Source organism: Oreochromis niloticus, linkage group LG7 (genome assembly GCF_001858045.2).
Source record: "Oreochromis niloticus isolate F11D_XX linkage group LG7, O_niloticus_UMD_NMBU, whole genome shotgun sequence".
Classification (NCBI taxonomy): Eukaryota; Metazoa; Chordata; class Actinopteri; order Cichliformes; family Cichlidae; genus Oreochromis; species Oreochromis niloticus.
The window spans coordinates 14862655-14913908 of NC_031972.2; the positions used below are offsets into that span (position 1 = coordinate 14862655).

The 51254-nt window shown below is 39.7% G+C and overlaps 3 protein-coding genes and 1 long non-coding RNA gene across 8 annotated transcripts; 3 read left to right on the forward strand and 1 right to left on the reverse strand.

The window, feature by feature from the left end:
* Positions 1-6355: 6355 nt before the first annotated feature.
* Positions 6356-26202, reverse strand: LOC102076586 (uncharacterized). 4 transcript variants are annotated; one of them, XR_003220831.1, is made up of 6 exons: positions 26084-26202; positions 21918-22010; positions 19176-19271; positions 18852-19036; positions 17703-17776; positions 13071-13874 (listed from the first exon to the last, which is right to left on the reverse strand). It is a non-coding gene; the product is annotated as an uncharacterized LOC102076586 (long non-coding RNA). The 4 variants fall into 4 exon arrangements; XR_003220829.1 differs by having other exon boundaries at positions 21918-24933; positions 26084-26169; XR_003220828.1 differs by lacking the exons at positions 13071-13874; positions 21918-22010 and adding an exon at positions 6356-6412 and having other exon boundaries at positions 26084-26179.
* On the forward strand, positions 25446-36542 carry ppp1r26 (protein phosphatase 1, regulatory subunit 26). 2 transcript variants are annotated; one of them, XM_005454524.4, is made up of 6 exons: positions 25446-25819; positions 29580-32917; positions 35034-35148; positions 35268-35353; positions 35446-36153; positions 36426-36542. In XM_005454524.4, exons 2-5 carry the CDS (start codon positions 29649-29651, stop codon positions 35501-35503), a joined length of 3528 nt encoding a protein of 1175 aa, XP_005454581.1. In that variant the 5' UTR covers positions 25446-25819; positions 29580-29648; the 3' UTR covers positions 35504-36153; positions 36426-36542. The 2 variants fall into 2 exon arrangements, with proteins under 2 accessions (XP_005454581.1, XP_019216192.1); XM_019360647.1 differs by lacking the exon at positions 25446-25819 and adding an exon at positions 26238-26326.
* Positions 36129-37819, forward strand: mrps2 (mitochondrial ribosomal protein S2). Its single transcript, XM_025909295.1, has 4 exons — positions 36129-36153; positions 36435-36542; positions 36644-36764; positions 37258-37819. The coding sequence occupies exons 1-4, from the start codon at positions 36129-36131 to the stop codon at positions 37817-37819; spliced, it is 816 nt and encodes a 271-aa protein (XP_025765080.1).
* Positions 37820-42934: 5115 nt separating this feature from the next.
* Positions 42935-50979, forward strand: dipk1b (divergent protein kinase domain 1B). The gene is made up of 5 exons (XM_003449667.5): positions 42935-43613; positions 45675-45809; positions 47512-47619; positions 49420-49596; positions 49845-50979. Exons 1-5 carry the CDS (start codon positions 43545-43547, stop codon positions 50655-50657), a joined length of 1302 nt encoding a protein of 433 aa, XP_003449715.1. The 5' UTR covers positions 42935-43544; the 3' UTR covers positions 50658-50979.
* The last annotated feature ends 275 nt before the right edge of the window (positions 50980-51254 follow it).

The following is a 51254-nucleotide window of genomic DNA, read 5'->3' on the forward strand; positions in this document are numbered from 1 at the left end:
AGTGACAGTGTCAGAGAGGTAAGGTGGACTTGTGTAGAGTAGTGATAATATGATGTATTGGACAAAGGATGTTGAATATGAAGAAAAAGAGGAAGACCACAGATTAATCACAAGGTTTATCTGAAGAAACAGAATGCGAGGGATAGGCTGAGATGGCCTGTTGTGGCTACCCCTGAAGGGAGAAGCCAAAAGAAGGAGACCAATTAGATATGACAAATTTTAAAAAGCACCAGTAAAACCTAAAATAATGGGTAAAGTAATGGAAAACATGATCAAAATAATTGCTTGTGTTTAAGGTACAGTAAATCATTTATTTAACCGAAAAAATTAACTTATAATTGCACACTAAAAAAATGTATATTAAGCCATATAACAAATTGAGGCATTCTTTTAAATTTAGAATTAATCCATTAAAAATACATAGGAGCAGGCGTCATTTTTTGGAAACCACCATGTTGCCCTGCCACCTTTAAGACAGTTCTGCCTTATCACGTCTTACATATGTGGCTAGAGATCGGCCAAATACGTAATATGCCAAAGGTGGAGGAGAAAAGAGAACTCGTAAGCATTTGTATGCATGGATTGGAGGCAATTTTTAATTCGTGCCTGCACCTTCAGACTCAAGATATGAAGGTTCATAGCAATGAAAACATGAAGGCAAGCAACAACTTGTTGTAAGCCAATTAGACATGCGACCCTGTTGACTCCAGAGAGCTGACAATAAGCCAGCTAAACAACAGCTGGTTATAAGCTAACATTATGCCAGCTAACACTACACAAAATCAATCCTCAAAATCAAGCTTTTCCTCTTATAAATGGTTTGATTACAGTCTCACATCATATGAGAGTTGATTCCCAAAGTATCCGAGTTCAACAACTTAGATCCATTTCAAAGAAAGTTTCATAATGCCGGCTAACAGCAGTTCGCATCCTCAGCAACGCACCTCAGTATCGCTGTCAGCGAACAGAAGTGAGCTTCACTGACTCATTGACTCATCACAGCCTCCTCAAGAGTATATAGACGCGGATGTTTCCTGTCCGCTGAGGTAAACAGCAGACTGACAGTCTATAAGGACAGCTAAATAACTCCAGCCAATGTAGAGTTACTTTGCTGTCTGGGTACACTCACCACTGATGAACAGTGGCCAGAGTTTTTGAGGTGACTTAGGGTTAAAAACAAAGAATACCATAAAATATTTACACACAAATGTCAATTTTTTATTTCCCAATTTACTGATTTATTTAAGTACTGATATTGCTTACGTCCAGATGAACAGAATCAACTTTTTGGGATTTACTTACCTGGATTATTGAGCATGCATCAATATTTTTTTTGCAAGAATTATGCACTTGAATTGGAAGGGGTAGGAAAACAGAAATTGGCTGACGGCAATCTGCATTCTACTGAGATCCAGCGGTGAAAATTGTACACTCTGTAACTTTAATATATAGAGTAAGGAACAACACCTGATTAAGTTGCATACTCCAGATGGAGTCAGTCATTTTTACTGCTATACCAACTTCATTATTATTCAAGTATTAAACCCCTTTGCAAAGTTCAGTGTTTTCTTTTTTATTATTTCAAGTTTTTCTAACTTGAAAACTGAGAAGCAGCAAGGTGACAGTCCAAGGTGAATTAAGGAGCATTAGTTTTATTACCAGCTCGCCCACAGGTGTGATATATCCACATGCCAAATGTCCACTTATTCTATCCATCCATCTACAATGAATATTTTCCATTCCCACAGGATATGTATGGGTTTTTTCTTTTAGACCTTTTCTTTTCTTCAAGATGACTGTTTTTACGAGACTGTTTCTTTTATTTATTTATATTTCCTTTTTGAATCCTGGTGCCTTGTATTGTATCTGACAGATAATTTTCCAATTTTATTCAGAGTGCAGACTTCCACCTCGTATTTTTTCAATTGTTGAGCTTTCTCGAGAGACTGAGCGGACTGCTAAACAAATTGCTCTTCTTCAACAAATCAGTTTGATCCACTGAGGATTAAACTACCCTTGCTAAGAGCGTGGCTGCAAAAGACCACACAAAACCCAAGCATATGGCCTAAGTCCAGATTCACCAGCATCCTGTCAACAGAAATGAATGGGTCATTAGCTCGGTGCAGCTTCTTCACCTCCCATATGCTGCCACGACAGGAAAAAGTCTCTTGCAACAAATCCCAAATCACCAAAGGTACTTGGGCCTCCAGGCATGCCAAGAAACCCGAAGCCTTTCTCGGCTGAAGGTAGTGCTCTACACGGAGTCCCTAAAGACGGGGATCACATCAGAAGGAGCACTGTGTGTCGCACAGCTGAGAGAAAAACACACCGTACACGTAGAACACAGAGGAAATGCCAGTGAGGAAAAACATGTTTTCTTTTTTCTGATTGTTGATTTGCCCTCGAATATCACGCAGGAAATTATTATGTTTAATCTCGAAATTTGCTGACAGGATTCTCATTTCAGTTACATGATGCCAGCTCAAAAGAATTGGAAATGTTTTTTAAAAATTGACATTTATATTCAGTATCTGTAAACTCCTCTAATAAAAAAAAATCACGGCAGATGTCGAGACACAAATCAAATACCAACAAACAAGGCCATAATTTTGCACCAAGCAGGGGAATGGGTTATGCAATTGTTTGATTTATTCATAAGTCCTATTAAGAATTTGTTTTGTTTGTGGGAGCTGGTACTTTGTCATTTACTGCGTGGTTTATGAAACCAAGCTTGGGCAGAAAAGAAGTGAAATCCTCCCTTTTTGTCCGTTAGTAACTTTGTCCAGAACAATATGCCAAGCACCAAATATTCATGGCTGCCACATAAACTAACACAATCCTAATGTCCTGCAAGCCTCGTGGAACACCTTTCTAATTGAAATCCCTTTTTTGATATCCTTGCTTACTTTGTAATTATAGCTCAACTGTGTGCACTACTTCTCCTCACTTGCTCTAGGCAGGCAGTGTACTGTCAGATTGTGTGGGCTTGTTAGCTGGTATGGGCTACGTGTGGGATCTGTGAAAACTGAACAATACCATCCAAAACAATGAAGTGAACATTGCTGATGGTTGCATGGAGATACGCACAAATGTTTTCCTTCTTAGCAGCGTCTGCTGTATAAGCAATCATGTTCTACCGAGGTTTTCCACGGGTTTTGCAGGGCTCTGTGTTGTCTCCAATCCTGTTCACCTTGTACACCTCAAACTTTCACTGCAAGGTCTTGCCACTTACTGAAATACTCTGAACATTCTGCAGCAGTTGGAGGTGTGGAAGTGAGGTAAGGAGGACCAGTGGATGATTTGTGGGGAGACATGGAAGAATGATCTGCTTTTTAGGTCCAGATTTAGTAAACAGGGCAAAATAGTGTGTGGGCACAATCCCCAGATAGCGCAGAACTTTTTTTTAAGTTGTGCTGTTTTCTAAATGTGTGCAAAAGAATGAGAAGTGCTTATTTTCTGCATTAAATATTCTCACAGTTAGCAGCAAACTGCATGTTGCTAATGTTAATAAAACAGTTTGTACTCTTGATTTAAATATTCTTCCCTATATTTTGTGTCTTAAGAAAGGAACTGAGAAATACATAAGCAACAGGTTCAGACACAAAAATCTATTTCCCACCTCTTACATCATGTCACTGCGCTCTTTGTAAATATCGACAGTAGTTTTTTTAACGCCAAAACCCAGTTTGTGCTGATGCGTAATGTGAGTAAGGCCAAAGAGATGCCAATTGGCCTCAGAAAGAAGAGGATGGCTACATAACCTGTATCTATCCTGAGACATTATCTTAATGTGAAGTTTAAGTATTTGGGGCAACCACATCAACAACATTCCCTGCTTGGAAGACCAAGAACACCCAACACTGCGAACCATCAAACATTTACATTGGTGTCTAGGGGTCCGTAAATTGATGATCCAAGCATCAGGAGCAGCATCAGACCTGGTGACTGGTCGCTGAGCAAACTGTTATCCATCATGGAAAATCCCTGACCACCTTCTGCAGCATTTAATCGGCAGGCAGCCGAACACCTTCTCTAAAAAACTGATTCAGTACTGCTGCCACTAGCACAGATTCATCACTTCATCTGTTGTCACAAAATAATTTGACAAACATGGGATAAATAAAGTGCAGATGGTCACAGTCCACTCGATAAAGCTTGTAGTTAGGGTTGGATTATGTGACACTGAACCCTCTCTTATATTAGGCCTAGGCCGCTGGGGACTTCCCATGATGTAGTGATGCCCAAGTGTTTCTTCTTCACTCACCTTTTTTCACCTCCTGTGTGTTTTTACACCACTTTGCATTTATTCGTTTATTATTAATCTCTTCCACAGAGATGTCCTGTGTTTCTCCCCTCACCTCCACCCGGGTGTAGCAGAAGGCTGCCTCTCCCTCGGCCTGGTTTGGCCAGAGGTTTCTTCCTGTTAAAAGTTTCTCTTCCCAGTGTCGCCAAGTGAGTGATCATAGGGGTCATCTGATTGTTGGGGGTTCCTCTTTATTATTGTAAGGTCTTTACAAAATAAAGCACCTTGAGGCAGGGGCAGATCTACAGGGTGGCAAGGGGGCCAGCTGCCCGCCCTACTATACAGCTTAGCCTCGCCAACTTTCATGTTCTTAAAATACTTGCAAAAATTAATTGCTTGTTTGTCCAAAAGCCTGTTATAGTCTTTGTTTTCTTAGAAAAGATACTGATATGATAAATAATAGTAAAGTGTTTTTGTGGATAGTTTTTTTGATCTCATTTACATACAGGGCATTTTCACATATGTGCCACCCTGCCTAGACCTCTTACACCCCACCCCACCCCCCCCACCCCCATATAACATTTTCTAAATCCATCACTGCCTCGAGGTGACTGTTGTTGTGATTTGGCGCTTTTTAAATAAAAATGAATTGAATGGAAGTGTTAGCATGCTAACATGCTAAATCAGGATGATGACGATGGCACTATCCTTTAAACCTTTTACCTATTGTATTGTGAATTACGTTTTGAAGCCTCAAGTGTGACAATCAATCGATCATCATCTTTTTTTTTTCAGTTTTTTTTTTTAGAAGTGACCATATATAGACACAAATAATAAGGAAACATCTTCATATCTGTAATTCTTATATCAAGTGTGAGAATATATCCAGATTCTGGATTTTTTTTTGGATCATGTAAAGTTTGTATGCACACTCTGTTCCTTTTAGTCTGGCTTGTCAGACAGGCTCAGAAGCAGATATGCGACCGTATGGTAACTGCTTACAGTGCTGGTTCATGCTGTGTACTCCTTCCAGGCAGGTTTGTCAGTTTACAAAGCTGATATTAAATTGTACTTCTGGTGGTTCACACTGCATCGCTCGCTCTCTCTCCCAGGCTTTAAATTCTGAGCCAGTACATACCCTGGAAAGAAAAAAAAGAACGGATACAATGAGCGAGAGCAGCATGGGAATATCTGTGTTGTGGGAGAAAACATATGCATATGTATTTTCCTGCACAAGGTAAATAATTCTCATTACTATGCAACCACGAGTGCTGGCATAGTCTGACTTCAAAGAATATTTCATAGCAGAAGCAAAGCATCTGTATGCCAAGCTTAAAGAAACAACAGTGGTGGGCAACATTGTGAATCACACTGAGATTTCTTTGTAGCCTACACACAAAAGTGTTGCATGTGAATATGATTTCAGTCATTTAAATCCCAAATTACTGAAGTTGCAGCTTGCAATTTCCATTTTATTGTTGGTTAAATTTTTTTATTTTATTTAACACAAGAGAAGCTTAAAAGGACAAAAACATTTCACAAGTGCAATTTATGGAGGATCTCAAAAGTGGATTGAAATTTCTTCTGACTGGCTGCCCCTCACAGAGCCTGAGATGGGCCTGTTAAGGATATTCCCTCCCTGTGCCTAAAACTGAACACTTAGAGCAGTACGAATGTTGACCTTTTTTGCTTATAGGGATTGCTTTCATGTATACTGACCTCATTATTTAAAACCCTGGCCATGTTTAATATGAGAATACAAAAACACTCATACTCTTGGCCAAAACTCCTGTCAGTTTGTCAAAAAAGCACCTTTTTCTTACTTACAATTGAATTATCATTGATCACATGCTTAGAGAACTAATATCCTCTGTAGTCTAGCTCCCAAAAAGGCTTTAAATGCCTTTTTCTCAGATTAGTTTGCTATTTTCTTTGAAAAACGAGAAAATGAAACCTGCATTGCAGAGAGATTTTCCCTGTGGACAAACAATCCTAATATATGAGCTGATTGAATCGACAGTTTATTATGCACATATGATCTTTAGGAGGTGAATGGAAGTGGTCGGGGATTTCATGAAGCCCAAAAGGCCTCCTGGGAAATACCTTTTACTCCAAATTGGCGTTCTTCAAGAGACTGGTTAGTCCGCTTCCATGTTACTGCTGTGGGAACTCAGTTTGAGTGGACAGACAGAAAATTGAAACATAATGAGGAGAAAAGCAAGATACAAAAAAAAAGAGAGAGAACAAGCTGCCAGTGAATATCAGCCTGATAAAGACCTTTACTGCCCCCCATTGGTGGACATCTCCTAATCTTTTACAATGAAATACTGCCAGGAAGACAGAGGAACATGCACACCTCTTTTTTTATATAGTTTATATAATCATTATTTTCTAATCTTTTGACGGTGCAATATCCACTGAAAACTGCTGTTTTCACTGCTGTTGAATCTTTTAGCTGAACACTATTTGTGCCATGTTGACTGAATGGTTCCTGCTAACAACATTTTCATTTGTTGCCAAGCCAACTTTGGCTGATAAATCCAACGGTCCTCCATCTTTGCTAGCACGCTGCTCACACTTTTAGCTGAAAAAGTGGGGCTCTCGTACATTACACTGTGTCTGAAACCTTCAGGCACTACAGTGTTGTCTCCTAGCAACCAACAAAAAGGGTTGGCAGTGCAGAGTGAGGTGACATTATCCCAAACCACCATCCAGCGATTCCATCTGTATAGTGAAGTATTTGCATGTCTCTTTACTGCAAGGAATATGTGGCTGAAGACCACAGAGGAGCTGTTAAATTTGCTTAGACCTGCCACATAAGTGGTCCTTAAATGACACAAAATGGTTGAGAGATGGACTATTTTACCAAGCTGGGCAAGGAGATCATAAAAAGTTGCCAAATAACAAGATTAAGAAAATGCAATGAAACAAAAACTTTATCCTGGTGTCCTCCGACGCTGATGACTGTATTTTTTTTCCCTTCAGTATCTACAGAAGCAGATGAACCTTTAGCAGCTTACCTTGGAGTCCACATGGATGTATTATACTCTCACCTAGAAGAGGGATGGGATACAAGGAATAAGCATTTTGAACCAGTAAAGCAGCTTAAGTTGTATTTTATGCCTGCTGCATTCCTGGAGAGATGCACTGAATCTTAGTCGTGTCAGATTTGCACTGCTCTGCCACTGTACTATCCTTACATTTCTTTTGTGCCTTGAAGAAAGGATGAGTTGGCTTGGTGTTGTAACGCAGTGGGATAAATGTGGAAACAGTGCAGAGCAGTTCAGCTCAGCGGGGGGGTGAGAGTTCAGCTTTATCTGGGAGTTTGGTTCCAGTAGGCAAGCTTAATAGGTTCCCAGAGCATCTACCTATCAGTCAGTTTCTAATCCAGGGATCAATCCACTAAAGCCCCCTCATTCCCCTGTGGTCCAGTTGACTAGAGGGAATTCTTGGAGGTCAAATAGCCACATGCTATTTTTACCGGCAGTCTCTGGGGCTGAAAAATGAAGCCGATGCAGAGGAGCCAAAAAACTGCAGTTCCTTGAATAGCCACTTGAGGCTTGCTACAACAGTGAGTGAAAACCCACATAAAAAATATTTTGATTTAACTTTTGGCTAATTTGGCCCTTCACGTCAAGCCTTCATTCTATCACAGGCCACACGTATGTGCCGTTAGCATGGCTGCTTCAAGTAAGAGGTAAGCTGTAAACCGCCTGAAAGGCATCACCTCAGTTAGTTTGAGTGTTTGAGCTGGACCTCCCAGTCATGTTTACAACTGTCTGCTCAGTTTTTGCAGTAATCGCTCCTTTTTCTCATTTCCACAATTGCACTCTCCTTGACTTTTCTCCTTGTGTCTTTGCCCCTCCTACCAACAATAAAAGGCAAAGAGGCAAGGAAGAAACAAGGATAGAGGAGCTGAGGTAGGAAACATTCTCACCTTGGCAACCCCTTTTAAAATGATGTCAGTTAAATATGAGATTTGACACAACTGTAATATTTCACAGTTCACTACAGGCTATATTTTATGGTCTTATGGTCTAAAACCTGCAAATATAAAAGACTAGCTCCTTGAAGAGTCATTCTTCAGCCATGGTTCCTATAAAACAGTTGCGTGTCAAGCTTCTTTTATATGCTGGAGGTAAAAAAAAACCCAAAAAAACACCTTAGCAAAGATTATGCCAGTCCATCCTCCATTATAGGTCCCCTGGTAATTCCCTCGCTCCTCTGTCCTCCAAATACATTTTAATAATTGAGACATCTTTCAGTAAAGCGTACTGAGATTGATTTCAGGGTCACAGGCAGGAGGACATATGAGACGAGGAGGCACAAATTAGTGAATTGAGAAAAGCCCTCTGTCTATGCGCACCCGGTCAGAATATGGGTACACATTAATAACTGTTCTTGCTAGAGTTAGCATCATAGGAGCTGCTGTAATGGTAAACTTAAAGGTTTCCAAAGGAGATTCAACAAACTGTTATGTGACATCACAGTGACGACACCCATGTTTAATAAATGGTTTGTGAGCCTTAATTGGCCCCATGAACTATATTATAATTATAGGGGTCGTAGTAACTCAGTTAGCTTTTGGACAAACCCTCCCAAGAGACTGTGATATCTAACAATTCTCAGGGTCACTGGGGCAAATAAAATTCTAGTCCAAGTGACAACCTTACAGCAAGCTGACATTCAACTCTCCAAAGTGATTATGATATGATGTGATGTATGAAATTGCTGATGGATCTGCTGTGTGGCAAACAGAGGCTGACTTCATGCACACTGCACCAGAAATCCTGAAAAAATAAGTTCAACTCCTAGACAATTTCATTTTATACACACACTGCTAACTATGGAAATGTTTAAATTAGGTTTAATGACTACAGTCATGGTAAAAAGAAAGTACATGCTCTGTGATTTCTAAGGTTTTTACATTTCAGGACAACATAAAAAAAAATGAATCTTTACCAGGTCTTAAAACTATGCAAATACAACCTTGGATGTTCAACAACACATCACATATTACCCCAGGCTTTATTTGTTATACAAAAGCTAAGCCAAAATGCAGAAGCAGTGTGTGAAAAGTAAGTACATGCCATGACTGAATAGCTTGTAGAATCACTTTTAGCAGCAAAAACCTGATGTAATAATTTTCGGTATGCCTTCATCAGTCTCTCACAGAGGGGGATTTTTGTCTCCCCCTTTGTGAGAGATTTTGCAGTGTTGCAATGTTGTCTCAGTTCATCGAAGTTTGAGTTTATGCACGTCTCCCACCACAGCATTTCAATCAGCTTGAGATGTGGATTTCTTAATACTTTTGTTTTTCAGCCACTCTGTTGTAGATTTGTTGCTCTGTTTGAGAACATCTTCCTGTTTTATGACATTTTGGCTGAACTTTAGCTGTTGCACAGATGGCCTCCTATCTGACTCTAAAATACTTGGTATACAAAGAAGTTCATGGTCAACTCAATGACTGCAAGGAGTCAACCTGCTGTGTCTACAAAGCAAGCCCAAATCATCCCTTCCACCACCATGCTGGACAGTTGGTGTCAGTTGGTATAAAATGTTGGTGCTAATGTGCTGTGTTGAGTTGTCACCAAATGTGGAACTGTGCATTATAGCCAAACATCTCTTCTGCTTGGTCTTAGCTGTTCAAAGGACATTGTTTCAGATGTCTTGTGGGTTTTTTAGATGAAACAAGTTGCAACATTATTTGAGGGAGAAGAGGCTTTATCCTGGAAACCCTTCCAAACAAGCCGTACGTTTGTGTTCCATCATGAACTTTAACATTTAACATGCCAATTGACTTCCTTCAGTTTTATTTATATAGTGCCAAATCACAATGATATTCCCTCAAGGCACTTTTAATTGTGAGGTAAAGATCCTACAATAATACAGAGAAAACAGTGAAAACCCCAACCATTATGTGAGCCCCTATGAGCAAGCGCTTTGGCGACAGTGGGAAGGAAAAACTCCCTTTCAACAGGAAGAAACCTCCAGCAGAACCAGGCTCAGGGAGAGGCGGCCGTCTGCGGTGACCAGTTGGGGGTTAGGGGAGGAAGACAGGACAAAGACCCACTGTGGAAGAGAGACAGAGATTAATAATAACTAACTAATGATTCAGTGTAGAGTGGTGTTGAGTCAGAGATGGAGCTGTTGAGTTTTTTTTCTGCATGTTCTCTGAGAACTGCATCATCTGATCTTGAGGTGAATATGCTGGGTTGTCTACTCCTGGGACAACCCCATAAAACTGTTAAAACTCCAGCTTCTATAGAGGTGCTCACACTTGCTGATGATCAGTTATTCAAGTGGGAGTTATTCCTATTGAAGCAGTGAGGGTGTACTTAGTCTTTCACCCACAGCTTCTGCGGTTTGGCTCATTTTTTGTAAGAGAAATCACGACACGGTGCAATGTGTCATGATTTGTAGGAGGTTTTATTTACCTAATTGTAGGTAATTAAGCACATTTTAGTAGATTATTTTTATATTACATCCTGACATATACCTGTAAAAATGTCTGTTTATTTTTACCATGACTTTATAAATTAAATTATAGTTTTCATCATTGAGTAGACCATAAGTACATCAGTATGCTGCGTGTGTGTGTGTGTGTGTGTGTGTGTGTGTGTGTGTGTGTGTGTGTGAGTGAGTGAGTGAGAGAGAGAGAGAGAGAGAGAGAGAGAGACATAGAAATGGCAGAAGCCAGACAAAGGATGTGATTGTGTTTGAAGTGTCCCTTGTCTATCACATAAAGGGTAGAAGCATTATGAAGGCATTAATATGCATTTGATCATGAAAATACAAAGCAAGGCATTGAAAGGCATTTGGGGTTTTGTGCCCACCAAATGAAAACAAAATGCTTTCATAAGTTTGCATTTTCATTTGAATTGCACTATGCGCCATTTCCACACAGGCAAGGAATAAATCTACTCACAGAGTGTGAGTTTATTTTACATTACACCTCCATGTCTCTCCACCTTTTCAAGTAATCCCCAGTGCCAAAGCCATCACAAGGATATAAAGAGGGAGAAAACACACACACTCACACTTAGATCACCACTAGTCTCTAACGTGACATGCATATTTTATAGACAACCTTTCACTCCAATCCTATTCCTGAACCCGAGGGGGCATTCTGGTTAAAAGTCACATCGACTAGGCAAACATTTTCTTCCTGGCTGCCAAGAACTAAACAGGATGTGTGATAACTGCTTGGATCATTTTTGAATGTGTAAATGTGCATGCAGTGCTGCTCAAAAGCAGTACGGGTATTTTTGGATACAATTTGCTGTTGACAACATGCAGTCTTAAAACTAAATCCTCGATAAATAAGGTCTACATAGTTTTTAAATATTTAACAATGCTATATTCTATATTGCTTTAGATAATGTAAATGTTACTGAATGACAGCACCCTGTGATTTTTAGGTCAGTGTTGAGTAATTTTGTTACATAATAGATTATTTCCATCAAAACAAATAAGGATTCAACACAGCCAACATATCCGTGTTTATCAGTGTTCCTGACGTTAAACTTGGTTCAATGCTGTTCCACACTGGGTCTTTAGGGAGAAAGGACAGAGCGCGCACATGATGTCTGCCATGCTTATAATTAGGTTGGATGTTATTGTAAAAGCCCCAGAGGTAGAAGTGAATGGAGAAAAAAAAAGCATACATGGGAATACCATCCCCTTAGGAGACATGTGATTAAACCTTGAAATTCACAAACACTACCAAATTAACAAGGCACTGACTTCTTAAAGCTTAGAAAATGTAAAGAGGATTTATTGTGCTCATTTCTAGCTCCTTTTTAAAAAAATCTTTGGCACTTATTTAACAGTCCATTCACTATGACCAATTCACGGTTACCTCAAGGCACTTGACATGGGACTGTATAGCTCTAGGCTCTACAATGTTAGAAAGAAAAGCCCAATCAGATTATCCCCAATGATCAAGCACTGGGAGAAGCTTCCTGACTCAGGAAGGTGAAACCACCTGGTGCAACCAGTTAGACGTGAGGGGAAAGAGAAGTGTGAATAGATATAGAGAGACCATGAAACGCAAACAGGAGAAAAAAAACACTAAACCCACACTAATCCTGGGTGTCTGACAATCTCTAAAAAAACTGAAGTGAAAAGTCTTTTATGCTAGTCTGCAGACAACCCCATTATTGTGTCTGAGTTGCTGGTCTGTCCCAGGGTCATCCACCATTAAAAACCTCAAGAAAAAATAAAAAATTGTGAGCGCATTACAAAGATCCTTGCCTCCTTGGATTGGTTACCAGTGGTGTTCAAAACTTTTAAAAATGTTATTGCTTGTTTTCTTACATCTTCAACCTTCTCACCTCTCACACCTCGCTGTTACGCTCAGATCTCCAGATGAGCTCTTGCTGTCGGGCCCCAGGGCAAAGCTTGAGACATAGGGTGGTAAAGCATTTGCCTTGAGGGCTTCAAAACTGTGGAATAACACACTTCAGAGAAACAGATGAGATACCTTAGTGACCTCTTTAAAAAAATAATTTTATAAAATATGTTTTTGTATTACGTGCATTCTAAGGGAGAGGATGAAAGAAATGCTATGGATTACGTTGAGTTCGTGAAACACTGGCTAGCTCAGACACTCTAGACGACTAGAATCAGATATCCTGATCCTGGTGAGCACATAGAGCTTTGAGAACATCCTTAAATGCAGAGAAAATTTTTCCATCCTGTGCTTGAGGAAACTGCATCATTTCAGAAAATATTACTGGCTCAAAAGCATACATACACCCCCACTTGTGATTGGTTAAATGTACCTTAACAAGATGCACCTCGACCAGATGCTCTTGGTACCCAACAACAGTCTACTGGCATAATTCTGGCGGGATACATGGCAGTATTGGTACCGTTCATTTCAATTGGTTGTTTTCCTGGCACAGACTAAGCTTTTAAGCATAATGCTCAAATTTTCAATAGGGTTGAGGTCAGAGCTTTTGGAAGTAATCCCAGAAAGTTAATTTTAGCCTAGTCATGGTAGCCTAAGGAGCTTGGAAAGCTTGGACTTCTGTTAAGTTTCATGAAGACATTTCACCTCTCATCCAAGAGGTTCTTCAGTTCTGAAAATTGATACCTGTCTGGGATCATTGATCTCATTGGAGCCCCACTTCTATTCAAGTTTAAACCATCTAGCTGTTGATTTCAGGTAATTTGGAGGTAGTCCTCCTATTTTATTATTCAGTACACTTGGTGGACTGTACCTGTACCACTGGCAGCAAAATAGCCCCGAGCATGATACTACCACCACCATGCCTGACAGCTGTTACAGTGTTCTTAGGTTTGAAAGCCTTACAGTTACATACTTCCAAACATACTACTTGTCATTGTGGCCAAATAACTCAATCTTTGTCTCATCTGAAGATAAAAACTTTTCTCTAAAACACATTTGGCTTGTCCATTCGGGCAGCTGCAAATTTCACTCAAGCTTGAAGGTGACACTTTTGGACCAGCGACTTTGTTCTTGGTTTGCAGCCTCTCAGTCCATGGTGATGTAAAACTTGCGTCACTTGTAGACATTGATACTGGTGTTCAAGCAGGGACCCAGTTGATGGCGATTATAAATTCAAACTTGTGCACCCAATTTAAGCTGTACAAGTATTACATTCTGGAAAAAGAAGAGTTCAACAAAAACATAAAAAGAACAAAATACCATAGCAATCATTCCCATGATGAGTGTGTGTAAACCTAGGACCAAAACTGTACATGAGAGATTTTTGAAGCCTTTCCCTCTCACATAAACTGGCCTTTGTAAAAGAAGATGAGCAGGGTGTGATTGTGAACGTCACATCTACTTCAAATGTACACAAGGCATTACACATCTGACTAAAAGGAATGCCTGTTCACATTTCTCCATATACTCAGTTTTTGTTGTGCAGAGTTTTATGCATCTGGCCCTGGCTCTGTGAAGGCCATAGCATATGATTTGCATTATTTTCATACTCATCAAACAATTCATTTGACCTCTTGTGCCCTGCATGGAAGCATTTGCATTTGTTAGTGTATGAAGACTGATTTATTCAGATTTCTCCTTGAATTTTACATCTATTTTTGCATATTATTTACAATTAGTCACAAAACACGGCATTGTGTCCATCAGTTCATATTATAAATCATATTAAGAACAGACGGTGTGTTTTCTAGACAAAATTCCTCATACCAGTGATTGTGCATTTCAGTTTTTTTCTGCTAAATATTCTAAAAAAGACCAGCTTTTGTCTAGAAATGAAAAGGTGCTACTGAAAGAAGGGAAAACATTGCTGCCTGTAGTGCTGATATCTGAGCTTGTGAAATGCCCCTCCTCCGTGCCGTGCAACGATTGAGAAGATTACACAATCAAATTTAATCAAATTCAAATGGCAAAATGAATGATTGTTGGAAAAAGTCCCAAATGCGTAACTGCCCTGCAATTTTCACGACAGGAACTCATCAAATCATATTCCCCGTGGAGTGGAGGTGTTGAAGGCACATCCACTCACACGTTCTATCTTTGTGTCCGCGTGTAAGTCCCTATCGTTCTCTAGAATATTCCATGAAGCAGAAAAAAGGAGGTCTGAAGGACAGCTGGGCATGGCCAACCTGCTGAGAGAGAAATTAAATGTACTTTCTTCACCAATCAATACCCCACTGTGTGGCGATGATAGAAGGTTGTTGAGGTAAGAAATAGTGTGTTTATCTGACATGACATTGTCCTTAAAGCTGCCAGGGTCATCACACACACTGCATGTGCAAACATTAGCTAAAAGCATTAGATATCTCATTAAATCAGCCTTTATCTCATCTGCCCCTGAGTGATCTATAGTAAATTCATTCATTTTTTTTCATAAGCTAATAAATTTATTGATTGTCCCCGGAAGGAAGGAATTTTAAGTGTATAATGATGAAACAAAAGTTGTTCTTATACAGCCCGTGGTGCTCACACCATCATTTGTCTTTTCATGCAACTCATTTTCATCCATTCTGAAAATTAATTTGAAATGTCAAAGTATTCTGGAGTGCTTAGCTGCCTTTGCAGCAGAAACGGTATACTAAAATAGTTACAGCCTTCATCCCCCTCCGCACATTTTCAACTATGCATGCCTACTAACCATCACATTCCCGTACATCACCAAGCTACAAGTTTTATGGTCTCAGAATATTCTGACATACACATAGTGGGAATGTAGTATAGAGGCCAATAATGGTGGCCTAAAGTTTCCCAGAGCATTTATGGATGTCTGCCATATAACATCCCCTTGCCCTTTAAAGAACACCATGTCTTGACCGTCCACAAATGTTCTATTAATCTTACAAAGCGACATCCTTAACTCCAAACTCAGAACATTCTGAAATCATATTTCTTCTTTAAGCTGGGGTGTTATGTAATGTAAAGAAATAAAACATAACATGTAACATATTGTGTATTCTGGTATAATGCTGTAGTGGGACCAACCGAGAACCGGATGTCTTTGGTTGTTCACCAATTTCAGTCATCTGGTTCTGTTTGCAGACATTTTTTGATGTTTATGTCATCAAGAGGACCATATGAGAACATTTTTCCAAAAAGCTTTGTGTGTGGTTTGCCAACAGTCCCAAATAAAACATACACATGTCACTATCAGGGAACCATAAGAGAATTCCTGTTGATATTCCAAATGTTCTCTTTATAAATCTGCAGTATGGGCATAACTTAATTGCAATGAAAAATCCCCTTAAAATCATGTGTTATGACTAACTTTTACCCATAGGTGACCATTTTTATTAAGTCCTTAAAAAAAGGTACTCACGTGACCAACAAACGCCCATGAAGAAATGTTATAATGTCAGCAACTGTTAGTTGTCAGAGTGACACTGGCTGGTTGGATAGATTTAACATACTAGAACATGCCCATGCTACAATATTCTTTGGACGATTCTTGCTTTTGGCAAATTGACATTCTTACTTGCACTGTAAAAAAAAAAAAGGGGGGGGGGGTACATGTCGTTTGCATGCTAAGAATTGGTCATTGGAATTGGTCATTTTAGCCCATTGCTAGTCACTTCCTAGGCATCATAATATATCATGCATAATTCCACTTTTGTGGATAACAACAAGATGTTAATGTTGAAAATTAAAACAATATGATGTTTTAATCAAGTGTTAATGGTACATTATTGGGTTAATTTAGCTTGATGCTGGGTGGTAGCTATGCAACCCGATGACACAATAGACCATTATCTTAAACAGATAATGGTCTACAAGGAGTTTGCGGACAAACAAACATACAAATAGGCCTGAGTCCCACAGACCAGGCGGTGAATCCGTGGCAACCAGGTAAATTAAGCTAAGCTGTAGCAATGCAAACTAGAAATGGAGTCTATTCATTCTGAGAGTCAAATTTGTGCTATACTGCTGCAACTAACACATTTCAGAAGGGACAACTTTTGCTTTGAAGGCAAACTGTTTCTGTTTCTGGTTTGCATTACATATTTCACAGAAAAGTCAGTATTGCTGGAAACTGTGACAACCTGCTAGCCATCAAAGCAATAGCAAGGTGCCACTTCAACTCCTTGCGACTAATTTATGGTAGTGACTGCCAACATGAAAAAAGCAATTGATTTCACAGAAACTGCCAGCAACCACTTGTACATATATAGGCTCAAATATCTATATACACTCCTAGTAATATTTGGTTAAATGTTCTTCAGCAAATGGCAAACCGCTTTTGGTAGCTATCAACGAGCCTCTAATATAAAAATATCGAGATATATGACCACTCTTCCTGGCAGATTTGAGTTCATTTAAATTTGTCGGTGTTCTGGCAAAAACCTGCTTTTAAGGATAGTCCACAAATTTTCAGCAGGGTTGAGATCAAGATTTGAGAAGTCTATTTCAAAAGCTGTTAGCCTGCTATAAAATCAGCTCTGATATGGATTTAGGACTATTGTCCTTGGAACAAAATTCGCAGTCAGGTTTCAACCTTGATTTGAGGTGAAGTTGAAGAATTTGGAGGTAGTCTTTCTTTATTATTCTATCCACTTTGTGCAGTGTACCAGTACCACTGCCAGCAGAACACCCCAAGAGTATGACGCTGCCACCACCATGCTTGTTACACTGTTCTTAAGTTTGAAAGTCTCACCTTTACTCCTCCAAACAAACCTCTTGTAACAAAATAGTTCTTATCTTCTTCTTATCTGAAGATAAAACTTTTCTCTAAAACACATTTGGCTTTTCCGTGTAGGCATCTTAAAATTTCAGTTAAGCTTGATGGTGTGGGTTTTGTAGCTTGGACTTCTTCCTTGGTCGGCCTCCTCTCAGTGAAACTGGTGCACATGATGAGTATATGCAACTCAAAACTAACCAAAACTGCAAGAGTGCCTCATATTGCATGATGGAAATAATGCAAAATGAATGAACAAACATTAAAATATATAAATGAAATAAACAAAAATCTACAGAATCTGCCCGAAAACTCACCATTTTACTGGATCATCAAAGTGGTTATGCACCATGGCCTCTGAATGATATTGCAGATCATCACTATCCAACGACTGTGGAAAAAACAAAAAAACAAGGACATAAACTTGTGACATCAAATAGGGGTACTGCACTGAATACCTGAAAAGGCTGCAACAGCAGAAGAGCCTAGCGCAATGGGATAACTGCTCATGTTCATTTGTTGGTCAATAGCAAACATGCTGACAAACACTACTCTCCCCTGAGTGGGATACAAGAACAAATTAAACATGGCACAAACCCAGAGCTGAATTAATCAGATTTAGCGCCTTGATTATGTTGGAATTTTTTGTACTAATATATCTGCTGTTGCCACAGAAAATAACTACTAGCTGCAAATGGTTAAAGAAAAAAAGCCTTCTAAATTCTTTAAGAGACAGTTTGCCTTTTTATCTAAAACATGATACATCCCCTTTGCCATCATGCTTCACACCTGCTGTGAGTGTTTGGAAGCATTCACATGAATAGGATGTCAGAGATCAAAGAACCAGTGAATCATCGTACACGTCAAAACCTGAGTTGCTAATGCATTGTTTTGTTCCTGAGAGGCTTTACATTCACCGTGGTGACAGATACATCCAGGGGAAAGTAAGCTGCATGGAAACATTATTATTAAAGCCTTTGGAAACTGCATAAATTCCATGTTCAGCCAAAAAATATATAAAAATTGTTTATTTCCTTGAATATGTAATTTGCTGTGTGTTGAAAAGCACTGATGAGGTGCTTAAGCTTAACTGGAAGAATATAAATTTAATTATTTAGTTTGACCTGGTTTATTTGATAGTCACAGTGTTTTCCAGTTTATATCATCGCTATTACAAATTTGTGAAAATTGTTTGGGTGTTTTTTCCACTTAGATTGAATTTCACATCTTTGCTGTTTCAACACTTTTGGGATATTGTAAGAACCATTGCGGGTGGATCTGGTTGGCAAAAATCTGCTGCTTTAAACACAAACGCAGCACTGGCCCACTCTCTTTGTGTGTGGGCGGAGTTCCATATGTGCATACATGTGTGCTGAGTGGGAGCAGGGGCACAGCTGGGGTCTTGGCTTTCTCTCTGAACACCGTCTTCATCCTTTTTTACATCTCATTGTAAAACCTCTCCTTACCAAACTCCTAAGCTTCCCATCTCTGTGAAGTATCTCTGTGTCGGGCTCAAGCGCTCTCTTTTTACTTTTCCAGTGTCTCCTCGTACTGTTGAGGGTGTGAAGGCTCAACTGTCTGAAGCAGATTTGGGGGTTTGCTGAGATGTTACTGATGCTACAAAGGTGCATTAAATCTTGTGTTTCTGCACCTATGAGGTTAAAAGAAGAATACCTTTAACATTATATAAAACAGGCCACAAAGAATTTTTGCATGGATTCAAAATTTATGAGGAAAGATTAAAGATTCTGCGAACAGTTCTTAGTAAATTGTGTGCCCTCATTGATTACCCATAATGAGTTTGTGATGACTCCTGCAGGAGGAGGAAATCTCCAGCTTGCAAAACAAACAGAATTCTTGGCTTTATTCCACAGGCAATTCGATTACTAAAAAAGATGAGTGGAAAACACCATTATCTCTCAATATGAGCAAATATTTATACACGTATATACTATAAATATATTTATATTCACCGATTCTTTCTATTGACAATAGTACCATTGTTGGTCTTGCTTGCAATGACTTGTACAGTGATTAAAAAAAGAATTTGATTGATACTGCCTAGTCCATTTTCCTAATATCATGACTTTCCGGCACCCTGAACCTCTTATCCTTATCTAGGTAAGCTAGCGAAAATGTTTTGAACTTGCACACTCTCCATTTGTCAGACTCTGAATTCACATGTCAGCAAGACATGTGCACTTCTGCTACTTGACAGCTACATTAGGAAAAAAAATAATGGCCCTGCCAAGTGGCATTTCAAGCTCTAGATCAGTTTAATTCTAGCCTGTTAAACATCAACCATCCATTCAGGCTGTCAAGCTCCTCTAAGGGGATGATTCAGAATGAGAAGAGACAAATTAAAATTGAACTTTGAATTATAATTAATCCTATTACAGTTCTACCTTTTTGCTCATTCCAATGGTACAAATAGAAGTGCCCACAGTGGCTCTGTGCTGCCACCTGTAGCATGGATTTTGAGAGCTATTAAAAGCTAAACATTTCCATTGAAGGTTCAAAGTCAAATTCTAAAAAAATCGGAATGTTTTTGAATGATGAATGATGAGTTATATGAATACATTTCAATTCTAAAATCCGCTTTGTGTAACATAAAGAATATGCTGCTTTTTTATCATTTAATTCAGGATATTGTGTTTTTTGCTCATGGATCTTTTATATAAATTGGATCTTTTGATGGTTGATGGTTAGAGTAAGCGGCTAAGGAAAGCATTATGTCAATCAGATGTCATTACTAATATATGAAAAACAAGTATTTTTTCTTTTCTTTTCTCTCTCTCTGTGTGTGTGTGTGTGTGTGTGTGTGTGTGTGTGTGTGTGTGTGTAAGAAATGGGAGAAAATTGCATCATCAGTCCTAATGATAGATAGTATCTCAAATACTGCATGGTATAGTAAGAAACATTAGGTTAAACATATTGTAGTCTAGATTTATTTTTTTTTATTTCTCTTTTTTTGCGGGTTTTATCTTATCTATCCTTACGTCATGCATCTATAAAACAGCAATTACTCTCTGTAAATAAGCACAAATCACAGAGGCTAGTGGAACTTTTACACAGGTCCACACTGCCATCTGGTGGTAGATTAGATAAAACTCGCTTTAACATAAAGTTGTAACTGTAAAGGATCAGCAAAATTTGTGTATGATGTGTGATTTGCAAGTAGCTGGAGACGAAAATACTGTTAGATTTATATTGCTTTTGGAGTTACTGCATAACTGTTAATCATTGGAAACAAGTATTTTGGAGTGATTTTTGGTGAAACAGCAAATGTCTCCAGCCATCTGTAAATCACGATAGAGGCTCTGTCATGGTTTGGGGCTGTTTTTCAGCCAGTGCTGCTGGAGATCTTGTCAAAATTGATGGAATTATAAATAGACAAAAGTACGGTGAGATTTTGATCCACAATGTAATACCATCTGGAAACCTTCTGATTGGCAACAGCTTACTTATTCAACATGACAATGACCTGAAACCCACTGCCAATGCAGAAAAATCTTACCTGGATTAAAAAACACCGAGTGGAACGCTATCAGTCATGGACTGCTCACCCTAGATCCCAACATTATTCAAGCAGTGTTGGATGATCTTGATAGAGAACAGAACAAAAGGCGGCCACCATCCAAAGACGGGCTTTGAAATGTCCTTCAAGAAACCTGGAAAACTATTCCTGAGTACTACTTAAAGAATTTACAAGAAAACTTGCCTGAAAGAGTTCAGCCTGTGATGAAGAATAAAGGTTCTCATAGCAAATATTAACTTTCAGGCTCATTAGAATTATACATGTACTGTATTTCTATTGATGTTTGCATGCTTCAAGAAGTCACTGCACCGATTTCCTATTTTCCTGGCAAAATATAAAGGAATGAGGCATGGCTCAAGACTTTTGCAATGTACTGTGGTTACAATCAGTGACTTGCAAGCAGTGCATGCCTGAAACAATCATTTCTGCTAGCTATGAGCTCTCCTCAAGAGGGCTTCTCATTCTTTGTATACAGTAGGTCCACAGAATGTTTAAACAACCAAATATTTAAGCAGACTGTCATAACTTTAATGGCATTCACTGATTTAAAATGTGACTTCTGGACAGCAGCATTTGCCTTTTCAAAGGAGATCGGCATATTGGCCCCCAGAGAGTGCAATATAAACTGCACCAATTGTTCCAGTTTAGAAAACACATCCTATATATTCTGCTTGCCTTTTTTCATCCCTATAATCCAGCCAAGCTGTGGGCTTCAAGTTAACCATTCCAACTTTTATAAGCACCCGCACGCTTACTCACTAATGAGCACAGAGAAAGTTGGAAGAAATGCATGCGGGTTCACATTTGTGAGATGCCACACTCAAGAGCTAGTTAACTCAAATAAAATATCACAGTTACTGGTTATGTGAGCACTGGTTCAATTTAATAAGAAGCCCAGATAGAGACAGAAGACCAAAAAGACTTAGTTCAAACATCATCTGCACTTAATCATTTGCATAAAAGGATGACTGCTCATTTTATTTTTATAGTGCACCTTGAGAACGTGACGGATTTGCAGTCCAGATTAAATAAACCACACAGTTGCTCAGTCCATTTGGTTCGTGGCCACGCTGGATCATCCTTTGAGCTGTAACAAGACATGAAGCATTGCAAAGTGTGCAAAAAGAGCAGGCTAGCTGCCAACAAAGAGAAACACAAATGAGCATAAAGAATTTAAAAGTTGGTTTCTGTTCGCTTGCCTCAGTTCACAATCTTCTTTTCAAATAAGTAAATGCTCTAGTCTTCGTAGTTTTCAGGGCAACCCACTACAAGTGAGCAGTGAAAACCTTTAACAAACAGGTTTCACAATAATAATTCCCTGGTTTGTTGCTCATATTAATCCTTTTTCTTTTGTTATTTATTTTCATTTTACAAGTTTGGTGAAATGGCATGGCTGAGTTTAAGGAGTGAGCAAGTTGCTGTCCATGGTGCTGAACCTCTTTTTTTTTCCACTTTGAAAACTTGCTACGTGCCAATGCATCCACATTAAAAACGCAATTTGGAAAATGAGCAGGGACAGAGAACAAGAAGCAAAGTCAAAGAGGCAGTTTTGGGGGATTTTTTTTGTCTTTCTATCATGGCTTTTTGTCTTATTATCAGATGAATGAGTCTGAAGTACTTGCACGGCCCTCTGACATCTTTTCTCAGTGAGGCGTTGTCTCAGTCTCAGTTATCAACTAACATCGAGAACTAGCTTCCCACTTCCTCATTTGCATGCAGACGGCCAGGCAAACTGCATTTCAAGGTCAGCGCTGTACACCAACATGCTGCTGCTGCTTGTGCCAATCTAGGTGCCTCCATGACAATAGACCCAATTACCGCTGGGGCAACTCAAATGGCTTCTTCTTTTATTCTTTTTTTGCAGGAAAATTATGCAAAGTGAGTGTTTTAATATGCACGCCTTACTCAGAGCTGTGTAGTTACAGTATGACATCTTCTAGCACTAATATACTTTCTCATTGTCCCACAAGACTTTGCCTCTCTAATGAAGAAAATACTTTTCAAATGTGCTTCTTTTTACATAGACATTTCCAACTCTTAAAGGGCAATAGAGCAGTCACAGTCAGAGATTTTACATTTTCAAAACTGACTGAATTAACATGAAAACGCGTCTTCCGGTGAGACATACTGACTCATATCTAATGGCAGCAAATGTTCAAGTGAATTAATTATTACCTGCACCTTTCAAAGGCCTTTTTTTCACCAGTGCTCATTTGTATTGAGCAGTTTAACTGACTGGGGAGAGAAGAAGAGTATGAAAAGAACTCAACCAATTTTCCATTAGTATTATGGGAACAATAGTAAAGCTTATCGTGACTATCTGTACTCACTCAGTAGTAGCCTCAGTTTGTTCTGATCACCTAATAAGATCTCTAAAAGGTGGTGGCAGCATTTTCCATGTCTCCCTCTTCCTGAGGTTAGATTATTGATACATCCAGCTTCACCTGCCTTGATGAAAAATCCATTAAGTGACCACAGATTAGAGTTGACTTTAAAGGCTTTTCATGGCCTCTCTTCTGCTATATACAGTACCTCAGCCTATACAAAGGCTGAGTCCTGAGGCTAGAGCCTAAAAACTAAAAGTTACAGAGAATTTCCTGCCAAAGCCCTGGAGCTATGGAATAAACTGCCTCAGGAAATGGGGCCAGTGACATCTTTTACATCTCTTTTTAAGACATACTTTTATTGGAGAACCCCTACTGATTTTATTTCTTGTATTTCTCTCATTTAACCCAATGTAGTTTGTGTTTACTGTACCACCCTCTTTAATTGGTATTTTACTTGGGTTTGTGATCTATTATTATAATAAATTGAATACAGATACATATAAACTGTAAAATACATTAAATACACTATTTTTGTGTGTAGCCTTTAGTGCAAAACAGAATTCTGTACTCATCATAAGAAACTCAACCACCAGTGTTTATGTTGATTAAAACATCCACTTTTAAGACTTTTGGTGTAACAGCGCTTCTGTCATTTTGACCTATTTAGACATATCCATATCTTCAGGAAATCTAATTTTAAAGTTTTAAAAAGTGAGTGGCAGAGAGTAATAAAAACTTGGTCCCAGCCAAGACACAAGATGAGGATCGGGTGGAAAGTTCAAAGAAAGCAAACAATGATAGATGGTAAAAAGGTCAATTCTTTCTTGGAAGAGTCTAGTAAAATGCTAAAGGGGAAATATTTTGAAATAATTTCTTACTGTGTGGAATATTAATACATATGAAAGTGTCTTTTCAACATTTAAGTGTTGCAGGAAGGGATCTGCATTACATTACACTGTTTTGGATATTTATACATATTAATATCACATCGTCATGGCAAGCAAACCTGAAAAATGCAAACCAAATAAACTCCTTTAAAGACAGAATATGGAAATTTTCACCAGTGTGTAGACCTAAAAAGTGGTATAGAATTACAGGATCATTAATGATATGAATGAAAGGCATGACTTAACCAACAGCTTTGAGAAAACATTAGTAAATACAATGTAAAAACTGTAAAGCCATCTGCATCTAAAATGAGAAGATTTATAGCACTATTGTTAATATTTATTGTAACCTTATTATCTTTAGGTTTTGGGCTTGGAACGCTCATGGCCAACAAATTACATTGTGCTTACTTGCAGAGGGCAAATGCCCAGAAGCTGTGATTGATTGATTAACTTTAAAAGCGATGTTTTTTTGTTTGTTTTTTTCCACCCTTGAATCAGAACTGGAATTAAATCTAAGCTGTAACAATCTAAAATTAAAGAACATTAGCACTCCTGTAATGAGATGGTATACACTTTCCATTTTGTGGGCCCCTGAGGAAGTGATGATTGGGATTTTGTAATTGTGCAACCCTTCTGGAAATCTAAGCGCTCTACTGGAGGTTAAAGTGTTGTAGAGTCAGCTTGGCAGAAGCTGAGCACCAGTAGTTGTGCTTTCCTCCCAGTCTTCCTTCAGTGTTCCTTCTGAAGAGAAAAGTCCATCATGTAGTCTAAAATACAAAGAGGGCTTTGTGATCTGTAAAAAAGAAAGGTCTAAATCACACTGACTTTAACACAGAAAACCTTTTGATCAGTGTTTAGAGAGGTATCCATTCCTATTTTTTCCACTTTGCATTTGCTTGTTTGTATAAGGATCCCTTTATAAATGTGCCTTTTAAAGTAATTTTACATCTCCCTCCTGGTAAATCCCAGATCAGAGCTCCAGTGAGTTAGTCCCACAGCTATGCATGCTAGTTGATGTTCATATGACTCTTCAAAAGATCAAGAAATAATAATAATACTAATAAAAAGACGTATGCATTGCCACCATTATATGCAAAAAATAATAATAATAATAAATCAATATGAAATCATATAAATCAATAGATAAAAAGATTTTTCATGTAAAAAGTAAAATATAGTATAAATGTAACACGAATATTACCGGTTTTCTAAGTCTAAAATATTGTTGATATCAGTGTGGAGCATAAACTAGGAGTTGTCTGAGGAGATAAAACTTTGAAGGCGTATTAATCCTCTGTGATGCTCTAGATTTTCTTTAGGGACGGTAAGTTCCTGGCGGTAAAGTGTTTAACTTATAAATGCGCCATCGTTATATTAGACGCACTGATTGTTTTTGCAGTGTAATATAGAAGCAAGACATTAAAATGTAAGCGCAAACATTTTCCGGGAGAAAAGCCGATACGCTATTTGAATGGATCCATGCTTGGTTGGACTCCGGTTTAAGGAAGCTTGTCCGCCCGGCAGTCGGAGCGGAGGGGGACTCGACGGCGAGAAGCTTCAGGCGCGGTGTTAGCTGCTGACGGACACCGAAATAGCTCCGCGACGGCTTTCCGAGCATCTTAAACCAGCGCAGCAATGTGCATATTGTCGCCGTAACTCTCGTTTTGTGTCATATTCAGGTGAGTAAAACTTGAATATTGCCTGCCTTGTGGCTCAATTTGTGTGAAGATAGCCGAGGCTAGGAGTGTACGCTGTGGCTCAGTACAAAGGCTTTCTTTGCCGGAGAAAATGCCGGGGCTGCAGCAGCCGGGAGGCCCGCTTGTGTCTTTCAAGTCACCGACTAGCCCTGCTTAACTCTCCCAATGTTTTACACCGCTTCCTTAATTTCTCGCCCAAACGTCGCGTTTCTGCTCCGTCTAAACGCACTTAGTGGCATTACTTACGTTCAAGCGGGTTGTGGACCGAGTGCCGTGGGTTTTGACAACCGTGGCCGGTGCAAAGAAACATGGTTGCTCTGCGGAGTCTCCTAACGATGCAAGCCGGGCAGCTGTGCACTCCGCGCCGCTATAGGGTTACGGGGACAGCCGGGGTTGGTCTGCTGAAACCAGGAAACCGTCCCGTAGCGAAAATACTGACAACGACATGTTTACTTATGTAACACGGAAAATGTTGTTCGTGAACTGTTGGTATGTCTGTCGAAAGTTTCTTTGTATACATAATACATGAAACAAAGTTGGCGTAGGACTCCGGTGTGAGGCGTATTTGGCTCGGTTTATAGGGGGTTTTTTTTTTTCAGTGGCGCGTCTTTAGTGACCCATTCTGGTTACGTAGTGTTACTTGTACTTTCTACCGGGTTCAGCGAGTTAAACGCATTAATCGGGATGGTTAAGAGTTTAGCCTCGTAGCTGGGCTATAGGGGGGCTGGCTGTGCACCCCTGTAGGCTGCAGGCGGATTTCCAGTTTGTGCAAGCAGGCTAGGCTCGTGCTCCGCGACTCATCCAGCAGGTTGATGCCCGAAGGCTACTTGATGGTGACGGCACCCTGCAACGTTTATCTCTAGTTTTAGCGTAGTTTATCCCTCCGCATATAGAAAGGCCAAGGTCCCATCCTATAACTGTGGAACCTGACAGGTGTCCGGACAACCAGTGATTATTAGTGTGTGAGTTTTAATACTCTGTCCTCTCAAATGTGTTTGCATCTTTAACAGAATGCAAACAAATTGTAATCTCTTTAAGTATCATATCAAAAACGTCATAACTTTATTGTAACTACACCTGCAATACACGTACAATAGGTCCAGATCAGAAAGCGCCCTATCATAGCAAAGGAGTTTCCTAAGATACCTTGCTTAATTAGAAAGGTGCAGTGCACTAAATCAAATGCTTAAAATATAAAGTACACACCAAAAGAAATTCAACAGCTGACTTCTTGGAGGGGCCTTTAGTGCACTCCAGCCAAAAACAGATGAAATAACACTCACCTGTCACTCAAAACAGGCACAACCCTAAGTTTAAGCCTTCATACCAATGACTGCTCTAAAACTGTGCATGCCACAGAGATGCGGCATGAAGAGTGGAGAAAGACTGCTATACTGATCAAATTCATAAAGATGCTTCTTTTCTTTTTTTTTTGCTGTAAAGCTGTGCCTTTTACAAAATTGACTTCCTTTTGGGGCAAGCCTCAAATGGCCATTCCAGAAACTGCAGTTTAGTGCACTTCCATAGCCATTTGAGAACAAAAGTCAGCTACACCTGTGTGTTTTCTGTTTTTAGGACACATTTTTTGAGACACTTTAACATGGAAATATTTTAGAAAGGAACATTTATTGATAACAACTGAGATAGCTTTGATGTGACAAGAGCGAGCATCTAGGTGATTCCAGCTAAAACAAGAAAAGGTAAAAAGGATCACACATCAAAAGTGATGAGAACTACTACTTTAATAAGCACATCGGTTCTTTGATCTAATGGAAATATTTCTGTAAAGGAACTAGTAGCATAGTATTGCAATATTTTGCATGGTGATATTGTATTGATACAGGGACACCAGATATCCATCCATCCATTTTCTTCAGCTTATCCTTATCAGGGTGCTGAAGGGGATTGGAGCCTACCAAATATCTATAGTTTTTTAAATAAATAAAAATACAATGACGACAAGACGACTCATCTCATGCACAGCCGTCCTGAGACAACGTTAGCCAAGTAAACTTAAATTGGATCAATCAAACAACCATCCAACACACTGGTCTTGACAAGTATTCTTTGCATTGCAAATGTACAAAAAAAAATAATACGAGGACGGAAAAAAAATAAACTGCATCCATTATTGAATGGAAAATAAATTAGAAAGTATTTAAGGAACAGAGAGCAATTGGATAAACACAATAATTTCATGCCGTTAATATGAGGAAGTGAATTCAGTAATTGGGAGCCACAGAGGTATTAAAACTCAGCTGCCAACATTTCACTTACACTCTGGATGTGCCTTGATTAAATGGTGGCCTCTGGATTGTTATCAAATCTTTACAGCCTGTTTTATTTGAACCTTTTTTTTATATTTAGGTTTGGGTTGTTTTTTTTTTTTAATTGTTAAAATAAATGAACATGCCAATTGGGTTGGTGTAAAATTGGATCGATTGCAATTGGTTGTTTTTCTGTCCGACAACTGATGACGCTCTAGGCATTTTAAAAGGCTGTGCAGCGGCTTAATGGGTCAGCTGTAGAGTCAGCTTTGTTGGGGTCTTTTTGTTTGCTTTTAAAGTGCTTTGCAGTTGATGGATAGACTAAATTATTTTCAGAACCCTTCGAGCTATGATGTGTGGTACCTGACTTGAAGGAGAAAAAGTGGTCTGTGAAATCTCTGTGCTTAAAGTGACAGCATCATAATGTTTGGTTTGTCCACCCAGCAGCTTTAACTCCTGAATTATCAAAAAATAACAAAAAGCAGCAAAATTGCACATTTAAAATAGATCAAAAGGTTTTTCAGCTCAATGTCTACTAGCTGATTACTCGGGGTAAGGGGAAAGAAATCAATATGGCATGGTATTGCTTGTTACGTGTGGCTGTGATGTATTTTTACAGGCTCACCTGAAAAACCTTCCAACACACTTATTTGACGAAGTTGCCTCCTATTCAGAGCAGGCTGATAGCTCACTCACACAGTAAAAACAGGACAGCAACCTCCTTCCATATACAAAAAAAAAGGAAAAAAAAATTTAATGAATTTTTCATATACTGCAACCGCTTTCAACATGGGGTTTCTAAATGGTTGCACAGACAGTCATGACCAAAATTGGTCATGACCAATTTTGATTGCAATACGATTGCACAGGTTGCCTGATAGTAGGCAACATTTCTACAAAAAGTCCCAGTCTAACTTATAACAATTACTCACAGAGAAATTGTCAAAATTGTTGCAAATAATTGCTTTCCAAATAATGAATGCAGGCAGATTGTCATCATGTTGCCATCAGTCTGAATGAATCTCAAATGATAACAATTCGAGTGGACTTGACTCAACTGGCCGCTGGTTGTTCTAAGTGTTCACTTGGACACAGCTAAAGTGTAATTTGTAGCACTACAATTGTAATAACAACAGCAGAGTGGGCCTTACTTTGGTCATAAAATAACAACCATTCACAGAAGACCCTTCAGATGATCTGGCCTACTATCGGATTAATCCCATCATGAACAGTTTGGCATTTTTCTTGACATGCTCTCATGGTTCAGCCATGCTTAAGTAATCTGAGGCTATCTGTGTGTATGTATTAAAGCTATAACAAAACATGAAAGCAATATTGGACATAAAGGGCCTGATTTTCAACTCCTACAGACTGTAGCAGCAGTTTGGTTGGATGAAGTCTAATTGTAGTCTTAATAATCATCACTTTAGTGACATTTTTTTATTTTTGTGTGTTTGTTTGTTTTTTCATTACAGAGAGAAAAATGTAACTGAACGGAGGCAGCTGCACTCCAATGGTCGAAGACCTCACCATACTTCACTAGAATGTACTTGATGAATGTACCTCCTGTCGCAGTGACGCAAACAGAATGGAGAACATGTGGCCCGCCTGGAGGCTATAGCCCTCCAGTTTGCTTCAATGACTCTGACACAGAGTTGTCCACCAGAGGCACACCTATCTCAGACAAGGTCCAGATGATCATAGAGAGTCTTAGGAGCACCCAGTCCTCACTCGAGATGGGCGACGAGATCGAGGGGAATGTGCTATCAGGACGGGAGGGTCATCCCCAAGTCTGCAAGGTTGCAGCAGGTTCTTATGTGGGAGTCAAGTCCAAAACTAAAAGCCCCACTGAAAACCTGCACGCTGACATTTCCTCGCCAAACAACCGTGAAAGCAGTGACTCAGATAGCGACGATTCTGTGGACAGAGGAATCGAGGAGGCAATACTGGAATACCTGAAAGAAAAGGATGATCACAAACGCAAAGTGGAACCATGCTCGACTTTTCTCCCATCGTCCAAAATTCAGAGAAGAAACCCATCCATTCCTGAGGTGTCCAAACAGCACGGCAACAGCGATGCATTCTTGATTGCGGGTAGCAATTTTCCAAAAAGCCTCAAAGTCGAGACCCCAGCAGTACCCACTCTCATACCTATAAAAAAGTATATTAAAAACAAGGCATCCCTAAATGAAAATATAGTTAAGAACTTCGATTTGAATAAAAGCACAAACAAAAGTTTGGAGTGTTCAAAAGAGCAAGCAAGAAATCCCTCTAAACCAGTGAGTCTCGTCAACAAAACTGTCAGTTACCCCGTCACGGCTAAGATGGAAGACTCGAATGATTCCAGTAGCGACGACGGCATCGAGGAGGCCATTCAGAGATATCAGCTGGAGAAAAAGGAGCAGCAGAACGCAGCAGATGCTTTCGATCCACGTGCATTCAAAGAGGAGTCTGACACGAGTAGCGACGACGGGATTGAAGAAGCTATTCGCTGCTACCAGCTTGAGCAACTCAAGGAGAAGAGCGTCCTGAAGCCATTGCTGCACAAGGAGAAACCCTTCAGTAAGTCTATAATACACAATGTTGCGAGTACAAGCGCAGAGAACATCAAGAGACAGAAGCTGAGGAAAAAGATGAGCACGACAGAAAAAGAAGTGAAAACTTTCCAGCCTACTCCATCTGTTTCTATACCCAAACCTACACTTTCAGACAGCTTGAAAGGTAAAGAAAATGGATTTTTGTCTTATAAAGTAGAGAGTTTGAAGGAGCAGGCAGCCCCTGCCCCTCCAAAGGCCAATACAACTGCAGAGCTCATGTGTGCTGAGGCAATACTGGACATTTCAAAGACTGTCATGCCTGGGCCCTTCCATCATAGCATTGGCCTTAGTGGTTGTGTCACCAATGAATCTTCCTTCCAGTCTTCTCTTCCTGAAAACTGCCCCTGTGAAGAAAGCAATGACAGCTCCATCGATAGTGAAGATGGGATTGAGCAAGAAATCAGGAAATTTCTCGAGCAGAAGGCCCAAATGCACAAACAGGCACCCAGCTCTGCTGTGACTCAAGACGCTCAGGGTACAAATGAAATGGAGAAGGTAAAAGCAAATGAACCACAGATCGAAAAGAAACCATCAAGACTGTCTTTAAAGCAACGAAGAAAACACAAAGAGAAAAACAGTTGTGTTACCACCATGGCAGTGGCAGAGGACAGCGTTAAAGAAACCGCCTCTAAGCCTTTACCTGACCATACAAAAGAATCAAAGCTCTTGGCATTGCCCCAGAGAAGTCAAACACACCCTGCCACTGGATTACACAAGTCAGACCAAAGTGGAGACAAAAGCAGCTCTCTTGACAGCGATGAGGACCTAGACACGGCGATAAAAGACCTTCTGAAAACGAAAAAGAAATCAAAGAAAAAGATGAGAGACTTAAAGCGGAAATCAAGGAAGTGCCTCAAAGATGACGACCTGTTGTTAGGAAATGCATTTCAGACCAAAAAGTTACACATTGACTCTCTTTCCAAGTGTAGTGCTTTGAAAAAGGTGCAGAAAAGTAAGAATGACAAGAAAGACAAGCCTGGGCTGGGGAAAAAGAGCATTTCACAACATAAGCAAGTTTATAAAAGTAAGAAGCACGAGCTGCATGAAGGTGAGATCCTGAAGGGAGCCGAGCGTCCAGACATCCAGTTTGTGCACACTGCGGAAGCCGCTCCTCAGATTAAGGAGGACAGCAGCTCAGTAGACAGCGATGACAGTATTGAGCAAGAGATCCGAAGATTTCTGGCTGAAAAGGCCAAAGTTTCTACCGCAGACAAAATTAAAGATGGCGATATAGCCAGGAATGGTACTGTCACTATTTGTAGCTCATTTCAAGATAAAAACATTAAACAGGAAAATCAGCTGGCTGAGATTCCAACAAAAAGTACCAGTCCTCTCTCTGAAAAGTCTCTCATTAGTAGTCCAGCTCATAATAGACTTCAGACACCACAGACTGTTATTCCAGACATCTCTGCGGTCGGTGCACAATCACATCTGCCCTCAGCCCAGTCCTGCAGTCCCAGTCTTTTGGAACCAGCAGATGGGGCAGGGGCAGCAAGAACTGAGCAAAGGAGACCCAGTATTGATAAAGGTGATGTCCACAACGCCACCTCACAGACGAAGAGGGCTCGACCAAGTTTGAGTCCTAGCATCGCTCATTCTCGCTCAGAGGCAATCAAATGGCGCCAGAGCCTCGGACTACCTACTCACGATGCGAGGACTCTCAGTCGGACTCCGTTCCACATCACCTCATCTGAAATCAGCGAGGGTGGCCCGGTAACACATCAGAGTGGAGGAATGGGCCACAAATTACAGACTCCGGTTACTGTTTGGTCCTCTGCAAGGACCAGTAAATCACCATTCCCCTGTTCTAAAGACACTGCTGGAAATACTACATTCACATCTCCTGTTTTGAATTTTTTTTCTGCTGCCAGACAGCATCCGAGGATGTCCTTTACACGGGATCTACCCGCTGGCCAGAGGTCCCAGTGCTCCATTGAAGGGGAGAAGGAGAGTACGGTGCATATGCCCAAGGACAAGAGTGTGTTTGTGGAACTGGAAGCTAATAGGACAAATCACGTCCAGGTTCAATGCAGGGAAAGAAGCGAGGTTAAGGAGAGAGCAAACTTGCTAAGGGAGAAGAAAAGCGAAGGCGAGGGCATGAAGATAGATAATAAAGAAGTGCATCTAGGAAGAAAAGAGGAAGAGTTTATAGATGAGACAGATTGTGAATCAGGCCACAAGAAAAATCCAGAAAAGAAGCAGGGCTTTTCCACATTGTAAGTATTTTTCTTTGACCACTATAAACCATAGCGTCATCTTTTTCTGATTTCTCCAATGGTGCCCTGTTAAATATTATAATGTAGATTCTGATCGAGCTTATTGATTTATAAGGGAATGTTTATTAATATTTTTTTTTTATCATAAAACAGACATTTTTTATGTATTTGTACAATTTCGCAGTTGTGGAACCACGATGAAAACTTTATATGTGCTCTGAAGTTATCTGTCGTTGATCATTTGAAAAGCAATACAGTGACAGTTTGGTGCAGAAACGAATGAGCGGTAGAAAATGACATGTTCCTAAATATTTTTGCTAAAAAACAAAAAAGAAGACGTGACAAGGAAAAGTAGTCTCGGTTTGGCAGAATAAAGATTTAGGTTGGAGTCCAAAATGTTTAAAATTAGCTTGTATCTTTTCCCATCTCCCAGTAGGAAACCCAGAGTCCTGAATAGTTACATTAGTTACCTTACTAAGACTTTAAAAGTAATTTCCAACATTAATTTTAGGGACGTACCATTGGATCAGCCAGTACAAATCAAATGACACAGATGGCATTGGTCAGTGATTATTGTTTGTCTCATCAGGTTTGTATAAACTGTTTGAAAAAAAATCCTGGACAATCCTGGCTAGATTGGCTTTTTAAACAGTGGTCTTGGTATTGGTTTGAAATCTCACAATCTCACTGTGCATTCTTATTTATTGTAGTAGGTTTCCATCACTGCCTAGATTATGGTTTCCATTTATTTTACATGTGCAGCAAATCAAAATGGCACAAAGTTAAACTGCTGGGTGCTAAAGCTGCAGTGGTTAGGGTGAAAACATAAATGAGGCAAAACCCCAAAACAATCGTTTTTCGAGCAAAAATGCCAAAACTTTGATCATTTCATTTCCTAAAATAGGATTATTTACTGCATTTCATTTCTTTGTGTGTTAGGTGAGTGGGGTTTTTTTCCTCTTCAGTGTCAAATAGAATCACTTTACATGAGCTGATCAGTCAGTACTGAAAATAAGTTTTAGTTGTAGCCCCAAACAATATTTTTAATATGAAATTAAGGGCATAATTGTGTATCTAATAAAAAAGACCAACCAGATTTCAATACTGTTTAAACAAACCTTAAAAATATATTTAGACTAAAATACAAAGTAATTGAGCTTTTTGGTTTATCACAAGGAAATCTGAGGTATTCCTCTGAATTTTCTCATCTGTGTCCGCAATGACACAATTTACTTTGTCCAGCATGTACTGCACTCTGCACAGTGTATATCATTAAATCTTTTGACACTTTCACAACCTTTTCACTCAAGTGCAGCAAGAAAGAGTGTTTTTATACTGTCAGCACCACCTTGAAAAGTCTCCTTCCTTTCTTTTCTCCTTCTCTCATTTGTTTTATTCTTGTAATCCCTTACCTCAGACTAATTCTGTGCGCTCTGTACGGTGATAATTTAGTCAGTTTCTACTTTTTGAATATAAAGCAGAAACAGCCATTATGTTTCAATCATAACTTTGACTCTTGTGAGCCACTTCTGGGGGGGATCTTTTGTTTTATTTTTAAGATAAATATTGTGGGTACAGGAACCAAGTTACCACCAACCTTTTGCTTTTCACACGCAGCGCTCTTCTTGTCTTTGTCTGTTCTATAATTGAGTTCCATGAAAGAAAATTTAAAGCCGAGTTGCTGGTGATAGATGTTCTAGTAGTCTCGGACAAAGTCTTGCTCCAGATTCCACAAGTACCACATTTCCTCCTCGCTGTCTTGCTAAAGTTGATATTTTTTGTGGCTTGTTTTTTTTGTCATGTTAAAGTTTTCCTGGATTTCCTGTTTGAAGAAAGGCTATTTATTTTTCTTTATGAAATAAAAAAGGCATTACTGAACATGCTGTGCATATCCAGTTTTTCTGTAAATATTTTGTAAGAAGTGTTTTTTTTTCTTCTTCTTTCTTTTACTCTTTCTGATGACAGAAACGTTTGCCGTGTCTTTTAAGTGCATCTGTGTAATAAAGATTGGAATCTGAGCAACAGTGGGCCTCTTGACTGAAATTTTATGATTTACGGAATTATTAAAGATTGCTGCAGAAGTAGTCTGATGCATATCCTGCTCTGCCTTGACCAGGTCTTTATCCAGTGCCATTGATCCCGGCATTACCTTCAGGCCTTGCATAGCTCTTACCTCAGAGGAGAGAGGCAGCATGTTCAACAGGAGATACTTGGCTGAAAAGTGCAAGAAGGTACAATTATGTGGAAACACGGCAGCGTTTGTTCATCAGTCACAAACATCATCATTTAAGTTCTTTGTAAAAAAAGTTCAAATCCACAGTGTGAAGTGTGTATTATGCAATGCTTGCAGGGGAAAACTTCCCTCATTACCTCTTCTGTGCATGGCAAGGCTGTGCAGCACGTCAAAAGGAAACTTCAGTTTGTTCCAGTAAGCGGGTATGTGATCGCACTCAAATGGTTTTGTCTCAACAGTGAACGATCAAACGCAAAGAAAACTCATCTGCAACTTGAGTTTGTTTTTTTTGCAGGAAACTGGACACACTCAGCAAGCTCAGCACACACAGTGAGATAAAAGCTGGCTTTTAAAGATGCACCTAGGTGCTGCCTGCTGTTAGAGTGTGTATGGATTGTTGAAAAACTGTTTTGAAGCCAAGTGTTTATGTATTGCAGTTGTTGTTTTTTTTTATTTTTTTAAACATTTAGTAAGTATGTAAGGTTTGGGTAAGTTGTATAACAGTACTAAGGGCATTTCATTTTAATTTTGGATTAAATATGGACTGAACTCAGGAATACCTTGAGTATTTCAGCATTTATCTTAGCTTAATTTCCCATTTTTCCCTAATGCACAGTAAATTTGATTTGGGGTTATATTGTTTGAGGTACCGTATATTCATTCTTATGCTCATGATGCCGCTGCTGTTTTTGTTAGAAGTGGCGTCTTCATTTACAAACATTTGTTCTATATTAACAGTTTTTCTTCTTACAACTAACACTGGCTTATGTTCTTGAATACGTTTCATAGCTAAATAACACAAGAACGGTACTGGCTGTGACGTTCCAACTCTTTCAATAAAGTTGAGCCAAAAAAAAGATGGGTTATGGGTGTTGTAGTTTTTTACACAAGCACATCACGACAAGCGTCTACTTTACGGCATTCCGGGAACTACAATTGCGCAGTCGCAGTTTGCTGACCTTCCATGGTTCTGCAAGCATGGCTGTCCGGGCACTTACGAGAGGTAATTGAAAACAGTTTACAGTTATTTATTTAGAAAATAGTTGAAGGAAAATATTCTCAGAAGATTTAGAGCAAATCCAACATTTTACCTTATGTTTATTTCTGCGTTTAGTTTTGAGTTTCGTGTACGCTACAGTTTAGCATGTTAGCTCACAGCTAAATGCTCTATTACAATTGATGGCAATAATTTAACGCTAGCGCTAGGTTATTGGCTAGCATTATTCGTTTCATGATAGTTAACAATCGATGTTTTAACGTTTGTTTCATATTTAGGCCTTTTAGGGTTCCGATACTCACGGGCTGCCACAGTAGCATCCCCCTGTGGTGGGCATCACTATGTGACAGCACCGTCTGTGAAGCCACCTCAACCCCAGGCTGACGATGTAACAGGTGAGCTAAATAACGCAGGGGCGTTACCACTTGTTTTTTCAAGAGTTTTATTTATGTTACTACTTGTCATTCGTTGTTGTTGTCGTTTTTCTTCTTAACAGAAAAAATATTAAACCAGCCCCTCGAGAAACCAGACTTTTTCCGTGTGGCTGAGCTTTTCTCCTTGAAAGACTTGTTCGACGCCAGAGTGCATCTTGGTCACAAAAAAGGTTGCAGGCACAGGTTGGTGTGATATTTATCTCAGACTTCCAGTGCGGTGCACCCCCCTTTATTTACAAGGTGTTTGTAGTCTGTAATTAAATAAGCTGGAGACACTTAACCTCCTAGTGTTAGTTCCCTGTGGATAAAAAGTGGGGAGTTATCAATAAAAAGATACCATAAACCTTCATGCTTTAAACCCCTCTTTATTAAATTGGAAGTTTCTGTTTGGTAACACGTCTGGTTATTAGTGCTAACCGCAAGCATAAATACCACAGGTCCTAGAACACTGGAAGAAGCGATACAAACTTGTTTTAATACAGATGGCATTTCTTTTAACTATTCCATAACTAACTTTTTGTAACTAAATGCTTCTAACAGAAAGCTCCAGCAGCAGGAAATGTTTTGTTACTTGATCGATCATTTCATCAGGAATGTAGCTATTAGAATTATGTTACTTTATTCAGCAGTAATGATTCAAGTGACATTTTTCTGAATTGTAATTCCGTGTTTCTAGGCTCATGGAGCCGTATCTCTACGGCTGTCGTTTGGATCATGACATTATCGATCTGGACCAGACTATGGAGCACCTTCAGCTAGCCCTCAACTTCACCGCCCACATAGCATATCGCGGCGGCATCATCCTGTTTGTCAGCAGGCGGCGTCAGTTCGGCCATCTGGTGGAGACCACCGCCAAGGATTGTGGGGAGTATGCGCACACGCGGTACTGGCAGGGCGGCCTCCTCACCAACGCCAATATCCAGTATGGCCCAGGAGTCCGCCTACCGGATCTCATCATTTTCCTTTCAACTCTCAACAACGTCTTTCAGCAGCACGTGGGCATCAGAGACGCAGCCAAGATGAACATTCCCACAGTGGGTGTGGTGGACTCAAACTGCAACCCCAGCCTGGTGACGTACCCCGTGCCCGGGAACGACGACACTCCAGCTGCCGTCGAGCTCTATTGTCGTTTGTTTAAGATGACCATTAACCGTGCCAAAGACAGAAGGAAACAGATGGAGCTCCTTCATGGTCTGTCAGCTCCCACCTCGCAGACCTCACGATATGCTCTTAAATAAAAAAAACAAGAGACGTTGAAAAGCCTACATTCTTTAATCTGTAGCTCATCAACTGTGTAGTGTATCCTGTTTTATGTTGATACACTACAAATTTGAAATAAATTTTGGCTTCCTCCTTCCATTACACATCTGCACTTGGAAAACATCTGGTTTAACAGTCAGTAAAATATGGCTCAAAGTTCACATTGGCGCAAATTTATGTGAATATCACAGCTGTAAATCCCTGAAATAACAAAGTGGTGATCCATTGTGGAAATCCTGGCGTGGGAGAGTGATGATTATTTGCAGTTGCAGACTGAAAGAAAAGTATGTGAGTCATTGTCACAACTGTATTTGCTCTGTTGCAGTCTATGTAAGTGTTTAGGCCATGAAATATGTTTCCGTAAACAAAAATACCTCTGCAGAAAGTCAGCCAAATGATGGATAACATAAGCAACCTTTGAACTACACATGAACAGTAATTAAATGCAGTTTCTGAAAGTGTACCCTGAAGTTTTGTCTGTTCATCTGGTTAGAAATAAAACATGTTGCTGGACATTTATATAGATATATACAAAGAGAGAGCATACAGTAAATATTTACTGGTGGTTCAGTACATAGGGATTACTTCTCCAAAGATTTTTATATAGCTGGATATTGAATAGAGTAAGAAACTGTCTTAAGCCTCAAGTCTTTAATCTATAGCTCATCAACGGTGTAGTGCGTCCTATTTCATGTGGCGTTTGCGAAGTTGGTTAAGTTTAGTTTCTCCCAGCTTCCGTAGTTGTATCCTGTAGCGACCTTCTGTGGCCACGAGGGGGACAAGTAGCTGTCACGTCAAAACGGTGAGTGGGTGTATGTGAGAGGGAAAAAGTTTATTAGCTTGCATTTTATGATGTACTACTACAACGGTCGACGTTTTCCTGCATATACAGTCATGTTTAACACATATTTCAGTTGTTCGGTTGTTTTTAACCGCGGTCCGCAACAGGCAGTTTCAAGGTTTCAGGCTGACGCTCGCGAGCGCAGACATGTTTAACAAACATGCAGACTGACGGCTGGAGACGTGAAAAGCAATCACAATAACAAAGCTTATTTCCTCTCAAAGCCTTATTACTTATATAATTACTGCAATTTAAAGTCAATTATTATTATTCTCTCGCTCTGTGAAACGAAGTCTACGCTCTAAAACAACTTGCAGCATTTATCCCAAATGCATTCCACATTATTACTGTAAAGCTTAATTGCCATCGTTTGATTCTGCTAAGTAAGCATTATTTTGTTTGTTGAAGTAAGATTTTTTTTAAGTTAATCTGGGTAAAATAAAATGACCTTGAGGTCAAAGTGTCTGAGATTCGAACTCATCCGATATGTAGGGGTCGTTCTTTTGCACCTGATGGCAGGCTTGTCGGCCTCACAATTTCTGCGAAAGTGTAACTAAATGTATGGGTAACAGTAACATAATAAATAAGTTATTGTCTAAATAAGTCCCGCTTTTTTGTGTGTGTGTAAGTTCTTCCAGTCAACTTTTTGAAGGCGAGTCAAATGTTCACAGAAGTGTTACTAAGAGGAACAAAGACGTTAAGGGCACAACTTACCTGGTCAGGGTAAGTGTTTTTTTTCATCAGGTTAGCATGATGGAGAAGAGTGGTAGGAGATGGGGATTTTAACACTAGCCCAGGCTTATAATCTTCCTGTACAGTAACGGTAAATGACTAACATTTGTTAGTCAAGGAAGTTATGAAATGAACCGAAAACAAATAAATACTCACCAAAAATGTTTTTGCTAAATTTCATTTGAACGAATGAGTTATTTCATAATTGCAGATGTGCCGTCCAGCTCTTGGAAAACAGATTTTAATGGACCAACGAAAAACGTCTATTGGTGTGTAAAAATATTTGCATGGCTATGATTTTAAATGGAATAGTTTGAAAACGTTGTGTATTTTTTCATATTTGTTTTATGTATGTTGTATCTAACCTAATTTTTTTTTAACCTCTGTGATACAAGAATTTTGCAGATCTGGGATAAATGAAGCATACCTTATTTTTTTATTTATTTATGTTTGTTTATATAGATAAATATGAGGAGAGAAGAGATGCCATTGCTTTACCTCCATACAGATGAAGACGGCTGAGCTGAAGCGAAGGCCGTTCACAGAATGGTAACAGGTTTTGTTAAAAGCTTTTGACTCTTTATTGCCCCTTGAGACGCAACCCTGGCTCCAGTGCCTCTGTTGCGCAGTAAGTCGGCAGAAAGTAACAGGCTCTCGATAGCTCAAATCCACTATTAAGTGGGCTTTGGGTATGGAACCGGGCCAGATACTTACTGTCAATCTACCATGAAGGTAATGTGTTCCTGCCAGTCAGTAGTTATGTGCTATTAAAATCTACCTTTCTAAAGCTTAATTTTTGTATAAGTGGTCTCATTATGGATAAATTGAGTCACATTTATAGCTGTGTATCTAACAAAGTGGCTGCTTAGTATATAATGAATACATTTTGAATGTAACAAATGTATGTATGTAGTCCTTATTGTCCATAGATAACAAGAGGACTACATGAGAGTTTTTGGCATGAGATTTTGAATTGCCTTTACAGTTAATTGGATTCAAATGTGAATATGAATATTTCCATTAGACGTCAAGGATTCCACTTTGATGGTTCAGACACACCTGTGGAGCAGCAGCGGCTTGACTTCAGGAAGGTTTGAATTTATACTTTTGCTCTCATCCAGTCTGCCTATTGAGGACTTGCTGTCCAACATTTCTTTTCCCTGTGACATAGTGGGACTAGGAGTCCAAATGTCTGCATCATCTTAGGCTTCAGTCACACTGATAACCCCCCTGGGTAACCACCAGTTGTGAGGGAAATGTCTATATTCTGTGAATAGTTGCTGCGTGAAATTTGCTTCAGTTACTAGTAGGTTATGTCAGTTGCAAGTAGTTTGCTTGCCTGCAAGATACTGACTTATCCGCAAACACCAAGTACTCACCAAGCAGCAGTGAAACTGTGACAAGTGCAACACAGACTAGAAACAGAAAACACTCACCTTCAAAGTGTGTTAGTGAAATGTGTCAGAAAATGTGTCACATTTTCCTTACTGCGCTTTGTGTCTTTCACGCAAACTACGGGTAGCCATGGTAATCTATTGCTTTGGTAATTGACCAAAACAGTCGCAAGGAGGGGTTTTTTGCAGAACCCTCTTTGCAGCCAATTTCACTTGACAGCAGCCAGTAACCTCCTGCAACAAACCACCAAAGAGACACACGTTTTTGCCTTGTGACATACAACATACAGCTTTTTTGAAACCTGAGAAGTAATGAAATGCTTGTTGAAACTTAAAATTGACATAAACAAACTTCTACATGATTTGTCTTTACAGGTGACTACTCAGTGTGCCTCAGGGTTGGAGACGATATTATTTCCAGGAGCTCTCATGATCCCTCACCACCTCTCTTCATGTCTTGATTTCCTGTTCGACCATTTCATCCGCCTTACTTCCATTAGTTTGTTTTGTCTTTTGCTTAACTGATGAAGACATTGTTTTTTCAGTTGTATTTTTTATTTTGATTACTTGCATATGCAGCGTAATGTCCTCGTTGTGCATAATCACATATGAAAGATTACTTTGGCAATTGCATTTGTGGTGAGTGCTATATCAGTTTTCCCACAATCAAATCACTCTGATGATCATATGATAAAGGAAAGTGTTTGTCTGTGTCGATCCATTCCCTAGGAAATGGTGATTTCCTTTCCTGTTCACTCACATTTACAAACTGAAAATATGTAATGGGAGCTTTTACTTGACTATTCAGCTGGTGTCGAATTTGACATGCTTGAAACAGAAAATGTAATAAAATAAAGCTACATAAAATAAAATAATTTTCCTGAAAGTTGTAAAATGTCCATTTTAAAAATAATATCACTTAATAGGGTAGAGCAAAACAAACAAAAAGTTAAAAGAATAACTCATAAAAAGACTTAATTATTGAGGTGCATAAAATTTAGGAGCACTAGAAGCAAAAGACTGCAAAATTAAATAGAATTCATTGTAGTAAAAAAACATGGAAAGCAAACGTCAGCATGCATTGAAGTGGCTCAGTGTGAAGTGTAGCAGACGGGGCAAAAGTGGCTGCACGCAGACTAATGTGGGATCAGTGCTGAACTTGAGGCAAGATCAAAAAGGTTTTGCATTATGTAGGAAAGATTGCCTGCATCAGTCTTTGTTCAATCATTATGTTATGGTTTGGCCACAAATGTCATTTCCCCACCTCTGAGAGTTGCTTCCACAGTTTTTTCACCCAGACCACACTTAGATGATCTACCTGTCCTTCCTGCAGGTAGTGATTTTAGCACTTTAGCTTTACCCACTGCAAAGAAGTCAATTCTTCTGACTTTGATTTTCTTTTAGGAGGTTTCACTACAAGTTCTGGACTCATGCAGCATAAAAAGGGACAAGTGGTTCCATATCATGCCCTCCACAATATGAGAGAGTCATTGAATCCCCTCAGTAGAGGTGGGCGGAGCAATCCAAATAATGATAGTGCCGATACCAACGCTGTTATTGGTTTTGGATCAAGCCTAGCATGAATGGATCGAATCTTTGTTTCTATCCTCTTATCCCTTCAGCAGGAAATCTATAACTTGCGATGTACGCATAAACTCGTTTTAACGCTACGAGGTAACCTGACACGCACCTCCCGAGGAATGTAACTACACCTTTGGTCAACATAACCCATGACGACTTGAAGGGTGTGAAAGGTTGTTTTATAAGGTTAAGAGGGGTTTCCAGTTATGTGGTAAATGATGACAGATTTCCTGCAGAAGTCTAAATCAAGCTTAAGTTCAGTGTATAGCTCACTGCAAGTTATTTTTATAGACACGAGAAGCATCTGAGCATTTTGTTTTGACTCACATCTATTTTATTTATAGTCTACAGCACATTTACACGACAGAAGTTCACCCAAAGCGATCTAGAGACAGTCACATTTACATTTCAGTTCTCAAAAAAAAAACTTTATAAATGGATGAAAAGCTGAAATCTGTGTTTTATTGTGTTAATTAATTATTGTAGAAGGTAAAAATCACATTGATTGCATTGATATCCTTATTGGTATCAGCAATGCTGACCATGTAGTTACTTGGTATCGGCTCATACCAAAACAAAATGCAGTATCGACAGCACTATCCCTGCTCGGGGCCTTCCTTGAATTTGTCAGCCGTGCGTTGGAAGGAAGGAGGCGCGCTAAGATTTCTCGTCGGCGGATAAAATCCCGTCAGCTCTGACGTCTCTCCCTTTAAGATGCGCAGCAGCGAGTCGCTGGGAAACGGAGGCTGTGCGCTCGTCGGGTCCCAGCAGCGCTTATTTCTTTGTCACAATGATGCCTTCTTTGATCTGATGGGACGGTGAACGGGCCGCTGGTCTAATATTCGGAAATATCGGGGATCAAAGCTGAGGATCTCTCTGATTCCGGGCTGTGGCGGTCGTTCTGTGGTCCCGATGGAGCTGAAATATCGCTCAGCTTCAAGGACACACTCTTCATCATATTTTTTTGAGCGGCTGAATGATTTCTATTGAAAACCCGGATTGAGACACAAGCTCTGGTCAAGGCAAGCAAAAAGAAGAAAACGACTCGTTGTAATAACCAGTAAATATGCGACGCGTGTCGTGGTTTGCTGCGAGAATGTGATCAGACGGGAATATCTGGTTTCTCGCTCTACTGCCTCCTAAAAAGAGTCGCTCATGATGCCCAGGGCTTTGCGGAGACTGGTCCATTTGATGCTGTTCTGCCCTTTATCCAAAGGCCTGCAGGTAGGCTGTGGGACTGCACAATGTCAGTCTTTTTGTCACTAACGGGATCCACACCGTCCACCTGCAGCATACGCGACAGCTGACCAAATTGTCAGTTCATTCACATGCATGCATGAAACCGGAAAAAGATGTGTGCTAGTTATCTCTGCGTTATCCTAAAATCAGGTGACAGGCTGCTCATTCACTCACTGTTTGAGTAGATAACCCAAAATTTGGCAGCCACGGGTTCACAGGTTTGCAATGCATGCAGGACTGTAAAAGCGTGATTTAATAGCGGTACAAGTTGGATAATAACAATTCTGCTTAGCACTAGACTTTTGTGTAGTATTACATTTTGTGTTCCCTCAACTGTTCTATTGCAGAGCATTCAAATCAGTAGTTCCCAGCTGCTGTTTGTAGCCCATTATACAAAAATCAGTAAATAGAGATGCACAAATAGTGATAAGTCTAGGCTGATGCTGTTGTTTAAAAGAAGAATTTAACTCATAGTTATGATACAATTTATTGTTGTTTTCTTATTTATCCTCCTTTTTCTCCCTGACATGTCCATTTTCTATTTTGGACATTTAGACAGAGATGTCACAACACACAAACATCAGTCTAAATGTCATCTTATTTATCAGTCGAAAAGATACCAGTCATTGGCCTGTATACTGGTGCATCTCTAGATCTACAATAGGAAGTCTCTTCTCTTCTAACTTACTTGTTTCTTTTAGATGTACGTTTAAATGCAGCGAGTGGGAACTATTCAGTATTTTCAGAAAAGCAAAGAGAGAAGTATCAGTTTTACCAAACTATTTCCTATTCCGGTGCTATGAAGAAGTATTTGCCCTCGGTCCTTGTTTGTTTGATTTCTTTTTTGCATATTTCTCAGACTTAAATGTTTTAGATCCATCAACAAATTTTAATATTAGGCAAAGATAACCCAAGTAAATACAAAATGCAGTTTTTAAATGATGATTTTATTCATTAAGGTAAAAAACTACTATATTTAGATGTTACAATCTAAAGAAACACAAGAACAGGTGAGGAACAAAGTCACTCACATCTATCAGTTAGGAAAGCTTTGTGAAGCTATTTCTAAGGCTTTGGGACTTGTGTCCATCCTACAAAAATTACTCCAAGAACACATCAGCGACTCATCCAGGAGGTCACAAAAGAATAAAGAACAACATATAAAGAACTGCAGACCTCACTTAACTCAGTTAAGGTCAAAGTTCATGATTCGTCCACTGGCGTCCATTGGTGAGTTCCAAGGAGAAAAACATTCAAACGTGGTGGTAGTGTGATAGTCTGGGGCTGCTCGAGGACTTGGACGACTTTCTATAAGTGATGGAACCATAAATTCTGCTCTCAACCAGAAAATCCTGAAGGAAAATTTCCAGCCATCGGTTCTTGCCTTGAAGTTTAAGAGCACTTAGATTATGCTATCTCTTGGTACTTGCTATCTCTGAAAGAGTAGCAAGTCCATCTGTGAATGGCTCAAAAATAAAAAAGAAGAAAATGTAGCTTATGGAGTTGCCTTGTTAAAGTCAAAATTGAGAAACTTTGACCTTCAACAGGCTATTCATGTTCAAAGACTCCCAAATGTGGCTGAATTAAAACGATTCTTCAGTTTTCTCCACAGTGACGTGCTGTGAAAGAATCATTGCCAGTTATGGCAAGCGCTTGATTGCAGTTCTTTCTGCCAAGGGTGAAACAGCCAGTTATTAGGTTTAAGTGGTAATTGCTTTCTCGCACAGATCCAGGGAGGCTTGGACAGTATTTTTCTCTTAACAAATGAAATCCACATTTAAAAACTGCATTTTGTATTTCCTCGGATTGTCTTTGTCTAATATTAGAAATTGTTAAATGACCTGAAACATGCAAGCGTGACAAATCTGCAAATATAAATATGCAAAATGCAAAAAATCAGGAAGGGGTCCTTAGTTTCGTGTAGTTGAGTGTCTCAATTCCATCTTAAGGTCATGTGACCTGCTGTTCATTCATTCATTCACTGCCTGGTTTTAATTTGACTTCTTTTCTTCCTGCCATGCGCCCATTTTCTACCAACCTCCACAGAGTCGCCTTCCAGCTATTAAAGTGAAGTACCTTCTGTTGGCATGGCTGGGCATCCTCGTCATCAGCTGGATCGTCTACATGCAGTATGCCTCCTACTCTGAGCTGTGCCGTGGGCATGTTTGCCACATGGTCATCGTAAGTATTATCTTTGAGTTAAATACAACTCAGTTACATGGTTTAATCGAATTCAGGCCTATAAATCAAGATAAATCTGACAGTGTAGGATATCTGTGAATGTGGCATAAAAATACTGACTGTGGCAGTGAGTAAAGTCTTAACCACAGATTACAGGCTTTCCAAACTACTGCACAACAATTAAGGTAGCTTTCAGGGTGAACAAGAGAAAAACTACAATCACATTAATTCAAATCATAACACAATCACTGGAAAGAGCAGATCTTTTGCTTTTCCCAAGACAAAAACTAAATAATTCAGAATAAAAACGACAGTATAAATAATAATTTCATAGGTTTTCAAAAGTACATGGATAGACAGCAGAACAGAGGGACATGAGGTCTGTGTTTAAAGAAAGAGTGCATGGCCAGTGTCTTAAACTTGTGGTACCAGGGTGCTCTTACAGGACACAACCCCACTACCCACCCTTATAATTGTAACATCAGTTTAGCTGTTTGGTCTTAGCTCATTTGACTACAGTTTCACTAACCACATAACAGACAAAAAAGGGGTTGTTTGTATTTACATAAATAAAGAAAATGATTTCATACCATGCTAGTTTTGTGCTGCTGAGGTGAGACCCAAAGATGTCTAGTTCCCTCCTGTTGCGTTCTGTGTTGGGGACTTGGGGGAAATGTGTCTCCTCAGTCAGGTGATGTCAAGTAAACTGCACATGGTGCTGGGCTCTTTGCTGCTTTGTGACAACATACTGAATATAACTCAGTGGGTTACTCCATTCTGATGAATTTCATGCACACCACTGTACACGAGTGAGTACAGCATCCTTCTAGGAAAGAAGTAAAACTGGCACTCTCTGATTCCACATCCATGAAAAATCTCAAAGGACATAGCTGGAAATGGGCTTTTTTCTTTCTTGTCTGCTAATTATAAAGGTACAAAACTTCATAGTCAGCATGCAATTGTTAAACTGATGTAGCAGTTTAAGATAAACTTAAGACTCATTTACTGGTCGTCAAGATCAACGTTTCTTTAGTCCAATACACCTCTGGTATGTGGAAGGGAAAAGCCAGGAATTCCACTGAGATTGCTAACTAACCACCTGAACACAAGTCACCTGTTCTAGTGTTTTTCCTGGTGACGGGTTCATATTTAGAGACACAGACCCAGCCTCAGGAGGTCACAAGTTATTGTATTCCCAGTGTTGGTCCCAAGCTTGGGTAAATGGGAGGTTTGCGTCAGGAAGGGTAAGCGAAACCATCCAGTGTAACTGAAAGAAGCTTCATATTCCTCGATGAGCCGTTCATCTTTTTTCTGTAAACATACCTGTTGAAACCGTGCAGTCTCTCTGATTCATTAATCCATACCAGAAATATTGAACCTTAACGTTTAAGACACAGTCACAGAGACTCCAAGCATGTCACTGGGCCAACAAAGCTTCAGAGCTTCACAAAGTAGAAGCTCTGAAATGACGTGTTAGAAATGCATGTCTCTCAAAGTCAAAAGGGTACGTAAAGGCAAGAAGGAGCATGGAGAACAGTGTGTCAGGTTAGGCAAATCTGGTTAGATTCACCTGATCTCTAGCAAAGGTATTTTCCCTTTAAGTAAACAGACATTGGAAGGCTAAATATAGAGAGCTCAAATACTGGATGTATAAATAGAGACTTATTTCTGTTTCCTGCGATTTCTGTTTTGGTTTCTGCAGTGTGATCATTATAGAAGAGGCATAATATCAGGTTCATCCTGCAAGGCGCTATGTGACCAGAGAACGCTAACTCTGCAGCGCTGCATGTCCACCTCCTCCACACATCAGGTAAAACAAACACAACTTACAACTTACACATGCGTGAAGAATAACCTTTGAGAGAACAATGTATTTCCAAACTCATGTTAGTGCACATCTGTTTTTTTATTTAATCAATAATTTTATTATAGATTGTCTCATAATTTTTACTGGAACATGAAAAAAAAACATAACAATTGTACTAACAAATAAAAGTAAATAATTTGACATATTTTATACTAATTATAGTATCAGATATGACTGTCAGTGTTAAAGGATGTCTATAAAAAAACATAACTGCAGCCACTAGATTGTCACACACAGTTTTTTTTTCAGGGTCATTCCATATTTGGCTCTAAAGCTGAGTCACCAGCTAACAGTGGCAATCTTGGTTAGCAAGGTACATCCAGTGACTGTATGGGTAGTGGGTATATCTGATATACCATACTGGTGTTGTTCCTGTGTCATCATAATAATGTTGGTCCAGGATAAATATTGCAATGGTCTGGGCCGTGATCTGGACTTCTTTAAGTTGCTTGAAGACGTTTCACCTCTCATCCATGAAGCTTCTTCAGTTCTAGGGTCAAATGGTGGAGAGTCCCAGTTTTAAACCCTGTGGGAGTGTCCCCCCCCCCCCCCCCGAGAGGGACAAAAGGACCCCCTAATGATCCTCTACCTAATCACTTGAGCCAAGGTGTGAAGACGGGTGTAGGTCACAATCAGCCAAGGTTTCGGGTGAGCTCATTGTGAAACCTAGCCCCACCCCATCATGTGATTTCCTGAGGTCAGATGGCCCAGGATTAACGCCCACTCACATCCTGGGCCATCTGACCAGGAAATCACATCATTAGGGGGTTCTTTTGTCCCTCTCGTGGGGTACACTCCCACAAAGCCATTGTGATGTTGATTCTGGGCTGACATTGTTATGATGATGTAGGAACAATACCAGCACGATGATATCAAATCGTGTATGGGTAGCATAAACACAGGTACCTACTAGCTAAAAAGTGTAAAGAAAAATATGGGACTTTAACCAAAGAAAACTGAAAACAGACAAAACAAATAGCCACACAGCACACAAATACTCAACAGTACACCGTCATCACAAATACTGTCAATAAGTCCAGTTTAATGATTCCAGTTAGCTGAAATGAAGGCTAGCAGACAGCCGCGTATGTCCTTGTGAATTCACTTCTCAGTCAAAGCAGCCATATTCTGAGTAATGTATTATAGTGTTATAGGCAGCTAGTTATTAAGAATGTAGAACTTAGTTATAGAGACAAAATTGTTTTGTTTTTTCCCAATTCACTTATTCATGTACATTTCAGGCATTTTAACATGGAGTTCTATAAAGACTGACTTGCTTTGGCAGTAATTCTCTAGTGGCCTTTTGTAGAACTGCACCTCACGAACTGCGTTTCACAGCTTCATGTTTAAGTCCAAAGCTGCTTCTTATACTTGAGAAATTGATTTTGCTTGTTTTGTTTTTTTCAATTAAATGTAGTCGTTTAATATTTACTCACTCTCTGGGCAGTAGTTACTTGCTTGCTTGCCAAATGTGACATTTTAACTTCATACTGAACTTTCTATATGTTGATAATACTCACCACACTTGTTAGAATAATAGTTTTTATGTTATTAAGACTTTAATAGATTGTTAACATAACCCCACTCTACAGCCCTTATTCAAAATCTTTCCCAGCTATTGTGTTCACAGACAGAATGACACACACTCAAACGAAAAACATAACAAAATTTAAAAATTCCTTCTGGAGCTATTTTGGACATTTTCTTCCTCATCTAACTAAAGTCATATTTTCATATTTGCAGGTGTACAATGGACTGTGGAAGGAGAAGCCTGTGGTAATTAAATGTGGCGTTGAAGATCCGGTGAAAACTGACGGAGCGCCCGACTCCATGCTGCGACAGGAGATGAGCCTGTTTGACAAACCCACACGTGGAACCTCGATGGATGAATTTAAAGAGATGCTGCACAGTTTCCTTAAGGTTTCCAGGCCGATAGACTATTTTATAATAACAGTGAACAACTGTCACCACAGAAGTCACATGCTAATAGAAAACTACACATGCCTATTAGGAAGCATTGGTTATGCATTAGTCCATTCAAATGAGCTCAGATATAGAGATCTTTTTTATGTTACGTTTTTATACAGGTCAAGATTTTATTATCAAGTATTTTTTTCATGTTTTTATCTATAACACATTTATAACATGCATTAACCTCCTTCCTGCAGGTTAACCTCGGTGAACAGTCATCTTTGAGCACCTTGGTGGACAGGGTCATCACACTTGCTGATGTTAACCAAGATGGCAAAGTGTCACTAGCAGAGGCCAAGTCCATCTGGGCTCTTCTCCAGATCAATGAGTTCCTCCTGATGGTGGCGCTGCAGGAAAAGGAGCACACCCCTAAACTGCTGGGCTTCTGTGGAGATTTGTATGTGACGGAGCGCGTAAGCCACAACTCACTCTACAGGCTCGAGGTGCCAAATTCCCTGCAGTCTCTCATCCCAGAGGCCTTGAGCTCCAGCCTGAACCACTGGCTCGCGCCAGCTTGGCCCCGCCGAGCTCGCATCACCATTGGCCTGCTGGAATTTGTGGAAGAGGTCTTCCACGGCTCCTACGGGAGCTTCCTAATATGTGACGCCAATCCTTACCACGTTGGCTACAATTCAAAGTACGACTGCAAGATGGCCAATCTTCGCAGCGTGGCATCAGAAGCTGTTGTGCGGGGATTTTTGAAGGGACGCCGATGTGAGACGAATGGAGACTGCACGTATGGGCGGGACTGCACGGCCACCTGCGATCGGCTGGTGAAGCAGTGTAACACCGAGGTTGTGCAGCCTAATCTCGCTAAAGTGTGCGTGCTGCTGCAGGACTATCTGCTTTTCGGAGCACCTTCAGACCTGCGTGGGGATCTGGAAAAACAGCTGCGCACCTGTGTGACACTCAGCGGTTTGGCAAGCCAAATGGAGGTTCACCACTCACTAGTGCTCAACAACCTGAAGACGTTACTGTGGAAGAAGATTTCAAACACTCAGTACTCCTGAAAAACGGATGCTCTAGTATAAATGAATTGTTACATGAAGACGGGTGGTTTTTGGTTATGACGCTTGCAGTAAATGTTTTAGAGGGTCGTGTTTAATCATGTATTTTCACTCTACACTGACTGTGAATAACAGGAAACTGTGAACTACTGAATATACAATGTGAAGCAGGCTTTATTCCTACTATAATCCCCATCATGCTTTTGTGTTCCAATGGGTCTGTTTGCACATAATATTCTCAGGACACTGCCTGTAACGTTGTTTCTAAAATTCTGGATGTAAATAAGACGTTTTTAAAATAAATGAAGCAACATGTTGGATTATTTATGGTTTCATAGAATTGTTTTTTTCTGTCCTTGGTAATGTGCAATTGGGAGTGATACAGCTAGAAATATCAGAAGAATATCGCAGCTTCTTTTGTATAAATCAATTTGCATCTCAATCAGAGAGTCATCACATGTAGAATCTTTCTGAAAGGATGACACTTGAACTGCAGACATCGTTGACATTAGGTGTCCCTGATCATGCCACAAAATTGTTGTTCACATAAATGGTTGCAGATGTAATAACATCAATTTCAATTGACTTGTTCATTGGTCT

Excerpts from the sequence above, each read along its gene's own strand:
- ppp1r26 (XM_005454524.4), top strand. The coding sequence starts at position 29,649 with ATGTACTTGATGAATGTACCTCCTGTCGCAGTGACGCAAACAGAATGG. Across the intron at positions 32,918-35,033 it reads AAGCAGGGCTTTTCCACATT|GTCTTTATCCAGTGCCATTG; the intron begins GTAAGTATTTTT and ends TGCCTTGACCAG. Across the intron at positions 35,354-35,445 it reads CAGTTTGTTCCAGTAAGCGG|GAAACTGGACACACTCAGCA; the intron begins GTATGTGATCGC and ends TTTTTTTTGCAG.
- mrps2 (XM_025909295.1), top strand. The coding sequence starts at position 36,129 with ATGGCTGTCCGGGCACTTACGAGAG. Across the intron at positions 36,154-36,434 it reads TGTCCGGGCACTTACGAGAG|GGTTCCGATACTCACGGGCT; the intron begins GTAATTGAAAAC and ends TAGGCCTTTTAG. Across the intron at positions 36,765-37,257 it reads AAAAAAGGTTGCAGGCACAG|GCTCATGGAGCCGTATCTCT; the intron begins GTTGGTGTGATA and ends CCGTGTTTCTAG.
- dipk1b (XM_003449667.5), top strand. The coding sequence starts at position 43,545 with ATGATGCCCAGGGCTTTGCGGAGACTGGTCCATTTGATGCTGTTCTGC. Across the intron at positions 43,614-45,674 it reads CTTTATCCAAAGGCCTGCAG|AGTCGCCTTCCAGCTATTAA; the intron begins GTAGGCTGTGGG and ends CAACCTCCACAG. Across the intron at positions 45,810-47,511 it reads ATGTTTGCCACATGGTCATC|TGTGATCATTATAGAAGAGG; the intron begins GTAAGTATTATC and ends TGGTTTCTGCAG.